This window comes from Lynx canadensis, chromosome C2 (genome assembly GCF_007474595.2).
Source record: "Lynx canadensis isolate LIC74 chromosome C2, mLynCan4.pri.v2, whole genome shotgun sequence".
Lineage (NCBI taxonomy): Eukaryota > Metazoa > Chordata > Mammalia > Carnivora > Felidae > Lynx > Lynx canadensis.
In genome coordinates this window covers 75,924,669-75,993,307 of record NC_044311.2, presented here as the reverse complement: position 1 = coordinate 75,993,307, position 68,639 = coordinate 75,924,669, and the positions used below count along the sequence as shown (strand labels likewise).

Below are 68,639 nucleotides of genomic sequence, written 5' to 3'. Positions count from 1 at the left end.
TATATATCCTAATGGTTCTGTTTTTCTGGAAAACACTGATGTAGTTAGGCTGTTACCTGGGAAAGCAGCGGGTGTCTCTAATGAGTCTCTGCTAAGCAGCATCCCCTTCATGAATTTGCCCCTGAAGAGTCTGTTTCTAGACCTTATAGGCTAAACACTTGGTCCTCACCAAGTCTTAGAGTTGAAAAGATAACACAGTTTGCACAAGCCTAAACCTTAAAACCACAATGTCAATTGTAGTGGTTTGAAAACAAGTCCACAGATTCTTTGACACTCCGCCCTTCAAAAAAGTGGAGCCTAATCCCCTACCCTTGAGTGTGAGTGAGGTGCTTCTAAGAAATAGAATGCGCTGAAAGTGATGGTGGGTGACCTGTGGGTCATAAAAGTCATCGTGGCTTCCTCCTTGCTTTCTCCCTCGGGTGGCTTGCTCTGGGGAACCAGGCACTCAGTTGTGAGGATACTCGAGCAACTCTGGGTAGAGATCCACAAGGGGAGGAACAGAGGCCACTGCAGATATGCGAGTGGAGGTCGCTCTGTGGTCAGTCAAGCCTCTAGAACCTTACAGATGAATAGAACTTGTGCTGCCTAAATGTCTATCTCTGGCTTAGCCTAAACCGTAAGAATGAGAAGCATAGGACAAACTTATTCTTAGCAATATAATAGTTATTTTTCCTGTAATACGCTCATGGCTCATGTTTTTGGTCACACTTGAGACACTTTATCATTAAAGTGCCTATAAACTTAAATAGGCCCATGTTAACGTGAAAAGAAAAAAGTGACATTCACATTACAGAGTCCAAAGAAGTCTGAAAATGCAGGGAAAGCAGTGTGTCTATTGCTTAAAGCCCTTTCTAAGTTTCCTGCAAGTTCCCAGCAGTTGGGCCCTTATGTTTTCATTCCTATGACCATGCCTGGCTCGGAACTCCTCCATCATTATTATTTTTTGTTCCACACTGCATTGACCCGGGCTCTTTCTTGATTTCGAAAAGCAAAAATACAAGCAACAACAGCAGAAATCACTTATAAAAGATTCAGATAACTGAGGGTTTTGCGTCTCAGAAATGCAAATAACTTCAAAGAATTGGCCCTTGGGGGTGCCTGGGTGGCTCAGTCGTTTAAGGTCCGACTTCTGGCTCAGGGCATGAGCTCTCTGCCCATCCCCCGCTCATGCTCTCTCTCAAAAACAAATCTAAAAAATGTTTAAAAAACAAAGAATGAACCTTCATTTTTCTTAGAAGTTCTCCCCCTCCCCACCCCGCCCCCTTCGTGAAGTGCACTGGTCCTCAGGAGGTAACAGGATCGAACTCAGGACACATGCGTATCTTCTCTTGCCCTCCCTTCCCGGTGACGCTCCAACTGCAATGTTCCCACTTCATTTAGCAAAGCCTTATAGTTCTGTTTTCTAGGGCTCCTCATTGAACAGAACTCACCCTCCTTAGGTGTTCTTCCCAGCCCAGGGGTGTTAATTCTTTTAATCTTTTCAGTGATCGTTTTTCTAACGTTAAAAAATTTTTGTTTAGTTTATTTATTTTGAGAGAGAAAGAGCAAGCACGGAAGGGGCAGAAAAAGAGGGAGAGAGAGAATCCCAAGCAGGCTCCGCATTGTCAGCTCAGAGCCCAATGCAGGGCTTGAACCCATGAACCCATGAGATCATAACCTGAGCCGAAATCAAGAGTCAGCTGCTTAACTGACTGAGCCGCACAGGCACCCCACGTGTTTTGTTTTTGTTTTAATTGGCATGCTCTTCCAACTGAGGCAGGCTGTGGCCCTGATATTTGTAATGATCTTATGCAAATTATCCGCCCATCTCCTCCAGAGAATTGTACTGCGAGAGGTTAGAGAACTTGGCCTGAGGCACTGAGCTGATGAGTGGTGGGGCCAGGCAGCAGTTTTGGCTACATCTTCCCTAATATGCCAGCTTAGGTGAGTGAGACACTCAAGGGGTCACTTCATGAATACGGTACCAAAACAAGGGGGGTGGTACTGTAATCAGAACTTTGATGGCACCGGCCTCAGATGGCTCCACCTGTTCATTTCCACAGGAAAGGGTCTCCTAGTAGGAGCTCTGGGATTTGGAGCAGTCTCCAGGCCACCCTTCCGGGTGGTGCTGGGATGGGCACTGTGGGTTGATACATCCCTTCTTCAGGCAGTTTGGATCAGTCTATGTCCTGTCTCTAGTCGTTTGGAAGCTGATCATTCAGGGGGCACCTGGGTTGGGCGTCCGACTTCAGCTCAGGTCATGATCTCACGGTTTGTGAGTTCGAGCCCTGCATCCGGCTCTGTGCTGACAGCTCAGAGCCTGGAGCCTGCTTCGGATTCTGTGTCTCCTTCTCTCTCTGCCCCTCCCCCACTCATGCTCTGTCTCTGCCTCTCAAAAATGAATAAATGTTAAAAAAATAAACAGTGTTTCTTTTCTTGTGCTGGAATCAAATAAGTTGGGTTGGCAATTGTGATTATTTAAGGCTGATCAGAAACTATGACTAGTACCATATTATATTTTGATCAAATTTTAACGGGAAAATAATTAACAAATTATATTTGTTTCATACAATCTTTTAACACATGGCAGCATGGCCCGTGTGGGCTGGCAGGCTGCTCAGATGTGGGTGGCCCACCTAGGGTCCCAGGACTTACTGAGGTCACCACAGCACAGAGATGCTCCTCACCACCTCAGGTACTCAGTGCTAATGTGGTCGAGGCACCTTGCTGTGCTAGAGTGGGCAAGCTGGAGCTTTGGGCTCACCATGACCTCAGTGCAAGCCCAGCTCAGAGTCTCACGAGTGGCTAGCCCCCAGCACGGTGTCTTTAGTTTAGATTTTTTCTGGGCCTCCATTTTCTCACTAATTGAAAACAAATTTTTTTTTAAGGTTTTCGTTTTCAGAGACAGAGACAAAGTGTGAGTTAGGGAGGAGCAGAGAGAGAGGGAGACATAGAATCTGAAGCAGACTCCAGGGTCTGAGCTATCAGCACAGAACCCGATGCAGGGCTCAAACTCAAGGACCACGAGATCACGATGAGCAGAAGTTGGACGCTTAACCAACTGAGCCACCCAGGCGCCCCTCCACTTTCTCACTTATAAAGATAATCCATACCTCACTGGTTTGTTGTGAGGATTAAATTAGTCAATTCATTGGGGCGCCTGGGTGGCTCAGTCGGTTGAGCGACCGACTTCAGCTCAGGTCATGATCTCACGGTTTGTGAGTTCGAGCCCTGCGTCAGGCTCTGTGCTGACAGCCCAGAGCCTGGAGCCTGCTTCTGATTCTGCGTCTCCCTCTCTCTCTGACCCTCCCCCACTCGTGCTGTCTCTCTCTGCCTCAGAAATAAATAAACATTGAAAAAAAATTTTTTTAAATACATCTAAATTCATGTAAAATGCTTAGAATGATATTTGGTACATCGTGTTTAGCATATTATTATTGTTAGATAAAGCCACAGTATTGAAACTCAGAAGAGACTGACATATAAACCAGAGGTCGGTTTATTAATTTGTCATTAGAAATGCAGCTGACAAGAGGCCTGAAAATCCAACTTTCCAGTCAGTATATGCTCTCCAGGTGAGAAAGGTCACAGAAGCCAAGTCACAAGCCAAGGAATCCAGAGGAAGGTCGAATGGGATGGGGGAATTAGTGGATGAGGCTCTGGGGCCTGTGGTGTCAAGCTGTGATGGATTGGGGCATCCAGTGCCTCGAAGCAAGACCTGCTAAAAAGTCAAGTCGCCAGATAGAGTCTGCCACCTGCCAGCAGGTCTGGGGACCCAGTGACAATGCTTGGTCTCTCATATTCTCTCTTCTCCATTGCAGGATCCTGGCATTCTTGATTCCAATCACATTTCATATATTGTTCCAGTCACTTATTCTTCCTTAGCTAATTGTGCCTCATTTACCTGATGGCTCTTAAATGTACCTCCAACCTAGGGCACCTGGGTGGCTTAGTCGGTTAAGTGTCCGACTCTTTATTTTGGCTCAGATCATGATCCCAGGGTCCTGGGATCAAGCCCTGTTGTTGCGCTGCATGCTGTCAGCCAGAGTCTGCTTGGGATTCTCCCTCCTCCTCTCTCTCTCACTCTCTTTGCCCACCTCCCACTCTGTCTCTCAAAATAAACTTAAAAAAAAAGTACCCCCAACCCTGACACCAAACCACAATGTACAATTTCTTGAATGACTTCATCTCACCCATTGTTCACTAGTTCTTACTAGTCTTATTCTAAGATAACTCTACTTCCAAGTTCTGGGCGTGCCATACTTTTGTTCTGACTGTAGTGTTCATGGAAGAGGAAGACGAAAAAAATCTTTGGGGGTAAGAAGGTTGAGAATGACTATACTCAAAGGTCACTAGTACTCAAGAAAAACCTAGACTCCTCTACTGATGGAGAATCCCCAACTTCGAACAAAGTATTGAGTGATGGAATAGATTGAATATAGAACATCCATAAAGAACAAGAGAAGCACGCGTGTGTGTGTAAGAATCTAAAGGATAAGTCTTTGCAGTGAGAGAAGAATCCAAGAGGGGGTCCCTTCTAGGTCCAAGGACACAAAGTTCGGAGTGTGGGTACCTGTCATTTTGGTTGAGGCACCATGACTAAATACAGTGGTCTTCAGCTCCAGAGCATCATAAATATTACCTCACTAAAATCAGTAAAGCAGTGAAGGTCACAACAAACACTAGTTATCATAATGGCTAACATTTATGGAATTAGTGGGCCCATGATGAGAATTTTGGTTGTATTATCTGATTTAATACAATAAACCTACAATGTAAGGACCATTATTGTTCCCATTTTATAGATCAGGAAACTGAGGCACTGAGAGGCGTCATTTGCCAAGGTGACATAGCCATTCAATAATAGAATCCAGACTCAAATGCAATTCTGATTCCAGAGCTCGTACCCTAATACACAAGTTAAAACAAATCAGACCCACAGGCACTAACCCTCCTTCCAGGTTCAAATACTTTCCTAAAAGGACAGAAGGGCTCCTGACCCTGGACATGCTCAGGAGAATGTCACCCTCTGTATAAACTGTTGTGGAACAAAGCTGAGAACAGCTGATCTGGAGAGATGAACCACATACTTTGGTTCTTGCCCTCTCTCTGCACAAAAAGAGGTGTCTGAACCTAAGCAAGACCCTTAACATCTGCTTCAAGCTCCTGCTCTGTAAAATGGGAATAACTCAGCAGGAGCCATTTAACACAAGGTTGGTGAGAGGATAAGACCAAAAGAGAACATTCATGAAGCATTCCTCAGTGTTAAAATGCTATAGTGTCGGTTGACAAATATTTACGTACTGTAATTTAGAGTTTCAAAGGCCTCTCTACATACAGTAAATCAGAAATCACTTTCAAACCACCCATTTACTCAACATAAAACAGAAACCTAGAATTACCGACAGGGCATGACGTATACGTATTATAATGGGCTTAAATTACATGGTGATTTTTGCCCAACCCCATGTAACTCAGCAGGGGCTAGGCATTCCTGCGCCCGTGCTTTCTGATGTGCAGCTCAGCAGATGAGGGCTGTGGGGTGGCCCTTCTTGGGTGACATCTTGATGATGGCCCTGAGCATTTGTGAGACTGTCTCCAGAGGAGGCTCTAGGGTGCTTGCCGCATCAGTTCTCCCACAGGCTGATCCATAGCACTTTACGGTTTATAAAAACATTCAGTTTGCACAAGACCTTGTTTCTTTTTTTGAGAGAGAGACAGAGAGAGACAGAGAGAGACAGAGAGCGAAAACGAATGGGGGAGGGGCAGAGAGAGGGAGACAGAATCCCAAGTAGGCTCTACACTGTCAGCACAGGGCCCAAGGAGGGGCTTAAACTCACAAACTGTGAGATCATGACCTGAGCTGAAATCAAGAGTCAGAACCTTAACTGACTGAGCCATCCAAGCGTGCGCAAGACCTTGTTTCAATTAATCCTTCCAACTACCCAAAGAAGCAGGCAGGGCAGAGTGCAGTAAGCCCACTTAAGGATAATTTACCCAGGAGAGGTCGACTTATCCAAGATGCCACCAGTGGAAGAGCTGGACTAACCCCAGTGCATGACTTTCCACTAAACTGTGTTTTGGGATTTCTTAACGATTCATTGAGCACCTAGCACATCAGCCACTGTGCCAGGTACACCTACTCATCGGCTTGGCCTCTGGAGAGGAGCTTGTTCAAACTTTCCCCCTCCCCCCGCTCCATGCAACTAGTGAGTTTTAAGCATTGGAATTAAGAACCTGACTATTCAGTATGCCACACAGTAGAGCTAAGTGGCAGCACTGTAGCAGTTAGAGATATAGAGCCAGCCTGGCCTGAATCCCAGCCCAGACACCCACGGTCAACTGTCTCCTTATCTGTAAAACGGGGATAACAACTGTGCCAGTTCATAGGGTTTCGAGGACTGATTTAGTGCAGGTGTAGCACTTACAACGGTGCCTGTTACATAAGACCCCAATAAATATTAACTGTTACTTCCTTAGCATTGTGTTGAAAGGAGGAACAAGGGAAGGTTTAAAAACAAATATCTCTTTAACCTCTTAGTGTCTCAAAGTTCTCATTTCATTTCACTTATTTCAAGACTCAGGCCCAGAAAAAGGAGCCCTCCCTCATTTGGGCAGAGCTCCAAACCCCTTGCTAAGTCAGCATACCACCCTCCCTGGTCTCACCTCTGCCTCCATCATCTCGACTCCATGTCCTTAGGGCTGGATTTGGGTCATGGCCTCCCTGTTGGTCTTCTTGCCTCTGCTCTCTCCTCCATCATTCTCTACTTTTTCTCAAATTAATTTTCCCCAAATAGTCACTTAACAAGCATTTTAACGGAGCACCTATTAACTGGGAGACACTGTAGTGGATGCTGTGATGGGCTACCCAGATCCCCCTTTAGGAGTGAAGAACTTGCCCCAGCTGCTGCGTATTGACGGCAGAAAGTCCTCACTTGTCAGCCCCTGAGGAGGATTGCCTCAGCTGAAGAAAACCTTTCCGAAGGTCACGCCTCGTTCTGGTAGCAGCTGGCATCTAAAGACTAATCATTCAGCAGAATAAAGGCTGAACCCATTGCCTCAGCTTAGACCAACTCTGCAGGGCTATCCCAGCTCCAGAATGTGGGCCTGGCTGAGCCTTTCCTGGGCCTGCATCACTGCTCGGCTTCTCCCTCTGCTCAACTGATCTCAAGCTGCTTTCCAGGGAAGCCAACCTGTGACAGGCACAGGAGATGCAAAGATGAGCAAGCCATGGCCTGGCCTTCAAGGATATCAAGGCAAACCAGAACTACGATCTTATCGGCATACAGCTTATAATGGGGGAAGCACACAGTGCCAATGAAGCCCACTTGGAAGAGGGCGGGGTTGAAGCAGAGTCCATCACCCCAGGCTTGAAAAACCCTCCCAGCCCTTCAGTCATCCAGTCTGCGGGCTCCCGCTGATGCAGAGTGACAGTGCTCTGATGCTGGCGGGGGTGTCGTTTGGTTTGCATCTGTGGATGGACCAGACCCAGGCCTGGGGAGCGGTTGCTAGTAAGATGTTCTGTACCCAAACGACACATCAGGCTGGGGCATGGCCAGGCAGGGTAAATGGTACCTTCTCTCCTATTCTGTGCTAAAATTTACCTGGAAAGCTCAGTAAAATGTCTAGGTCTAACAAATCTCAAGACAGCAATATCACATTGGAATAAACGATTCTGTGGCTGGCATCTTTGAGGGTCGTGTAGATTGGTGCAGAGACCCACTGCACCCTTGTCCACCGGCGACCAACCAGGTTGTCTGGGAAGGCACTGGTGAGTATGGTAAGGCCAGCAGAAGCGGGGAGGCCAGCATTTCAAAGAAGACCTTGCAGACTGAGGTCTTTCAACCCGGCTGGCTCTGGACTGCTTTAAAGGCCTGATGTCGGCAGGGCAGCTCCAGCATCAGTAGCTGTGGGAAGGACCAGCTTTCCAATGGCTGGGGTTAGATAGGGTCTCCACAGCATGGAAGGGTAGACTGCTGTATTGGGCCTTCTGGAGTGATCAAGGGCAGTCTTTTGGGTCACTTTCCCCTTTGCCCTGTGGAGTGGAGATGGCTGATTTTGCTGCCATTTTCCATCCCTGAAGACCACCATCTCCTGCCAACTCACCTCCCCTAACTTCCAGAAATTCACCATACACACTTATCCTGGGATCTTTCTCACCTCCTGCAATTCATTCATGCCGTCTTTCTCAAGTCCTGCAGCAAAGACTTACATTGTCATATATAAAAGCTCTTCATTCACATTTCTTTCATGGAATCATAAACTGGAAGCCAGTCTGGAGGCCATCTAGTGCTGGCTTCCCCCTCAGAGCCCTTCTCCGTAGCCTGGCAGGGCTGAACAGTCTCTGGGAACTCACTCCCAGAAAGCAGCCTATTTAAAAGTTTTCTTTCCTTTGAGCCCAAATTGGTCCACCTCTGGAGCCACTCAAGAGAAAAATTTCCTCTTTCCTCAAATAATAGTAATAGTCTTTAAATCATAGACCGCTCACCCAAGAATTGCTTTCTGAGGGCTTATATGTTATGTGCTTGCCATCTAAACCTCACAACAACCCTATAAAGAAACCACGTAGGAAGGTGTTCAAAAAGGTTGTGATGTGCTGTGATTACCCAGCTAATACTAGTGGCCCCTTCTACTACTGGGGATGGAGCTGGGACTTGATTTCAGGCCCTACTCCAATGCCTTTGCTCTTTGTACACAAAGTCACATCCAAAGAAGCAGACTCTGTGTCACAGAACCCTTCAGTTGCATTCTCACCGACTGAGAAATTGAGGACTCCTACAGGGATTCACAAATTAGTGAGGGGTGAAGGGTCTGAGAGCCTGGCCAAAAAGGCAGGCACAGAAACTACACCACACGGCCCCCAAACTGGCACACCTGCAGGCCTGAGGGTGAGGAGTGTGGTGGGGACCATGAGAAGACCCTCGTGACTTCAGTGGTACACAGAAGTGGCTGGAACACCTCTGGACTTCTAAGAGGGAGGGAGGCTGAGGAGGCTGGCTGACTAGTGGCCCTTTGGCCAGCTTCCTCAGTCTATCAGCACCTGCTGTGTAGTGAACAGAGCCTTCTTGATTTCATTCTCCTTTCCTCCAAAAGAGGCTCTTTCCCCCAGCTACCTACATACCACAACAGCCTCAGGGGGCTACAAATCTTAGGTTGACCCCTGTGACTACAATTTCCCATGAAGCCAGCAAGTTCCTTCTGTTGATTCTGGTTTCTCTGTTGTCTTTGAGGAAGGCAAGGTTCCTATTTTAGTGTCTTCTAACAATTACATATAGAGGTGGAGTCCTCAAGAAACAATATTTATAAGAGCTACTACTCTGTTAAACAACTGCTCTCCTGAGATTCCTTGATTTAAAAACAAAGTGCTGTTTCTTCCCATTCGACCCCATTCTCAATTCCCTACTTCCCAGGCCCCCCCTACGTAGTTCGAAGGAAAATAAAGAACATGAAGCCACCCAAGCAAAATGGGACAAAGATAGTTTCTCAGTTTCTCTTCAGCTCCAGCCGAGGATCAGAGAAGCAAGGTGAGCCTAAGTCAGAGACCACAGGCATAAGCAGTTGACAAACCATTGCTGGAGGCCAGGTTACAGAATCAGTTCACTCCTCCAAGCAGTGGGACTGAGGCAGCACAAACCAAGCCCCCTTCTGCTGCAGCTGAGCCCAGGCTATAGGGAATAGTACACCCCAGTGATGTAATACATTGCCCTTCATTCCACCAGCTCAGGCCACCCAAAGTAAGGCAGGTGACCTCTGAGCCCCAGTGGCTTTAATGACACCTCCTTCCAGAGCAAGACTGGTGCTGCCATGGACCTGGCCATGTGACTGATATAAGTGTTACAGGAAAAGCCTAAACCTCAGAGCCCACGCCCCTTAACACTGGGCAAGTGCTGCAGCCCTGCCAATGAGCAGCAGAGATGAAGCCAGGGAGATGCAGGGGGACATTTAATTTACACAGCAGCCACTTGGGGCCCAGTCAGAGCTGGGGCAGTTGGGGGGATCTATAACCAGAGGGCACCCCCACCCCTTCCCTTGAAGACCAGTCCTCACAGACACTTAGACGGGGCTCCCTGGGTTATGCAGAGGATGCTCCAGTTAAAAGGAGATTTGGAAATAAGGCTGTCCCCAAAGTTGGGGGAAGTCCGTGGCCTGGAGATGGTTGCCTATATCGCGGCCCAGGGGTCTGAGAGACCAGTCCATATCCTGGGCACAGTCCTCGGCCTGGTGACCCTAAAGGAAGCCCTCACGGCGGAACTGTTCCTGGAGAAGGGCGCGGTACTGGTCAAACCCCCCCTCGACCCGGGTGACGCCGCCGCCTTCGCACACCCACAACTCCCGGCACACCAACCGGATGAAGCGCTCATCGTGGGATACCAATATCACACCGCCCTGAAAGAGAGGAGACCAGGAGGCACTCAGGGGGGCCCTAAGGGGTGATGACACTTGGGGAGGAGCAGGCAGCATGAAGGCACACTCACCCTGAAATTGTTGAGAGCACGGCCCAGAGCCTCAATCGTCTCCATATCCAGGTGGTTTGTGGGTTCATCCAGAATGTAGAAGTTGGGGCTAGAAGGCAGTACCCAGGAAGGTGGGTAGTTATTGGGGTTGGGAGAAAAATGAACCCTCTGATACGAAGGCAAGAGAAACATTTTCTACTTGGCTAGAGGGGTAGAGGGGTAGAGGGCTAGAGGGGTAGGGGGTAGAGGGGTAGAGGGGTAGAGGGGTAGAGGGGAAGGCAAGAGCTCACCAGGGCATGGTCATCTGAGCAAAGGCTACCCGACTCTTCTGGCCCCCAGACAAGCTGGCGACAGGGCGCACGGCCAGTTCTCCAGAGATGCCATACCGGCCCAGCTGGTGACGATACTCCTCCTCAGGCCGCCCTGGAATAGGCCTCACCCCATCAAGTGGATTCTTGACCCAACTTTCTCTCTTCGCCCTCCCCTCAGCCCTACCTCCAAATGCCCATGTCCTTATACTTAAACTCGGGGCTCACTGCTCATTACCCCACCCCAAGATGGGCCTAGCCGTAGGGGTCACCTCCTTTCCGGACTCAAATCCCTAAGGTACCGGGAAACTTGCGTGCCAGCAGTTCCACGGCACTGACATTCAGGTCCAGCTGCTCCACGTGGTGCTGGCTGAAATAGCCAATCTTCAGATTCCTACAGGCAGAAACAAAGGTGGAAAGAGGGGATGGAAGGCAATGACCATAAACGAGTGTAGCTACAGTATATGAGCAGTTTGGAATTGGGGGCTTTACCTGTGAGCATGTCTGATGCCCCGGACAGGGGCCAGGTCCCCCATAAGCAGCTTCAGCATGGTAGACTTACCAGCACCATTCTCCCCAACCTGTAAAAAGAACCCCGAGAATGTTCAAGAGTGGACATGTGTGAGACACTGAAGGGAAGGAGATGAGAACTGGTTCTGACCAATGACTCCTTCAACAACGAAAAAAATATTAAGGAACTCTACAGAAAGATGAAAGAGCTAGTAAAGATATAAAGGGAACTGACACCTGAATACCTACTAAGTGCAGGGGATTTAATCCTGCCAATAACTGAGTGACGTAGGTGTTATCACCACTTCGTAACCAAGCTAGCAACAGGCAGAGTCAAGACCTGAAATCTGATCTCTCTTCCATGTTCCATGGTTTGAGAAAACTCAGTGCTAAGACTAGTAAGATAAAGTCTTGTTCTAAGTATTCATAAAATACCACAACCAGGCTTCCTATCTCTGCAAGGAAGTATAGCAAAGCCCTTGGCCCAGGCCAATCCCTGCTCCTGTATACCACTTCCCTTTGCAGCCAGATGATCTGGGCCAATCCACACCACGTGAAGGGGTGGCAGAGTCCCAGCTCACAGAACAGAGAAACAGCAACCATACCACACAAATGCGGGACTCGAGATCAGCAGAGACGGATAGACGGCTGAAGACGACATGCTTAGGATCATAGTAGAAATCCACCTCATCTAGTTGTAGAACTGGTGGTGAGAACTTCTCAAACCCATCAGGGAACCTGCAGGAGGTGGTGGTGAGGAACACAGAGGTGGCCAGAAACAAGAGCTCCCCACCAGCCCCTTGGCCCAGCACTCACTTCATCACCACCTCCAACTCCTTGTCCACAGGTTTCAGCTCCGGTCTGAGGAGAGAGGGGGCAGGCAAACTAAATTTATGGCTTAAAAAAATGACTTTGTTCTTACTACACAAATAATAGATGTTCAGGGAAAACCTAGAAAAAACTCGTAATTCTACCATCCAGACCCCATTCTTATTTTAGAGTACCTTCTTCTAGTTCACAATATCCCTTTCAGGAGATTTTTGGCCTTCCAGTTAATACATTGTGATAAATATTTCATGTCACAAAAACCTAAGCCTTTGATTTTAGACTTCCTTCCACCACCGGCACTTCTAGAAAGGTTGCTATTAGATTAAACCCCCAATGTTCAACGTTGTTAGTCATTAAAGAAATCCAAGTCAAAACCACAGTGAGCTGTCGCTCACACCCACTACGATGGCCAAAATTAAAAAGACAGATAATAAGTGTTGGCAAGGATGTGGAGAAATTGGAACCCTCATACATTGCTGGTAGAAATATAAAATGGTACAGCTGCTTTAGAAAACAGCTTGGCAGTTCCTCAAAAAGTTAAACATAGAATTATCTTGTAACCCAGCAATTCTACTCCGAGGCATATACCCAAGAGAATAGAAAACATATGTCCATACGAAAACTTGTACACAAATGTTTAGAGCACTGTTATTCATAAGAGCCAAAAAACAGAAACACTTCCAATACCCCTCAACTGATGAATCAATGAACAAAATGCTGTATATCCTTATAATGAAATATTACCTAGCCATTAAAAGGCAGGCAATACTGATACATGCTACAACACGAATGAACCTCAAAAACATTACGTTAAGTGAAATAAGCCAGACACAAAATGTCGCCTGTTACAGGATTTCATTTATATAAAATATCCAGAATAAGCAAATATATTAGAGACAGAAAAGAAATTAGTGGTTGCCTAGGACTGTGGGGACAACACTAATTTACAACAGCAGTGTAAAATTCTCTGCTTTCCTGTTGGAGAGGAGATTAAAGTTGGTTTCTAGAAAAGGGGAGACCTAGAATGGGAAGGCAAGGGGTACCCTGCAAAATGAGGGAAAAAATTAAGGGAATAAGAGTCAGGGCCTAATCGAGGGCACTGTACTCACAGCTTCTCCAGCATCTTGAGTTTACTCTGCACTTGAGAAGCTCTGTTGGCGTTGTAGCGAAATCGGTCAATGAAAACCTGTGGGTGGATGAGTGCAGACACTGGTCAGGCTCCCTCATCCCTGAAAACTCTAATACCCATGGGCCCCTAGCCCTGTCTGCCCCCATACCTGGATATGCTGGCGATACTGCTGTTGTGCCTCATATTCACGCTGCTGGTTGAGCAGCCGCTCTTGCTTGCTCTTGATGAAGGTCTCAAAGTCTCCCCGGTAGCCATCTAGCCGCTGGCTATGCAGGTGGATGATGTCTGTGGCTATGGCATTCAGGAAGTTGCGGTCATGGGAGACAACCAGGATTGTAGAGGGCCATGTCTGAGGGGTCACAGGATGGCAGGCCCAGTTTGGGAGGGAAATCAACTTCCAGCACCCCCCCACCTCCCCACCAGTGTCTTAGAGGCAGACCTTCCTTAGACCTACTCCAGCACCTATAGCCACTCACTTGCAGGTAATTCTCCAGCCACAGGATGGCCCTTACATCCAGCATGTTTGTGGGTTCTGGAAAAGTTGGGGAGGACACATTTGGGATTGAAGGGCTAGAGAACTTGGATGCTGCCATCCTTCCTCACCCCAAAGTCAGGGTGCCCATTTTAAACTCACCATCCAACAGCAGAAGATCTGGCCTATAGAAAAGAATGCAAGCCTTGAGGTTTTAGGTCAGCAGTTCATGACCTCCCATGAACCAAGGCCAATCCTCCACAGTATCCATGGGCCCCTTTAGGCCCAGGAGACTCACCTAGCAAACAGGGCCCGGGCCAGGGCCAGTCTCATCCTCCAACCACCTGAGAACTCCCTAAAGAAACATAGATCACATCAGCTGTAGGTGTTCACCAGGACAGGTAGAGACAGAGCCAACAGTGTTCGTAACCAAGAATGGCAAGGGCCACTCACCGGGTGGGCTGCTGCTGCATTTTAGGGGTAAAGCCAAGCCCAGCAAGAATGACTGATGCCCTAGAAGTGAGGAAATTAAAGAACCCAGTTGGAACAGGTAACGAAATGGAAAGGTAAAATCTGAAGGAGGGAAGGGGAATTTTAAATACCTGGCAGGTGCCTTGTCGGCCTCAATCTCCTCCAGTTTGGCATATATTTCTGCCAACTGTGCAGCTTCTGAGCCCTCAGCCCTGGAGTGGGAATGGGAGGAAGAGCACTCAGCCTGAATGCAGGTAGTCTTGGGGGAAGGTCCTGCACCCTATGTAGCTGAAAAGCAGGTCACCGACTGCCTTGTTGCCAGGACAGGAACAGAGGACAGGAAGAACCTGCTCAAGACAGTGAGGGCAGTGGGCACTGTGGAAGGAACGGGGCTTTACAGCCCCACAGAGCCAAGTTCTAAGCTCTGCTGCTTACTAGGATGGGCATGCAAGTTATGGATTGTGGTAGTATGACAGGCACTCTGTGAAAAACTGTGGCTGCTGGTTATTACCTATTCTGGAGCCTTTACCTGCCAGTGGCAATCTGGGCGCTGAGCTCCCGCTCCCTCCGCAGAAGGTCCTCTCTCACGGTGTCACTCTCTAGCACACTCTGAAGGGCAGGGGTGTCATCTCCAGCAACCTCCTGCTCCACGTGCAGCAGGGAAATGTGGGCTGGAACCCGCAGGCTCCGAGTGGCCAACATCTTCAGGAGTGTTGTCTTCCCCAGCCCATTTCGGCCCACCAGTCCATAGCGGCGGCCCCATGCCAGGTTCACATCTGCTCCAGCCAACAGTACCCTGCAGGGGTAGCGGGAAGAAAACAAAGGGTGCTGCTCTAGAAACAGGTATGCAGCAAGTTTAACAACACAAACCTAGTGTTATTTTAAGCCCCATTCCATCTGTCCAAATTCTCCTTTAATTGGAAAAAGAAAAAACGTCACCCCCCACTGCCACTCCCTCACCTATCGCCAAAAGACACATCAAAGTTCTCAATTCGAACATCATAGGATTTGTTCTTGCCAGATGATTCCAACCGACTCTCCTTTCTGCTGCCTGCCTGGCTGGCTGATGCCTCCTCCAAGACTCTTTCAAAGGAAGAAATGGATGGCTTTTAGCACTCCCAGCCACCCTTCCATCCCAATAGAGACTGCTCTATTCTCTTCTCAGCCCTTCTTACTAAACTCACAGAGGGCTGCTGGTCTTGAGTGTGTCCTTCTCTGAGCGCTTCTCCTGCTTTGCCTTCAGTCGAGCCTCAGCCTTCTCTAGCTTCTTTGCATTCACTGTCTGAAGGTCCAAACACAACCATTTCAGGCTAGGTTGTAGCCTCAGAAACAACATCTTAAGTTACCCTGCTCTCAGGGAAAGACTTTATCAGAAATTCCCCAAAAAGATACTCCAGTATTTAAAGACAGTCAATGCTCACCCTCGCTCACCCTCAGCCCCCACCCTTTCTTCCCCCTCCTCACCGAGGACTGTTCCCTCTTTAGCAGTCCTGGAAGTTTGGTGCCACAGTCTGTAAGCGATAAGAAAAGCAGTCACCTTCTCCCTGAGGGAAGGGAAACTAACATTTTGAGTAATTAATATGAATGAGACACAGACATAGACATTTAAAGAAAAGCCTTACAATCCCAGAAACAGCTGTCATCCCCCCACTTTTCAACAAAACAAAACCAAAAAATACCTTCCAGATTGACAATAGAGAGACTGAGGCAGATAAGTAACTCCTAAAAGGTCATGCAACTGGTTAGAAAAGTCACAAAACTGGGAAGTAAACCCAAGTCTGTCTAGTTACAAGGCCCATATTCTTCCTACCCTACCTAAGAGTTTGGAGACCTGTCCAATCCTACTCCCTTCATCAATGGCCTCTTTTGCCCTCAGTAAAGACATTAACTAGCTTCTACAACCTTTTCCTGTGGAAAAGGGGTACCAGGAGTCCTGGGCTCTAGGGGACAGCGGGCTGGGTAGGGGTTGAAGGCTGAGACAAGGGCAGAGGGCAGCTAGTTCAATCTTCCCTCACTCTCACCGTAGTTTTCTGTTATCTTTGACAACTGGATGGGGGCGTCTAGTAGCACCTGGCTGTTTCCCTGGGTCTGTGGCTCAGCCCTTGACGGTAGAAACAGAAAGCGCAGAATTAGGAGCTGAATAAAAAACTCTACGACCATCAGACCTTCTTCCCTTACATCTCGTCTCCTCACCGTCCGCCCTCCTATCACGCCCCCACCCCCCATCCTGCCCCAAGATTCCCCCGCCCTGGCACTTACAGGCGCAGAGTGTTGTACATGCGCTGGCACACAGCCCTGATGCCCGCGTCATCCTTGCTGTCCCCGGACACCTCCTGCAACAGTTCCCCCACTGCTTCCACCAGGTCATCCACAGACTCGAAGTCCGCGCTGCCGCTGTGCAAGACGCCTTAGACCGGGCGTGGCAGGTCGAGGAAGAGAGCGGGTACGGTAGACATACAAGCAGTTTTAGCCCCCGAACCACGGCCCCAGTCCGGGCTCCAAACCTAACCGGCTCTCGGGACAAGAGGTCACACAGAGGAGAGGCCTAGCAGCGGTCCCCGGCACTGCCCGCCCTTAGTCTTTCCCCTAATGACTTCCATTTCCGATTCCCCAGCGCGTTGATTCGGTTCCGCTCACCCGTCACGTAGTCGAAGACCTGTCCGTCAATTTCAGGGAACTCGCTCCGCAGGATTTCAGCGCAAGTCGCCATGTTCCAGTAGGGCTCCCGTCCGCGCAGGCGCCGTTAGACCTCAGCCAAGACCCGCCTCCGGCCGGTCTCCCAAAAAGCTCACCCCTCCTCCCAAAGCGCATGCCTAGTAGTGACGTAAGAAAAGCGCAGAGCACTCGGAATCCGGTGGACTAGGTGATCTGGGATGGAGGAACCGTGCGCAAGCGCCGCTCAGAGTCTACGCTAGAACTGCTCTCTCTGCGCTTGCGCAACGCCGTTTCCACTGAAAAATTAGCCACATGTGCGGTTCTCGCTGCCTTCTGGGAGGTGGAGCTACGGGAGGCGGCGGGGTAGGGTGCAGGGAAGCTCGCGGTTTATCTGGACTCGAGACACTGATGGTCCGGTGGGAGGGAACCTTCTGACAGACGAGGGGTTGATAATGTACGCGGTCCTCGCCCGAGTCTCTGCGTTCCCCTGAGGCGCGTCTACCGCAGCGCGCCCAGCCGGGTCCATTTTGGAGCCCACCGAGAGGTTTGCTGACTCACTCGTCCCCGAGCTTTCAGAAGTCCCTGCACAGTAATGTCCAGCCCACAGGTTTTGTTCCGGTCCCCAGGTCCTACGGGCTTCTGGTATCAGCCCGGTGGCCAGCCCGCCCAGGACCAGCACTCCGTTCTCTCACCTGACAGCTCAGCAGTACTACGCGAATTATTTTCACTCGGTCCTAACCTCACCACAGGGCCCAAGCTCTCTCTCCACCAAAGGGCAAGAAAACCAGATCGACAAAAGGCTGTGCAAATTCAATGGTATTTATTCCCTACCTACACCCAAAGCGTACTGCTCTGCATCAGGAAGCTCAGTAAATGACTGTAAAAAGCTACTTCCTCTAATTTCCTCAGAAGTTAAAACTATTTTCCTCAAATGATGCTGCTTTACATTTAATGTGAATATTCTTCCAACCTGGCTCTAAAATTTTCACCTAAGATCCTTCATCCTTTGCCATTGCGAAGGATCAGTCCTGCTATTTGAAGTTTAAAAGTTAAGCTCCTAGAGCTAACAACCATTTTATAGGCAATAGAGGGAAAGAGGAATTTTGGGGGGGCGGAGGACTACAAACTATGCTTTCTTCAACAACACTGCAAGAGCTGACAGGGAACCTGTGGTTTATATGATTTAAAAAGCATTCACTGACCACAACGGACCTTGTTTAGATCCTGATGCAAGTTGCAAAAAAAAAACAAAAAACAAAAAAACAAACCACAGGACTCTTGGATTTTGAACACAGATCATGTTGATAAGAAACTGGCCATGAGTTGATAACTTAAGTTGAATGAGGGTTCATTACATATATCTTGTTACTTCTCTTTATATTTGAAATTTTCTCTAATAGATTTAAAATGGCTGAAACCAAACAAGGGAAAACTGGTGAGGGCAGGTTTGCTCTTTTATCTGCCCCAATACACCAGCAGGGTATGCAATACTCCTCTTAAGGACTAGCTTATCACAAGATTCTCTGCAGAGGGGAAGTTAGCAAGGAGGAGAATCCCTTTTACCAGCCACTCACCACTGTTTGGGAAGCCTGGGTAATTGCGAAAAGGACAGAACTGAGGTCAGTTTCTCAAGATGGTGGGAAAAAACAAATGTAAACCTTGCTTAATCTCTGCTAATTAGAAAATACCTGTCTAAAGCTGGAGGTCAACTAGGGAAAGAATCTCTACCCTCAGGGAACTAGGACCAGGTGGAGCTGCTTGCCCTTGAGGTTGTGTTCTGAGAAAGGAGGCCTGGGACTGACACCAGTCAGGATAAGGGCTTGGATCACCTCAAGGGGGCCCAGAACCTTAAGAGAGCTCAGAATATAAAATTCTACTCAACTCACAGTATGCAGTGTTAAGATTTGGGAAGAGCAATCCCATCAGTTCCCCTCCCCGTGTAGCTCCGGCACCACCAACACTTAGCATCTCGGCTCTACAGAGTTTATTGGGTTTATAACTGGACAAAGTCACACGTGTACAAAATGAAGCTCACACTATCCCAAAGCAGAGTAGGGACTGAGGGCTGGGAATCCATTACTGGCCTTTGGGGGAGCTCCGAGGTGAGGGGCAGCCAACCCTCCCACTCCAGAGAGATGTGGCCACAGGGGAGGGGAGGAGAGGGAGCCCACCTGGCTTTGGTCACAGAACACAGAGCCTGGCATTGGGCCAGGGCACACAGATGGATGGTGGAGTAGGAGCCCCAGAAACCACCCTGCCCAGGGAGCCCAGGGACTGCTCCACCAGTCCCGCTCACGATGTGGTTGGTCCAGACCTAGACTCGGGGGCTGGTGCAAAGGGGAGGCAGCAAAGCAGGAGGGAGGAGACGCTGACGTGTGGTGGCCCGGGGGCACCCAGACCTGTGGAAGAAGGTGGGTGGGGAGGCAGGCTAGCTGCTACTAGGCAGCTAGCAGCGGGTCTCATAAATGCCACTGCGGCCAATGTAGCGCACCCATTTGATGACATCATGGTCGCTGTAGTTCAGCTTCGGTTCAAACACCTTCAAGTAACGCACCTTGAGGCCAGAGGGGGCGAATGGCACCTGGGCAAGGGATAGCTCCAGTTAGGAATTTGGTCTTCCTCTCACAGCTGCTCTCCTCTGGGAAGTTCTGTAGCTCTGCCCTACTTCATCTCTCTCTACTACAGGTGTTTGAATGATCGGAGTCCTGAAAGAAGCTAGGGGAAGCTTAAGAAGGATCTTAAAAGGTTACTAAAGAAGAAAGCATATCCAAGTGTAACTAACAATCACTTGGGTTGGAAATCAGGCCCTGCCTGTGGTAACTCGAATCAATTCCTTTAATCAGCAGGAGGCAGCAACCAAAGACCCACGCTCAATATTATGGGCTTAAAAAATAAGGTGGAGAAAATTATATGTCTAACATGTGCAAAGCAATGCCAGCCCAGTCTCCTGTGTGTAAATAAACTTTGGGTCTTATCTGGTAGTCAAACAATCTAAATTTTTCCAAAAAACTGTTTTATGACAAACTTTACAAGTCACAGATTTTTGTCAGTGTGAGTAGTAATTTCTAGTAAGAGGCCTGTGAGTAGTAATTTCTAGTAAGAGGCCTGAAGGGGGAGGAAATGGGTCTTTGAATTATAAAAGTCACTTTCCCCTCTCTGGGTCTCATCTGCAGGTCACAAGGTGCAGAAGGTGACCTGGACGATCCTAAGATCTTTATTAGCATACCCTCTGCAGTGGCTCTAGGCCCCCCCTTGCCATACCTCAAAGTTCATGGAAATGGGAGGTCGAGCCCATTTCTTCTTGTCATTGGTGGGCAGAAGCTCAATCTCTGCGCTGATCTGTGATTCCTTCATGCCTGCCATACGCTTGATCCTAGGAACAGAGGGGCAATGAGCAGCAAGTGCCCCTGATAGCTTGGAGGAGTTTCAAGGTGGACGGTGCCCTTTCTGGAGGGGTGAGGGAACGGAACAGAGGAACTTGTGGGAAGTGCTAGGACAGGAAATGTGGTAAGGGCCCTGGCAATCACTTGCTATGGAATCTTGGGTCTGTTATTCCTTTAGCACTGTGGGCTGCAATTTCAGCCTAAATACACAAGCATGCTATCCCTTGCTATTTCACAGAGATGTTACAAGGGCAAATAGGGAAATGTTGAGGCATTTTGATAACTAAATGCACGCATACACCCAAGTGCAGGCATGTGCATACTCACAGAGGTATATGGATGACAGCATAAGCAGAGGCTCCTGGAGAAGCAGACAGGCACCCCCCATCCTTGCAACACACACACACACACACACACACACACCACACTCACACTCAAGAGGATGAAGGTAAGACTTAAGGGAGTACACCAAAGCATCTTAAGCCCTGCAGTGACCTTGTGAAGGAGACTCACTTCCACACGATGGCGTTCTCGCTGGCCTTGTATTTGGCCTTCCCCTTCATGCAGATCACCTGTACCCCGCTTGTGTTCAGTGGGGTTGGGATCCTCACCTAGAAGTGATATACCTGTCAGAGAGCTCTGTCAAGCCCCGACATCAGCTGCCTTTATCTGGAGACAGTGTTTCCTCCTCCCCAAGTCTGCCTCAATCTTCTCACCTCAATCTTCTGAGCCAGTAATGAGGGCTTGAAATTGGACTTGATAACCACCTTGACCTCCAGCTTGGTGCGTCCCACTTCCCGCACTAGCGGGATCACCCGGAAAGGAAGGATGATGTCCTTGGTGGTGCGATACCTTTAGGGGTGGGGAGTAAGGTTGGCACAGCAGAGCCTGTCCTCCTCCCTCTCCCCACTCTCTGCCAGCAGCATTCCCTGCCTCCTCACACCCCAATGGTACCTCATGAGCTCAAACTCTCCATCTGGTGGGATGAAGCTAATGCTGCGTTCAGAGTCAAACTTGCTGAGTCGCACACACTGGTGGAAGGTACAGTCATCGATGGCAATTGATTGCTTCCCACTGTGAGCAGGGGCAGAAGGTCTCTTCGTTGGTACAGGAGAGTGGCAAGAGAGAGTTGGGCTGGGAATCTATCCCACCCCCAAAGGCTGCCACATCCTGAGTGAAGCTTGCACTACAGACTGTGGAAAGCTACCAGAATATAGCTTTTTGACTCAGGGGGTCCCTGCTGCCAATTTAGGGATGAGTGGGAGCTTTGCAAATTCACCGTTTCTGGAGAACTCCGCTGCTTGGGACCCAGAGGTTTTAGGCACACTGGCCAGAAGCCATCAGTATGTTATAGAAAAATCTTAGTCCTGGGGAATCAAACAAAGGGGACTACTCTTTAAGTACGATAAGTACAATCCCCTCATCTCTCTTAAGCACAGATGTCAAGAGCTTGGAAAAATGGTATCTAGAAAGGAACCTGTGATTCACCAGACCCTGCTCAGCCCTTCCAGGTCCACCCTCTCCCACCAGCAACCCTGCCCCAGGCACCTTTTACTTGTTTCATCAGCTGTGCCTTTGCCCTGTTTCTCAATAACAATCTTGTCATTCATCCCAAACTTGCACTCGGGCATGCCACTCAGGTAGCTCTTCATCACCACCCGGCCTGACACATGGGCACTCAGCACCTGCCCTGGTGATAGATAAATGGGAACATCTGAGTCAGGATGAGGATCCTGCCCTGGTCCTGCCCCTCCAGCTTCATCTCGAGAGGGCTCTCACCCTGTGGGGACATGAGAAGGTTCACACTCTCTAGCACATCCAAGAAGAGCTCATTCCGGCGATACTTGATGCCCTCCCGCCGCCAGCCAATCTGCCCGGTCACCTGGCTGGTGATCTGGGACTGCTCTTCTTTTGTCTACGCGGGGGGACAGAGACAACATAATGACTTCATTCCTCTCTACCTTCAATCATCCTGTTTCTATCCCCACTCTACCCTCATTCCCCCTGCCTTCTGGTCCCCACCCTGTAACTCATCTTCCCCATAAGCTCCATGCTGCAGGGCCTGAAGAAAACTGGAACAAAGCTGTAAAGATGGAAGCTAAGGGAACAGCTTACCTGATGCTGGAGGCCAAAGGGCCAATGTGATGCCCACAGGAAGCAGTAGGGGAGCACAGACGGGAAGAGGCAGGCAGAAAAGAAGGAGAAGGCAGCTATAAGGCCTGGATCCTAGAGGAGGGCCCACTCTCTCTCCTCCTGAGGAACACCAGGCCTCCAGAGCAGCCCACACCCTCCCTTCCCTCAGTGCAGAAGGAAACTGCTTGAACTATATTCCCAGAAACAGAGATGCTGAGTTGGCTGCTCCTGGGGTGGAGGGCCACACACAGCAAAACAGGCCTGCAATCATGGCAGAGGGCTCAGGCCAGCACTTCCTGTCAGAGGTGGTGCTTGAGTCAGCCAGGACAGAGCTCAGGGGGCTTAAGGAGGATGGGCCCCACCCTGGCTGTGGCTGTACAACTGAGTACCTGGCTCTTGATACCCTGCTGAGTGATGAAGGTTTTCAGTGCTCCTGTCTCTGAATTCTGTGGATAGCCAAAGTCCAGGATCTCTGCAAAAGGAAGGGATCCATCAGCCCCTGGAAAAAGCTGAAGGTTTCTTTAGTCTAATCCCTCCCCTGGCCTGGACATAGCTGGCCAGGACAGCTCCAGAAGAGTGTGGGATCATCTACAGCACTGTCCTCTTGCTTTGTAGCATTTACTCCGGGATTTGTGCTTCATAAGAAAACATAATTAAATGTCAGTTTTTTTCACAGAGAAAATCAGCAGAAGACTCTTATGGCCAGTGAATGAGAGATCAGGAAGTGCTGAGTCCTTAGAAAACAGACAGACAATTGGGAAGGTGGAAAGACTCTGTTCCCTTAAATCATACCCTACAGACGAAGAGAGATAATGTAACCCTAGAAGCTGGTAGTAGCTCACCCTCCTCCAGGCTCTGAGGCAGCTATTGAGATAAAAAGCTGGAAGGACAGTCAGGGAACTAAGGCCCAAACCACAAAGGTGAAAGGGAAATGTGCTTAACTGCAGGAGGCCCAGCTACCAAGCCCCACAGTTAGGTTCTTATCCCCCTGAAAGATGTTTTGGTCCTCTGCCCCCTCTCCCACCTCTACTTGCTGGCCTTCAGGGCTCAAAAGACCAAATAGTCAGAAAAGTTCAGAAGGCACTGGAGGGAACCTCACACCTGCTCCTACCTCCAGGCCAGGCCCCATCAGGTTCAGCCCCACCCTAGGCCCACCGCCCTGCCAGCCTCACCATCCAGTAGCTCATATATGAGCACAAAATTGTTCTTGATGTTCTCCTCGCTGATCTTGCCAAAGTAGGCAGCCATTACGTCACACATCTTATAGAGGAATTCGAAGACCATGGCAGCATTGACATTCTGCTTGGTGACAGCTGCCAACCAGATGTTGGACCGCTTAACATGGAAGAAACTGGTGCGAGCGATGTTGGTGACAGGGCTGCGCACCTGCTGCCGGGCGTGGATAACATTGACCCGAAAGGCATCCACTGCGTTCCTCCTGAGGGAAAAGGGTACACACGGGCTGCTCAGCGCCCAGGCAAACCTCACTCCACAGGGATCAACCACAGCTGCTAACAACTCCCCCCTCCCTACCCACCCCCCTTCACTGCTTAAGTCTGGCATGTACTCTGAAGCCAACTGCCTAAACCACTGGGGCAGTTCCCTGTGACTCCCAGCGGAGGCACAAGGGTAGGGTCAGAGCTGGGCTAGTGTCTGAGGAAGAGAGGGAAGTCAAGTGGCAATGACAGGAGGATAGATGTAGAGTTAATAAAGTGAGATCCATCAGGCTTAAGGAGGTATGCTCCTAACTCCCAAGCTTGGCCCCAATTTCCCAGCTGCAACCTCTCTAGCTTCTCAGTAAGCTCCAGGCCCAAATGAAAGAGAGACTCTGCTTCTTTCCCAGTCTTCCCACTTGTGATTCCACCGGTTAGACAAAGTCAGCATGACTTCAGAGAAGGCTCTGATCTACCGAGGAGAAAGGACCGAGGGGCCATGGAGCTGGGCCATTCATTCCTGTCCAGGATCCAATTCCAGGGCATGTTTGGGGAATGAAAACAGATGAAGAAAACAATGATGGGGGGCAGGGCCCCCCACCCACCTGTGCCTGGGCGGCAGCTTGATAGGCTGCTTACCTATTGCTACGGCAGCCAATGAGATGGGATGAGAGAAATGACGCCAGCAAGAAAAGGAGAGTGACAGCAACGAGAGAGAGGATTAGACACACAACACACTGGGGGTGGGCAGCACACACCATGAGGTGGAAGCAGACAAGCAACAGGCAAGGGGTGGAGAGCATAGCAAGGCATGCAAGACAGTATGTGCCCTAGCTTAAGCAGGTCCATCCACGGCAGGAGTGGGGTGCCTATGGGTACAGCCAACCAGGTTCAGGCAAGCCAGGCATCGCCACAACTCTAGCTCATGCCCCACCACCAGTCAGTGGACAAACAGCCACAAAGGCCAGGCCAGCCCACTAGCCAGGGAGCTGGGAGGCAAGGAGCTAAGGTGCTGCAGCAGGCCCATTCTGTAACTCTCTATCCTAAGCTCTTAGAGGAAGAAAAACAGGGCAGCAGGAACCAGAGAAGCCTAATCTCATTAGAGTTGCTGAGGCTAGGACAAGTGCCCTCACTCAGGAAAGAACAGTGGCGTGCAGGGTGAGGCAGAATGAGAAGGCAGGCTGCGCTTCCTCGTTAAGGTCTGAGGGACCCAGAACAAGAAGCTATTCCACATCTACTCTGATAGGCCAGAAAGGGCCACATGGCCTCCCTGCCTTTCCCTCAGTGACCCAGAGAGTGCTCCAGGCTTGCTCACAACCTCTCTTCCAGGGGTAGCCCAGAGGAACTGAAAATGGCTGAGTCAGCAGCCTGCCTCCTCCTGAGAAAGGGAGTGGGAGAGGATTTGGCAGCCTGGAGAGGCTTTCAAGAGAATCCAGTGAAGGCTCTCAACAAGAGAATGGCTTTTGAGAGCAAGACTTAGATGGCCTAGTACCTCTAGCCTGGCCACTAACTCCATCCCCTGGAGAAATATCTCCCTCCTCCTCAAAGGAGAAATCAATCTGCCAGGGCAAAAGTACTCATCTCGAGCAACTAGGTCTGTCACTAAGGAAAGGAGAAGGCAGGAAGGGCAAAAGTTCCTAAGACTGCAGGGGCCACACTATTCCACAGGTCCTGCCTATCAGGCAGTAACTGGCTATCAGGCCAATACCACCAGACCTAATGGGAACCAGGTTGTATTAGCTGAGCTTCTAGGATGCAGCAAGGGAAGGGGGTGGCCCAAGTCAAGTCTCTGGTAGCAACAGACCTGGTCCTGCATGCTGGGGAGGAAGGATAAGGGGTGGGGGCACAGCTGGCTCAGCCAGGGGACTCACCCGATGTCATCTCGGTAGACCCGGGAGATTAGCACCTCCCCCTTGTGATTATAGATGAATAAGCCTCCTATCATGGCGGCAGCTCAGTCTCCAAGGCCCATCGCTCTGAGAACAGACCTAGGACAGGCGGAGGCAGGGTAAGGGAAGGCCTCAGAACCTCTGCCAACATCCCCAGTTGGGGCTGTGCAGGTCACTGGCTCGGCTTTTTTTCCTGACTCAACCCTCCAGAAGTGACCCTGCAGTCCTCCCAGGCATGCCCCTCCCCTTAGCCAGGCTCCAGTTCCTGTTTATCTCACACTGGAAAGGAGAAAGAAATGGAGAAGGACTTGGGCCCAGGATTCTAAGGCCATTTTGACCCTCCCTTTTCTGGGGCTGAGCCCAGAAAGCAGCCCCCTCCCCCTCTTCACAGTGCTGAACTCAGCAAGGATCCTTTTTGGCCCCTTCCTGTGCAGACTCTCACTCAGACTGTAGCCGGTGAGTCACTGTGAAGGCCTGCCTGCGGCTGCAGGAATGGCGGTAGGAATTACCTCCACTTGGTTCAGGCCTGGGGCCCTCAGGCACAGCTTTAGGAAGACCGGGTCTCTCAGGCTCCACTACCCTTCTGAGAAGGCAGTAGGGCCTGACCTGTGGCTCTCTAATTCACAGAAATCTAAACATTCCAGGAAAGGGTGTGCAGGGTGTGGGGAGGAGAGAAAGAGAGGCCTTAGGCCCTGACACGGACCCAGGAGTGTGGTTCCAACCAATCCCAGGCAGTCAGATAAGCAGGCAAAAGAGCAGAGAGAAAGGCCCCAGCCCTGGCAGACTACACTTTAATGACCCAAGCTGCTTATTAGTTATTTTTAACTATCTCCCTTTTAAAAAGGGAGGCTCCCTCTCAGCTCCCAAATGCAATAAAAATAAGGGGGTGGGAATATAGGTTCATAAAACAATGAGATCGATCTGGCTGAAATTCTATGATTCCAGACCCCATGACATAACTGATTTCTGGCCTGAGTACCTATAAGCAAGGGGCAGAATATAGGAATTATCCAAATTATTTGGGTCAAACTAATTTAGACTGTTTGCAAGGAGAAAAAGGGTTAATTTAGTTCTAGATTTCCTGAATTAGCTCTGGTATTAATTTTCACAGGGTGGAGGGAGTTTAGCAGAGTTTTCTAGACTGGAAAATAAAGCGGATTACTGCGGCCACCAGGGTCTCCCAAACTCAGTGAGAGGTCTCTCAAGGTGGTGGTGGACACATTCCATCCCTCAGTCCAAAGAGGCTGGGAGAAGAAATGCAAAATGGAGTTTAGAGCCCTGGGCAAAGACGCAAGTTCACACAGTGGTAGGGATCTCAGAGCACCAGGGCAGCCGAGGTGGGGCCCAGGACAGGAATGGAATAATGAGTTAAGGGGAAAGACTGGCAGAAACAGCCAGGCAGTCTACTCAGGTGAGTCTGGAGCAGCAAAAGGGATGGTGGGGGCATCTGGGGGAAGAAGTTTCCAGTGTGGCAAAGGTCAAGGCTCTGAAGAAGAAAAACAGCAGTGAGAGACTGACAGTAGTGAATAAAGGAAAGCTGGGGCGACAGAACCTGCTTTGGAGTTCAAGTGCAGAGGCATGACGGGCTGATGGGTTTTTCGCCCTGGGGAGGAAGACATCGCGGAAAAAAATATGGCTCCACGGGGGTGCGGGGGCTGTCACAGGTCTGAGAAAAAAGAGCCGCGGGGTGTCACTCAACTGGGGGGAGGGGGTGCCGCCGGGTGGGAGACTTGTCACAGTCCCAGAAGAAGCCCACAAGGGGGTGTCACAGTCCTAGGAGATGGGGGAATTGTCCTTGCGTTGAGAGGAGGCGCCAAGGGGCAGGGAGGTTGTCACGATCCCGGGGAGGGGGTCGCCGCGCGGAGTCCCCGCTCTGGAAGGATTCCAGTTAAGTATCCCTCTCACGGGAGGCTCCGGACGGGTCAGGTGGAGGGCGCCGCTCCCAGCCTGTCCTGCAACCGCGCCCCAGGCGCCCCCGCCCAGCCGTCAGCTCCCTCCCGATCTGAAGGCTGAGGCCACTCCCGGGTGTGGGCAGCTTTCCGCGTAGCGTAGTGCAGGGAAGGGCAAAGCTGGGCAGCGGGGTAGGCATCCTCCCTTACCCTTGGCCAGATCCCCAGCTCACCTGGTGTCCGCGGCCCCCTTCTCAGCCTGCCCGGCCACTCTCCAGATCCCAAGATGTCCGCCCGCCCCCTGCTCGCCTGCCCGCTGCCTCGGCTTTCACTGCAGTGCTCCGGCCCCGCCCCAACCACAGTTGCGCTTGCGCGTCGGAAGACCGTGCCGACTACAAATCCCGTCAAACCTCTCCTCCTTTTTGCTTACAATTTTAAGCTTCCTAGGTTTAACAAAACTACAACGACCGACTGCCTTCGGCGGGGTAGGAGTGCCTTGGGGAGGGATAGGAGAGGCCTTATTCAGCCCTACACGAAATACACATCCCATCATACGCTGCTCCACTCCCTTCATTTTCCCCACTGAGCATTCTGGGAATTGTAGTCTGGAATCCCTCCTGTTCCTAGTTCAGTGTTTATGGAGAGCCTCTGAGGATTAATGCCATTTGTTGAAGCCCATCTGTTAAGCCTCAGATTGCTGTAGGCCTTTTCTGTCTCCGGAGTCCGAGGACTGGCTGTGTTCAATTCACACATACACACATACGCACACACACACACACACACGACTTGGCAGAAGTATTTGTCTGAATTCATTGCTTTCTAACACCACCTCTGATTCTCCCAAAATTCTTTCATCAAATATTTGTACTAGACTTGAGCCTTTTCCCAGGGATCAAGACCCAAGGAAAAGGGTAGGGAGCGAGGAGGCAAATACTTGTAAGAAACTAGCCAAAGCTTTTCAAGAATGTTTGTTCTATCCCAGCTATGCACACCTATGTGACCCCTCAAGGCCAGGACCTGTGTGCTTTCTAGTGACCGACATATATGTTGCTTAAAAAAACGTTGGCAAGTTTAATTTAATTGGACATGGAATTTGAAATGCCCTCTCTGAAGAGTTAATCCTCACATTCAAGCTGAGAAGAACAGAGCCAACCCTCAAACATGAAAGGCCTTCTTAGCTTTCGCAGGACCTAAATAAAATCTGTTAGCTCTTCTCAACAGGGAGAGATACCCTGCTGCCCTCCCTGTAGCTGAGCCTATTATGGGAAGAAGGGCAAAAACGGGCAAACCTGGTTGAAAACCCTATTATCCCTAGCATTGTCCTGCTAGAAGTCAGGATGTGGCAGGATGAAGATCTAGCCTCCCTCAAACCGTGGTCACAGTCTGAACCTCTTAAATGATCAAATATGGGCATTTCTAACTCTTGAACCAGCACTCAAGGCTTCACTGCTACCTTTCCAAAAGCTCTATCTTCAATACATGCCCTACCAATTTAGAGTAAATAATAATAATAATAATAATAATAATAATAGCTACCATTTATTGAGCACCTATTCTACTATGTGCCAGGCACTGTGCTAGGCACTTTTCGTACAATATCTAATTTAAATCCTCACAACAACCCTGTGAGGTAGGTATTATTATCGTCATTTTACATGAGGGAATTGAGGCTCAGAGAGATTAAATAACTCTCTTATCATGAAACCAAAAAGTAGTAGAGCTGGGATTCAAACCCAGAACAATCTGACTCCAAATCCCATGCTCCTGTGAATTAGAGTAGAGGCAGAGGGGAAAGGAAGGACCATATTCAAGAAAGATTGCTGGGGTGTAATGGATATGATATGCTGACTAGAAAGATAGGGGGAAGAATTTAAGCCCATAACTGTTCCTAGCTGGTTAGCCTACATACAGTGTGATGAAGATAACCAGGATTGGAATTCAGGAGGAACACACTTGATGGGGGAATGAGTTGAGTCCATATGGATATGTCCATGGTGATGTCCAGTGGGTGATGATACAGATCCAAAATTTGTAGGGAAGTTGGGGCTGAAGATACATATTTTAGAATCACCAGCATATCAACGGCAATTGAGGACATCAGTATAGGTGACACCATTTGGCGAGTAAATATAGAGGAAAGAGAAGTGAACCAAAGAACACAAGGAGCACCAACATTGAAGGTATGAGCAATACTGGAGGAATTCTCAAGGGAGTTGAACATGGCAGAGTCAGAAAAGTTAAAGAAGTATAGGAGGCAGCCCTATAGTGGTGGCTACAGAAAGCCGTGGCCTGGGCTCCTGGAAGGCAGGCAAGACTGAGTCACACTTCCAGCACAGCCCTTATGCACCAAAAACTCCAGAAGTATTTGTTAAAATGCCCCTACCCTGGTTTGCCCCAAAGCCTGGAGCTTAAGACTTAGTTGTACTCTTGACACCTCAGTCCTAAAAGTATGGAAGCTTAGATGAGCCAGGAGAATTTATAGAAGAGGCTTAAAGAGATCATGATTTGTTTAAACTGTAGAATAAGGTAAAAAATAAAACCCGGCATTTTAGAGGTCCCAGAAGACCCCCTGCCCAACCTTTCTCTGGGGTATCATGGTTATTGTGAAATAAGGGTGTTGGGGTAGGAAGTGGGGTGAGAACAGCCTGTCAGTTGTTTACAGAGTCCTCTGCTGAGCCTGACCTGAGATCCAGCTTATGGGCTTTATCCAGGTAGGAAGATGATGGGGACATGTGTGGATGGTTTGGGGAGAGGGAAGTCAGGGGACCAGCCCCACAACTTCGGAGAGAAGGTCCAGCCCTCTGAGCAGGGACCAGCCCTGAGGCTTAAGTGAACTTGCATAGACACGTGTATGTGTATGTGTTTGTGTATGTATGTGTGCGTGTGAGAGAGAAGGAGAGAGGGTGAGAGAGAGAGTGAGAGAGTGAGAGAGTGAGAGTGGGATGGGCACTCTGTGGAAAGGGGAACAGTCTCTCATACATGGGTGAGAGGCTGGAACCCTCCAACAAAGCCTAGTGACTCAACATGTTGAAGTGTGGGTGTGGGGGCTGAACATCCTTGGGAAGCCCTGAGGGGCTGCTGAAGCAGGGTTCCTGGTCTCCTCGGAGGCTGGGCCTCCCCTTGATGGGGGCTCACAGAAAGTCAAACAGCCCGAAATTCTTGGCTGCTCCAGGCCCAGGAAAAATTGAGGGAAGAAAAAAGAAAGAAAAGAAATGTTTCAGGCCCAGAGGTGAGATGAGCCTACTGGTTAGTAGGGTTAGGGGTCGGAAGGAACCAGCACACAGGGCAGGCATGGGGGTGTGGATGTAAGGGTAGAACAGATATGCTTCCTGAAAGCCACTAGCAGCTCAGGCAACTAAGGGGGTCCTTTGGGCCTCTAGTGAAGGCCAGCACAGGCAGGGATCGTGTGGATGGTTATTATAAGTGACTATAGCTCTAGGGTGCAGGACTGGGGCAGCGATGGGGGTTGGGTGGGCAGTTAGGAAGAGGAATAAATGGAGCAAATATTTTTTGGTGTCAGTATTGTGGGGGAAAAGTCAAGAGATTGGCACACATGCTTGAGGAGATGCAGTTAATAGAAGGCTGACGTAGCTGACTGAACAGTGCAAGGTTGCTGCGGGGGGAAAAGGTGGGGAGAAGGGGGTGAGCAGGGCCTCAAGGGCACCACTGGGGTAACTCCTGAAGTGTTTGTGGGGAATAAGGAGCAGCACCAGCAAGTCAGGTCCCAGTGACATGAAGGATCCTGGCAAGTCCTAGGCAGCAGTTAGTCGAGCAGAGGGACAAGCTGGGGCTGATGGCAGGTTAGGGGCCGCAGTGGCGATTGGTGGGTGCACCCCGCCCTCGCTGCGCCCAGCGAGCAGTTAGCGCGCCTGAATTTAGTTCAATTTATTTCCCTTTCAGGTACCAGACAAAGTAAAAAAGACGGACGGATGGAGAGAGGACGCAACCGCCCAGGGGTGGGAGTGGGATGGACGTGGGGGAGGGGTCCTGTTCACATCACATCCACAAAGAACTCACTGGGGTTTCCCATGGCCATGCGGAAGGACTGTCTGCTGGCTGTCAGTTCGGGGGGCACGGAGGCCAGGTCGCGACCTGGAGGGGCTCCTGGGGGCCCCATGGCCGCGGGCGGAGGGGGCATCATCAGCATGGGGGGACCGTAGAGAGGGGGCACGCCAGGGGGGCCGTAGCTCGGGTGCGTGTGGTGACTGCGCAGGCTGCTGGCCATTGAGTGGTGGCTGCGGTGGCTATGCTCGCTGGCGGCAGGACCTGAGCGCTCGCTGGGCGCCCGCTCCCGCGGCCCCCGCAGGCTGCTGCGGGTTGTGTGGTCCGACTCGCTGCCGCTGCCGCCAGACTTTGAGTCCCCCGCCTTCGGGTCCTTCTCCTTCCGTCGGTCACTGCCGCTACGGTTGGAGCCACTGCTCCGGCTGCCTGTAAGGGACAGGCAGGGACAGGATGGGGCATGCTCAGATCTTGCAGAAGCTTGGGGCTCATCTGTGCACCCCCCACCCCCAAGCCCCCTGCCTTACCTTCACTGTGCTGACTGCTGGCGCTGCCCCCACCATAGCTGTACCCCAGCTCTGGGAAGCCTGGGTGAGGGTTGTAGGGGTGCGGGGGCGGCGGGTACTGGTAAGGGAAAGCCATGGGCCAAGGGGCTGCCCCTGGGTGTGGCAAAGGGGCCAGCGTGTCCTGGTCAGAGGCGCCGCTGGAGCCATCGTGATCATGGAGGGACAGGTTGGCCATGTCTGCAGAGGAGAGGGGAGGGGAGGGCCAGATGAGCTGGGTCATGCCCCTAGGTCAGGAGAGAAAGGTCCCCCAGTCTAGGTAGGGTGGGTACATTTGCGATGACACCAACAGCAGTGGTAGTTTGTCCCCCAAATGAGAGGAGGCACAGGTCAGATATCTCTCACTTCTTCACACCCCCTCTGCCACCCACCTGAGATGGTGGAGAGGGAGACCCTATGGACACAGCCCCAAGGAAAACCCTCCTCAGGAGGGCCCTGAGCCACCACTTCAGATGCTCAGTGCTAAATCCTTACGATCAACTCCCAGTCTCAGGGAGGCCCCCTTCCAAGCGTTTGACAGTTTCTCCTCCTTCCTTAGTGGGCCACAAGGAGCATAACTTTTAACTGGTAATTTTCTCCTTTGTTCACTTAGACGGTAAAGGTAGGGGAATGTGGGAAGCTGAAATACCAGACAGGTATTGCATACCTGCGATTCATTAGGCACAATACAAAGCACTTCACCTCATGCAAATGTTATCACATTTTTTCCAGATGAGGAAAGTGAAGTCCAGGGAGGTTAAATGACTGGCCTGAGGTCAATCCAAATTGTAGCCAGAGCAGAAGCTAAGAGTTGCTTCCTTTCTTCTTACCTTTCCAGATGAGTCATTAGTAAGGAGTAGGGAACAGTTTGGGGAAATTTAGGTGAAATTTTGCCCTCTCCTTTCACCTAGGACTAAAAAAAAGTACCCATTATAGGCCAGAAAGAACATAGGCCTTTCAGATTCTCCCCATACAAAAGCCCTTGGCCCAGATAAATTTTCTGGTGCTGCTGGAGAAGGTGGGAAGGGCTCAGAAAGAGAACAACTTAGGTGCCTCCTCTGTGCCCTCCACTCTATTCCCAGGGAGGCCTCATCCTTCACAGCACTCATCTCAATGTATTAATGTGACCTGGTCAGGAGAGGGGGATCTGAGGGGGCTGAGGCAGTCTGTGGAGTCTACCAGCTAAGCCATCGACCTGTTAAGGCCTGCAGCTAGCACAGGGCTGGGGGTGGGGGCTGGTGAGAAGCAAGGGCCTGCCTTGGCTCATGCCCCAAGAGCTGGTGACTATTTCAGCCTCCAGGTTGTTGTCCTGAGGGGAGTTAACTGTGGACTCCTGGGGTCTACCAGGACTACCCAGGTCACCAACTCTTTCCTTTGAGTCTGCCACATTCCAAGCTGAGGAGACCTTGGCCAGTGAGAAGAAAAAGACCTCTGTTAGCATATCCCTGAACTGGGCCTCTGGGGGCCTTGGCCCATGGGTAGAAAGAAGACCCAGGAGGCCCAGGGATAGAACAACATCTCTTGAGCAAAAACCACAGCTGTCTTGAGAAGCTTTAGGTGTCCCTAGACGTTTGGGGCTAGGTCTCACTTCTGCTAATGATGGTAATAATAACCATATAGAATTGAGTCTAAGAAGCCATTAATTTTAAGGTGTACCCCAACTTTAGAGATATTGCAATGTGAAAAAAATGTTCACCTTAGAATCAATTAAATATATGAAAAATGGAGAACTTTTTTTAAGAGCACTTACAGTGGGACAAACATGGTGCTAAAAGCATTATACACATTGTCTTAACCTCAAAACAGCTCTAAAATAGGTTCTACTATTACCTCCAAATTACAGATCAAGGAATTGAGACAATGAGAGGCAGTGTCACTTACTCATGTCTACATAGTCAGGGCGGAGTTAGGATTTGAACTCAGAGCTATCCAACTCTAAAACCCTATGCATCCACCACAGACTTGTGCTCTGCAGCAACAGCCTTTCTAATCCTAGAACCTAATCTGAAGCATTTTAAAAGTTAGCTTTTGGGGGCACCTGGGTGTCTCATTCAGTTAAACATCTGACTCTCGGCTTCAGCTCAGGTCATGATCTTGCAGTTTGTGGGTTTGAGCCCCACCTCGGGCTCCGTGCTGATAGTGCGGAGCCTGCTTGGGATTTTCTCTCTCCCTCTCTCTCTCTGCCCTTCCCCTACTTGTTCTCTCTCACTCTCTCCCAAAAGAAATAAATAAACTTAAAAAAAAACAAAAATAAAAAACAACACACAAAGGTTAGCTTTTGGACTCCAGCCAGCAAGCACCCTTGGCTGACAAAAGGCTCCCTGAGGCAGAGGTGGCTGCTGGGAATGCTCCAAGTCCTGAAATGTCCTGTTTTGAGAACTCCCCTTCCTTCCCAAGGTGTGTCTATGTGCTCAGGAGGAGAAGGGGCGGGGGGGGGGGGTTCCCTGAGACCTCTCCTCCTTAAAAACCCTCACTGGCTTTGCACTCTCTCAGGATCAAGTCCAAACTGCTCAATGCAGCTTGCTGGCCCTGACAGCTGGCCCTACAAGCTGGCCCTGACAGCTTTTCCAGTTTTGTCCCAAGGTCCAGCCTAGCCTCAAGGGTATGAGGAGGCTGGGGATGTGGGGCCTCAGGGCAGCCCTAGGTCTTGCCCTGGTGGAACCTGCTTGATGCTTAGAGGCTGATCGGGGGCCAACAGGAGGATCTGCGTTTGACTTTGCTAAGACAATGTTTCTGCAATACCACACACCTAGGTAGCCCCAGATGGTGGTAAGAATGAGGACTCTGGAGCCAGAAAGACCTGGACCCCCAAGGCCTAACTCTGCTTCTGGCTGTGAGAATGGGTGGACTATCTAACATTTCTAAGTCTCGGTCTCCTCAGCTAAAATAGGGATAGTGATCCACCTCACCCAAGGGTGAGGAGGTGGAGGTTGTGAGGACTGAGAGTGATATGCTGCTTAGAAACAACCAGCATGGTGCCAGAAACACATCAGGCACTTAGAAAATGCCAGCCCCAAGAGGGGACGCAGAGAAGGTGAAAAGGCCTGACTTGGCTCTGCTTCTACTAGAGAGGGAGGCCTGTGTCAGGCCTTGAGTTGGGCCCCCAGCTCAGCTGCCTGCTCACGCTTTGTGTGGGTTCCCTGGAGTCTGCTGCCACATCCCTGGGCACCTCCCCACTCCCAGCCAGGAGACAGAGCAAGGAGGTGGGGGAGGCACATACTGCCACAGAGGTCACCGAAGATGTAGTAGCACTGCTCGGAGAAGGTGATCTTGTTGACAGTGTGGCGGATGAAGCCGGCTTTCAGCAGGTTGCTGGCATATTTGCGGGCCTCTCGCCGGTCAGTGAAGCCTTCCACGTTGTGGTACAGCCAGTCCACCACATCTGAGCCTGGAGGCAAGGCAGCCACTTGATGGGGAGGCCCACCTGACTTGGGCTCATCTGACCTCACAAGAGCCATGAGGCTGGGGCTGGTTCTAGCTCAAAGGAGTGGCCCGAGGGCCACTTTAGCCCCCAGCCTGCCCTGCACCATCACTCCCCACCCCGGCCTTCATCCCACCATGGGGCCCTCTCACCGATGAAAGCGTTGGGGATGGTAATCTTGAGCCACATGCGGTCACGGACCTCCAGCCCAGATTCAGGGGAGGCCATGGCTTTTACGATGGCGGCCATGTCACTGTGGATGGATAGGTGGAAGTCGTCTAGGCCTAGGGGTGGGAGGCAGAATGGTGAGGCAGAAAGGGGTTACAGAGTTAGGTAGAGAAGAATTTGCATCGCAGCTCTACCATCTAATAATTGTGGACCAATGTTGGGCACATTACTGATTTCTAGGACACTCAGTTTCCTCTGTAAAAATAGGGACTTTAATATCTATTTCGAGAGTATATCTGAAGAGAGAAATAATATAAATGAAGATGCTTAGCATAGAATATGTGTATTATAATGAAAACATCAGTCATTTATTGAGTGCTTACTTCATGCCACATATTGTGATTGAGGCTTCACTTATATTCTCTCATTAAACCCCCAGGAACCTGGTAGACTATGTATCATTAGTCCTGTTTTACTAGAGGAAACAGGCTCACTGGATGCTCAATACAGGTCCAGAAGCAAACACTATTTAGTGAGGGTTAGGTGTCCACTGAAGGAAGCTGCGGTGTGAGGTAGCTAGGATGAACTCCCAGCTCCCTCTCACTTTTAAGCAAGAGTTTCCACGTGGGCCTTCATCAGTCCCTCCCACCTTGCCCCGTCTGGCTGGGCCTAGGGGGCAGGGCTGGACACTCACGTTCTGTATCAGGGATGGAGCTGGTGATGGAAGAGCTGGTGGAGGTGATGGTGCTCAGGGAGGGGCTCATGCCATAGGCAGGGAAGGTGCCGGTCATGGCTGCAGTGTGGGAGACCCAGGCTGCAGGGTCAATGGGCCGGATGGGCTCGCCTGCAGGGAGGATGAGAGGTCAGGGGCCGCCTACCCTGTCCACTGCCAGGCCCAACAGGGTAGGTATGAGGGCTCAAGGCAACACAGAAGGAAGGAGAGACATGGCTCATGTATGCCAAGCACCAGCTTTAGGGCTGAGTACCCATCCACTTACTCCTGGGCAGTGTGAAGCAACCACGTGGACTTGGGTCCCAGCACTTGGCTACAGTCAGGGTGATGGGCCTGAAAGCAAGGATGGCCCTAGTGAGGGCAGGATGCGTGGAGGCCAGACCAACCCCCTTGCTTGATAATCAGAAATGCCTGCCCCCTCCTTCCCAACATCCCATCCCATCCATACCCCGGTTTGTGCACAATCTCCCGCAGTACCCGGACTGCGTCGTCATTACTCATGTTCTCAAAGTTGATCTCGTTTACCTGGGAGAGAGGGCCAGGAGTGGGATAAGCAGCTGGGTTGGGGAGGTGGGTAGGGAAGCAGAGCTTGGTGGATCAGGAGGTCTTCCCCCTACCAAGAAGTGGCCTCTAAATGAGCAGGGTACAGAGGGTAGGAATATCTCCCTTCCCCCCACCCACACCGCCATGCCGGGTGGGCAGTGGTACCTGTAACAGCATATCTCCTGGCTCGATGCGTCCATCTGCAGCCACAGCCCCACCCTTCATGATAGAGCCGATGTAGATGCCTCCATCACCACGCTCGTTGCTTTGGCCCACAATGGAGATGCCCAAAAAGTTGTACTTTTCTATAGAGAGTAATAAGACCTTAAAAGGGGAACAAGGTTCCTACCTAAATTCCAAGTCCTTTATCAATAAGTCAAGGGTGGAAAGGGATGGGAACTAACATTCATTGAACCTGAATCAGGTCCTGAATTCAGGATGGTCAAGAATATTTCCATTTAATCCTTGTTAGTTCTGCCACAGGGACTCTTAGTCCCATTTTACAAAACAGGCAAATGAGGTTCAGAGAGCTTCAATGACTTTTCTAAGCCATTAAGTGGCAGGATTCAAACTCAGGCTTAAATTCCAAGGTTGGGGCTCTTTTCACTATAGCCAGTTTTTTCCTAAAGAGAGTGCCTATGACAGACATCAGAGAGCAACAAGCAATGGCTGAAAAATGGGAAGGGGGATAAGAATCAGAAATCACTTCCTCCAGGAAGCCTTCCTTGCCATTCTCTGCTTCTACAACTCTCTGTGCTGATCTCTGTCATGGCCCTGATCATGAGATACTGAAATGATCAGTTTATGTACCAGTTTGTTTATGAGGGAGAGCTCCTCGGGGGCAGGGAATGTATCTTATGCCTCTCTGACCTCCTCAAGTTTTCCCAGTGTCTGGTATATAAATGTTCAAGAGTTGTTTCACCAGACTCACCCATGTTGAGAGTGACTGTGATGATGTTGAGTGACATGGTGGAGTCCGTGATGCTGCTGAAGGACGAGGACTGGAATAGATAGAGGCCTTGAGCAGCAGGTAGGGGTCCCAAGAACTCACTGCTCCCACCTAGCTCTTCCTCAAGGGGAGCCTTCAGTACCCCCTCCCCTCTAAGGCTCTAAGGCTGGCCCAATAGGAGGGGGGTCTAAGGAAGCACACACCCTGGATCTGCCTGGACAGGGCTCAGTCTGCCCCCACCCATCCCTGGCATCTCAGGCCCCATACCCGCTCAATCCGCGAAACCTTCTGCTTCCTCCGCCGCCGCTTATGTCTTCTCATCAGGCGTGAGGCGCTGCTCTGCTCTGTGGAGCTGCTGAACCTGGGGGGCCCACAGTCGTTCCCCACCAGGCTGGCCCAGCCCTGCCCCACAAGAGGCACTGCAGGGCCCAAGTCCCCCACGCAAAGCCCACAGCCCTCCCAGGGTCCCAGCATCCTTAGGGGTCAGGGCTCTTGGAGGGACGGTCACCTGCCCCATAGTACCAATGAAACCAAAGCCCCACCTGCTGGTGGAGTCATCCTCATCCGAATCAAAGAAGCTGGTGGTCTCTAACTCGCTGCTCATAAGGGTGGATGAGCTATCGTAACCCCCTGGCTCTCGCCGCCGCTCCCCCTTTGCAGTTCCATTTAGCCGGGTTGCTGTAGGGAATAGAGGCAGCTGGGTTCACAGTGTCAACGCAGGAGGGAAGGACAGACACAGGGAGGGGCTAGGGGCTGCACCGGGGCTAGGCATATCCAGAGCTCAGAACAGGGCTGAGGGCAGCTGAATGGAGGAGTGGAGAAGGCGTCTGTGTAGGGAAGACGCACTGTGTTCTGGGCCGTCCCTCCTGCGTGGCCGCTCACGCTGGGCTGACACCAAGGAGTCCGTCTCTGTGTCATTGTCCAAGTTCTCCTGGCTGCCTCCACCAGCATGAGGGCTGCAGGGAAGAGAAGACTTGGTGGGAGAGGGGGCAAGGCTGGGGGCTCCCTCCCCCAGCCCTGGGCTGAGCTGATGCGGCCCTTCCCCAAGGGCCCTCTCCACTCTGAGGTCACACTCACTGGAAGGATGGGGGCCGGGAGTCCCCAATGCCTCCTGTGCGTTCCATGGGTGGTGGCAGTTCCGATGGGTTGTCAGCACAGAAGGGAGCAGGCTCTGGGTGTGAGCCCTCAGCAGACACCAACTGATGGGGAAAGAATGGGTGGGTAGTAGGTACAGGGGCGCCAGGGAAATAGCAGATGGCTTCTGGAAGGGCAAGCAGACTTGGGGAGAATGAAGCAGGGGACATGGAGGAAGAAGAGACAGGACTGTGCAAGGTCAGCTGAGGCAAGGAATGGACTCAGTGCTACCAGCACTGATGGGGGGATGGGAGGCATGGGCTGTTGGAAGTGGCATGGGGGCAGGGAACAAGGGTCAGTGGTCCAAAAGAGAGGTTGGCTGGAATCTGAGGCAAAGTGCTTCAAGAGGCATAGGAGACATTGTCCTACAATGTCCCACATTTCCCCCTACCCCCGGCCAACTAACCTTTCACCAAGGCTACGTAATCTGAGGGGAGAAACAGTTCAGGTAGAAAACTCAAGGAAGATTCAGATATTGAAGCATAAAACCACCAGCTACAATCTTAGCAATGCTTTTCCTCTGTCCAGCCCACCATAGGAATATAGGAGGAGGGGGTGCTGAGGAGAGCTCCTTACCCAGGACACCACCCGGCCATTGAAACAGGGCAGCTTGGCATTGTCGTCAGAGATTTCCTCCTTCACCACTCTGCAGGGAAAGGGTGGGAGTGTCAGAATGAGCTTTCTGGGGTGGAAATGGAAGTGTCCTCAGAATCCTAACTCAGGGGGTCCTCCACCCTAACCTGGGAATCAAACCACCAGCCTAAGCCTTTCAAATGGGAGCAGAAGTGGGGGTCACCCAAGGACAGCTCTTTAGCACCACCAGGAAGACACCAGCCCTGCCCAGGCCAGCTGCTGCCCTAGAGTGTCCTCTCAGTCATCAGGTGATTGCAAATTACACCTGACAAATATCTGTCCCCCCTAGTGTGGCCATTCCCTAAAATCTCGGAAGGGCTTTACCTAGCCCCAACATAGCTCTTTTGGGCTAGACCTATTCTTTCCCTCTGACCCTAAACTAGGAAAAAGTACACCCTTATTTCTCTTTCCCTTCTTAGTTGGGAATCCTGACATTCTTCTGGAAGGTGTGGATGAGGAGTTTAAGGAAATTAGGAAAGAGAAGGGAAAAAGGTATTTACTGAACATCCTCCACTGCCACTATGGTAATAGCAACAAACTGCTCTCATTTACTGGGCATGTATCATGGGCCAAGCACTAAGCTAAGCACTTTGCTTATTTCATTTCATTTAATACTCACTGCAATGCTGAGATAGATACAGATGGGAAAATTAAGACTTAGTAGGTTCAGAAATTCACTTACAGTCACATCACCAAGAAGAGCTGGAATTTGAATCTTGGTCAGCCTGACTCTTTAGCCTTTATTCTTACCTATTACACCATCTTATCTCCCTATAGTTAGAATGTATAATCTTCACATCACCTTCATTGTGTGGACAATATCCTCTTTTTATGAGTAAAGAAATGGAGAAACATTCAGTAACTTGCCCAGGGCCACAGAGCAGAAAGACATCAGAACTAAAATTCAACCCCAAGCTTGCCTGACTCTAAAACCCATGCTCTTCCCATGGAACTTCGCATTCTTTCCTGTACAGTGAGAGGTGATGTGGATCTGTGGTGGGTAAGGGTTGGGGAGACAGGGATGTGGGGCATGGCAGGGGTGGGATGTGTATACAGGCATGTAGTCTGGCTTGAGGGGTGCATCAAGGCGAGAAGTCAGACTATGACTACAGTTTGGGGACCCCCAGACTGTGTCAAACACCCTAGGAGTACAGAGTTGGAAAGATGCCATCAATGGCAAGAGGAAGACATGTGCCTGGGATTGTGAGCAGAGAGGGAAGATAGCAAGGAAGGAGGCTGGGAAGCCTAGTCCTTCCTTGTTCTTGGAGCAGCTTCTGCCTAGAGCTGGGAACATGCCTGGCTCCTTGTGATGCTCACATTCTTGGACTCACAGCCAAGTTTGAAGACTGAGCCTGCCCTTCTCCCTCCCATCCAGCTCTGGCTCCTACACCATTTCCAACCCCACAAAGACCCCAAGAAAGCATCACAAGTCAGGCCCATGATGCCAGAAAGCCTAGAGACAGAACATGCTGAAAAGAAGGGACATGGAAGTAGCTCAGACTCACCAGCCAGTCTGGCCATAGAGTACCCTAAACTTGCAGCCCACAAGGGGAACTGGGACTCACAGGAAAATGGGGTATGTGGGCCAAATGGCAGAGACTATGACCTGCTCTGGAGAGGGTCTCCCTGTAGTGGGAAACTGCTGCTGAGTCCCCACCACTCACTCCCCCAGCAGGCCCCACCACACAGCTCCACGCTACAGATGTTTCCTCTCTTTCTAGGGGTCACCGACAGGTCGCCAAGGCTCTGCTGACTCACAACGATCAGCTGATCTTCAGCAGCAGCCTTGAGGGACCTCAGACAAGCCTCCCCCTCACACCACGGAGATGAATGGTTCAGAGTTCCATGCCCCACACACACACACACTCCAAGCAGAGGTGGACAAATCTGGGTTCTAATTCTGCCACTTATTAGCCCTCCTATCTCAGAGAAGTTTCTTAACTTTTCCAAGCCTTTGTCTTGTCCTGGTAAGTGGGATTTGTAAACGCCTGGCATGGTCTAGGATTACAATAAAAGCTAATTACTAACCGTGTCAATTTTTAGCAGGGTCTATTCTCTCTTTCCAACTATGTGTAAATTTCTAAGGGCAGGGACCAAAAAAATCTGCTCACTGTTGTCCATTCAATTAAAAAGCCTTTGCTAAGAGCCCAGCAGGTTTTAAATCCTATGCTGGCCATTGTATAAAACCTCAAGAAGCATCAGACCAGGAGCCTGTCTTGTCCTTGGAGGTTATGGCCCAATGGACAATTCACACAAGTATATGGCAAGTGGGAAGTAGTCAGAACCACAAGAGCAGCAGATGTGTCCACTGGACAGATGTCTGTTGAGTAGGTGTCTTTGGTGTCATGTCCTGGATAGGAGCTGGGTTGGTATAAGGGTAAACAGGATAAAGTGTCATAACTTTAAAAGCTAAACCCAGAGGATGGGAAAATTTGGCCCCGGGAAGACAAGAGGAGTGTGCTCTCAGTACCAAGTGCAGAGGCAAGGCAGTGTGTGACATGGAGTGGGCAGGAACATAGTGGCCCCACTTGCCATGTTGCTCCTACCTACAGCTCAAGGCCACTCTAATATTCATCCACCATCTCCCTCAGTGGTGAAAATGTTTATTCTTCCTCCATTATCCAAGTAATTTAAGAGGGTTGGGCCTACCCTAGCTTGACAAATACTTCTGGAGACCAGATGGGAGTTGGGGAGTCCTCAGGCCTTATAAGCCAGAACCATAGAGGCTGAGCCTGGAGAGCAGCCTTCCTCCTCTGACCCACTCTCCATCTGTCAGCAGAGGTTGCTGGCCTCTGCCCGACCCTGGTCTCATGGGGCTAGGATAAGTGGCAACCCTATCATCTCTACAGTTTGCCAAGGCTCAGCATCTCCTTTGGAGAGGATGTGTCTGTTAAACAGTGATAATAATACCTACAATTGTGTGATTAAGGTCTTAGACTTTGGAGCCAGATTCCTGATGTAAAATCAAGCTCTGCCACTTACCAGCTATGTGACCTTGGGTAAATTACTTAAGTTTTCTGTGCTCTAGTTTTTTCATGTAAAAACTGAGGATATTACTACTTATTTCATAGGGCTGTTAAGATGATTGAGTGAATAAAGATTTGAAAAGCATTTAGATCAGTGCATGTATACCAAAGTACCATAAAAAGAATTTGTTAAATACATGAAATAAATATATACTTCTTAGCTACTAGTCCTGTGACAAGACAGCCCTACCACGTCTCCTGCTCATTAATCCTTCTGGGGATAAAAACAAAACCAATCTCCTCCTTTAGCTTTGTTCTCAACTCTGTTAAAACAGTCTACTATAACATTTTGCAAACAATGGTTCAAGTACCACTAATGTATGCAAGATCACTTCAGGTGTACCTGATGAATATTTAATGCAATAGTTAAGTATTTTTTTTTAACATATTTTAGAAAGAAATACAAATAGAAAATCAGACCTGTGATTTTATATTACTGACTGGGTCAAGCTAAGAAGGAGTGAGTGGGCTGACAGTGGATTTAAAGAATAGTATTAAGTCAACAGTGAGCAGATGTAACTATGATTGTAGTTAGGCCTGGCTTGATAGCAGCCCGGGCGGAGTGGGAGGCAGCCCAGAGAGGTCTAGGTTTAGGAGGTGGGAGATAAGCCCAGTGGGTTCAGGTGTGAGTTGGGAGTAGAGACACAGGCCTACCCTAGTCCCTTAAGGCAAATGACCCCAGCACACTGGACTCTAACTGATTTCCCCTATCCCATGCCCTGTGGCAGCATCTTGGTCTCTTCCAGCTCTGTTTTTCTCTTACCAGACCAAAGCATCTGCCCCCTCACTCTCACCCCTTGCAGATCGATCGATCCCTCTTCAGAATCTTCCAATCAGGAGTGTCTGTCCCTGGACTAAAGCCAGACAATGATTACTACACTACAAGTACCTCACCCCAGGGTAGGAACAACAACAGAAACGGGACTGGTCAGAAGCTGCATAGCACTTCCCACTGCACAAAGCGTTCTCACACATAGGATCTCATGGGCTCATCAAACCCTGAGTTCCATGGGGAAAGGTGACAGCAAAACATGCTAGTCAGAAGAGAGAGAAGATGCTTGCTTTCCAGGGCCAGGAGGGCAGGGGTCTTGGAAGAGAAGCCAGAAATATCAACACCGAGGAAGAGAACATCTCCCCTCACTCAGCTCTGGGGCCTCAGCTCCAAAGAGCAGTGCAGGCCTCAGGCTAGGGCAGGAGAGACAGCCTTTAGGCCTAGAGAGCCCCGGGAAGGCCTTCCCTACAGGCCTCCAGGCCCAGTGCCCAGTTAGTGTGGGGCAGGCAAGCCTGGGGGCCTCCCCTTCCCCCAGTCCCCTGGGAGTTATGGGGGGGGGGGGGTTGTGCGGGGATGGGCCAGGCTCCCCCTCCCAGGCCAGCTGCTACAGAACCTTCCGGCTCCAACATTCCATCCCCTCTTAAAGGGAAAGTCGCTGCTTCCAAACTCAGCCTGTCCAAAGCCCTGCAGCTGGGTGGAGAAGACCCCGCCAGAGAGGGGAAGATGAAGAACACTAAAAGACTCTTTCTGGCCCTCCCATCCAGGCTCTGAGGCCCTTTCCAAGGTCTCCCCCTTGGCCACCATCGGGAGGAAAAAGGCCCCAGTTCTGAAGGGAAATCAGTACCTAGGCTAGTGGGGACTTCTCAGGGGTCAGGCACTCTGATTCTCTGACAACATCCCGAACACCCCACAAGGGAGGGGAGACAGCTAAATAAACATTAGGTTTGCTGACCTTAGCTTGCAGCCTTAGTCCCTGAGCCCCCCCAACTCCCCCTCCCTCCAGTTCAAAGTCCCCAGCAAAGCCCCTGGAAGCACTACTCCAAATATGGCTCTTGAGTCGTGGAGCTGAAAAGATGGAGAAGGAGAAGGCCGAGTGCCAAACATCCTAAGTCTATGCTAAAAGGTGGCTCCCATGGCAGGAGGAAGGTTAGGGACTCTGGCTCTGGAATCGGGTGGAGGGGTGTGTGTGTGTAAGTGGGCCGCTGGTCTCTGAGGAGGTGAGGAGGCTCGGAACTCCGGTTGCTCTTGGGGAGTTGGTCGTCCTCCTAAACTAGGGGGGCCTAGGTCCCCCATAAGAGGCAAAAGGAGAATCCCTAAAGAGGCTGGAACTCCAGCTGAAAGAGGCGGCCCAAATGGCCAAGTCGCCCCTAGAATCCTTAGTAGGGCTAGAAGCCAGTGTAGCAAGGGGAGTCCAAACTGGCTGAGTGGGCCGCGAGAAGCCGGAGGGGCCCGGGTCCCCCAGAGGTGAGGCGGGGGCCATCCTCACCCGAAATCGTCGTCCATAGACTTGAAGAAGAACTTATAGCTGGGTCGCTGCAGAACGCCCTTAAAGTCCGCCAAGGTGACGCGCTCGGCGGGCAGGGGCAGCTTCACCAGGTACGGCGTCTCCTGCCCGTCCAGGTGGTAGATGATCTTGGTCTCGCCCATGGCTCCGGCCTCGGGCCCCGGGGCCCGCGCGCGGCCTGCTCCGGCGGCCGGGCCGGGCCTTTCGGGCGGCGACGGCGCTCGGCGCGGCCCAGCGGTTCAGTCTCGCTCGGCAGCCGGCCGCGGCGCCAGCTCCCTTGTTCTCCGGCCGCTCCCGGGTCCCAGCGCCGCCTGCCGCTGCCGCGGCCGCCGCTTCCGCTCCCCACTCTCCCGGCTCGGCTGGCGACTACGACTCTTCCGGTGGCCGCGGCCCTCCGGGTTCTGGGCTGCGGCTGGGCCCGCTCCCCTCCCCCGACCCGGGCGCTGCCCCGCCCCAGCACGAGCCCCGCCCCCGTCCGCCGCCGAGCCGCGCTGGCCTCACCGCAGATGGCCCTGCGGACAGCCAGCCTACCCGCCGAGCTGCAAGCTTGGCCTCAGGCACTCAGGTCCCAGGCCCGCGGGGAGATTGGCGGCAGTCGCCTAGGCCCCCAGAAAGGGAGGGTAGATCTCACCAGGGTGGCTACGTTCCCGGACTCACCAAGGCCCCGGCTCTGGACCCAGGGGGGATCTATCGGCTGTTCCTCAGCAGCCTGGGACGGGTGTAACACAGGGGTCACTTTGGTCCCCAGAGTTGGGGGGGGGGGTGTGATTCTGACCAGGTATCAATGGAGGAAAGTGACCTCCACATGGCCCTTTAGGGTCTTTTGACAAAAGCATAGCTGCTGTCACTGAGTCTGTCAAACAGTTCCTTGAGGACAGAATGGGATCGAGTTCTGATTTCTTCTTATAACTTCAATACAATACCTAGGTGCAAAGTAGTGGCTTAATAAATGGATTGATGCAGAACGAATGCAAGAATGAAAATGAGTGCATGACTGGGACAGTAAGAAACCAGAACTAGGTGTAATCGGTCCCTAATAGATTTTCTCACCCCTTAGTTTTTAATTCATTCAATAAAGTGTCTATTTAGGTGCAAGGCATACTGTAGGGGGTAAAGCAAAACAAGACAGGTAAGACTACTCTCAGGACTTTCACTGATCTGAAAAGAAGCACACAAGCTTGTAATAAATAACTTCAGAGTGACAAATGCTATGAAAAAGATAAAATGGAGCAATGTGATAGTAAAAGGGAGAAGAGAATTATGGGTGGTTAGGGAAGGCCTCTTCCCTTTGAGCTAAGACAGAATGGAAGCAGCAGCAGCTATAAGAGGGTCTGGTGTGGGGGGAAAGCATTCCAAGCAGAGGGCATGGCCAAATATAAAGACTCAAGGCACAAATAACTCTCTCCCAATTTGAGGAACAAGGAGGCCATTGTGACTTTAGTGATAGTGGTAGATGAGGCTGGAAACAGGCTGGGACTAGACCACATAGGTCTTTTAAGGCCACAGTAACAAGTGTGGGCTCCTCCCACTCCATTTTGTATCCTTGTCTAATTAGCATTTTCAGAGTAAGTACCTCTTCCACACAACTCTTCTGCTCAGGAACCTCTCGACATTCCCCCAGTGCCTTCCAAATATTCTTAGCACTGTATTCAAAACTCTCCATAATCTAAACTGCCAACCTCTACAGCTTTTTGTTTCATAATATGCTGGCTATATTTTTTACTTCAGCAAATCAACCTAATTGCTAGTACCTGCACAGATCTTGTGCATTTTCACTTCATACCCTTTTTTTTTTAAATTGAATATATGTGCATGTTAAGCTCTTAACAGCATTTCTCTGCCCCATTTTCCTCCCTACCCCAGTATACTTTTAAAGCTTATAATATTTCTTGATCTATACATTCTAGATATTGCATATTACTCCCAATTTTCATTGATGGATTTTTCTTCCACCTTCCCCCTAGCTTCTTAAAATAGTAGAATTATCCTTTTTGGTTAAATCAGTATAGATTTTAGTATTGACATTTTCACTGAGTACATGCTTCCTTCACAACTTTTTGTTTCTGCTGGCATTAATCATAGCCTTCCTTTTTCATTTGCTTTTTTATATATCTACCATTAAGTCTTACTACATAATCTAAGTTTCTCAATACATATTGTTTACATAGTCAAATAGATTATCCAACCATTTTCTCCCTTGGAACCTTCCGCTCTCTTGCTCTGGTCAGCACTGTTGGCTGTCTCAGCCTATGCACAGCTCTCACCCTGGGACTTCTCTGCATCATGTTCTGAATTACCTCTCCTCTGTGTTGGATCCCCATTTCCTGGATACTTTTTACTCCTTTGCTTTGGGTAAAGCACACCCTTTGGTGGCTTACTTTGAGAGTATGGGAAATAAAACCCCTTTTGAGAACTTGCGAATCTGAAAACATGATTGAGTTGAAAGTAATTTTCCTTCAGAATTTTGAAGGTATCATTACATTGTCTTCCAGCTTCCAGTGTTGCTATTAAGCAGTTAGATCTCTATTTTTCCCTAAGGCTTTGCACATGACTTGTTTTTACTCTTTCTGTAAGTTTTTAGAAGTTCCCTTTATTCCTGAGGTTCTGAAATTTCATGGCGATATATCTTGGTGCTTATTCACTGTGCTAGGCACTTAGTGAGTCCTTTCCATCGAGAAATTCAACAATATTTCCTTACTTAGTAACATCACTACTATTTTCCCCATACTTTTTACAACTTGTTAGATGTTGGACCTTCTGGATTCTTCCTTTATCAACCATTCCCTTTTATTTTTGAATGACTGCATCTTTTTGCAAGATTTTCTTAACATTATTTCCAACCTTTCCCCTATCCAATTGGATAGGTAAAATGTCACAACTCAAAATTCAACTACATAAGGATGGGTAACATCTCCATCCTATTCAGTTCTCTAGTCCTCCAATTCTCAGTAGGAAACAATTTACTTAATTTCTAAAAACTTGTTTGAAAAAAATTTTTGTTACCTAGTTCTCCCTTTTCATAGTACTTTCTTCAGACACAATATTTTTTGAGAATAATTATAGCTCTCCCCCCTCCCTGAGGTTTTCAAATAACTCCCTACTTTGTCATGGTTTTCTTGGTTTCAATTTTGTTTTGGTCTCTGCCTTTCATGTTCAAAGTTTCCTCAAATGTTTGATAACCATTGGCAGTCTATTCACATTTAAGAGTGAAATACTAAAAAGTTGATTGGAAGCTCTGTTGAGGTACAGGGCTTTTTAACTAACCGGATTCACTGTACGATGATCAAATAGGGTAAAGATGGTTTTTGGTTTTGAGAAAACAAAAAGTTAAGTATTGAAAGGCTTTTTTTCCCCTGCACTTATTCAGCTTGTTTTTGCCTGGTGTGTGCTGATATTCAGAGCCCTACCACTCATACACTTTCACTTAATCCCTCATTTCCAATCTAGCCCCTCACCCCCATCCCCATGTCTGCTCTTGAGTCCAGAGGCTCTAATATCTTTTCCTTAAAGTTCTGAAATTTCATGGGGCTATTTCATTCATTCTACTGGGCACTCATGAGCTGTTAGTCTGAAAAGTCCTGCCTTTTGGGTTTAAGAAAACTTCATAAATATTTCTTTTATAATTTCCTCTCCATTTCTTCAGACTAAATCCTCCCATTTCTTGCAGGACAGTTGGGGTAATTACCTGGCTAAACCAGATGAGGTAGAAACCTGGGGGGCCTTTTCTTATACAGATCTTTGATTCTCCTGCACCCACCCCATTCTCAGCCCCAATCCTTATCCCCTTTGCTGAACCTCTTCTGGGTTCAAAAGGGCACATTGGGCTTGCTTCTTGTTAATAACCACCTCAGCAGAGAGAACCCATCTCATTCTGCTCTGTTAAATGAACTTTCACTCTTTGATTTATTTTTCATTTTCCAAAATGTTAATGTCTCTTATTCATTGTGATCACCTCTGGTTTTCCTTATTGAGTCATGTGCCTTTTTTGAAGAATTTCATTACTGGCATTTGAATGGGGTTTTTGAAAAAGTAAAACAAAAACCAAAACAAAACAAAACCCCATGTGTTTAGTATACCACATTTAAATGGAAATCCTTTGCTTTGCTTTTAATATCCCCTTCTACCCTTTCCTACTTTTAGGCCACTCAAGTGTCACAATCCTCTAATCCTTCCCTAATTACTCTTCTGGAAGGAATCTCTTCCTTCTAAAAAGTTCTATAGGCCACCTCTAATCTCTGCTACCCATTAGGTACAAATCAGAGATGCCCTAAAGTTATTTGTATTTAACAGCTCCTAGTAGTCCATGCCATAACCTTCATATGCCCTCTAGGCACTAGTTCCTACATATGAAAAAGCAGAAACTGAGATTTACTGAACAAGAAAAGTAAATTAAGCCAAATCCTGTTTTTTTACTCTTTAGAAATACTCGGTACTGCCCATTCACACCCTTGAATACAATTCAGTATTCTTTTCCTCAGCTTACTCCTTTTTACCCAACTAAAATGAATAATGGCAACCATTTTCTGTGATGTCCAGGAGGATCACTGGTTACCAGTAACATTTGCCACAGTTTAAGTGTCAATAGGGTAAAGGTTTTAGGACAGCAAAAAAGAGCTTAAAAAGATGAGACAGAAGAGCATGTCTCATAGTCGAAGTTAAAGGGGACAACAGAGCAAAATGGCAAACTCCAGCTTTATCAATGACCAGTTATGGGACCTCTCTGAAATTTAGGTTCTTCATCTGAAAATGGGGATATGACCTATTGTCTACTGTGAAGTTTAAACACATGAAAAGTATTTAGCAAAATGCTTACCATACAGTAAGCCATTTCATAGGATCTTTCTCTGTTCTTAGGATACTCATTGCTGGCTTGGGGTTATATTTGCCTCTGGAGGCAATTTCCCTTCACTGAGACACTGAATATGCTGAAACATAAAAAATTCTAGATTATGAGATTCAAGCCCTCAGCTTTGCTCCTCAAGAGTCTTGAGACCTTAAGCAAACTTCCTTATCTTTAAGATGCTGAATATCCCAGTTTCCCTGATAATTGTACTGGATCTATTGCACAAAGCATGGCAGTTGGTCAATGGACTTTACATATGTTTGGATCATCACCCTCTGGCAGGAAAGTGTTTGCATTAGGACTCTCTATGGCAATAGGCTCAGGAAAAATACTCCAGGACCACAAATTGGTCCACAGAGGCTGGAAAAGAATCTAGGCCTTTCACTACCCTTGAGCCAAGGCAATGGTCAATTAGCAAGGCACCACAGTACCACCTAGTGGTAGTAACACCCTTCCTCTCCCTCTCCCCCAGGTGTTAAGGAAAAGCTGCCAGGTTCAGAACTCTTTGGTCACCTATTTTAAGAGCTGATCAGTCAGAGTTGGAGAGAAACCAAATACATCCCCCTCTCTCTCTTTTTTTTAATATTAACAAATACAAGCAGCAGAAAGGGCCAGTTGCTCTCTGCTGTTCCCTGAGGGAAAGCCAGAGCACAAAACTATTCCTCTGGGCTTCCTCTAACTGCAGGGCTTGCCTTGCTCCTCTTTAGGCAGAGCTTTGTTCCAGCCCAACTTCCCTTTTCCCAACTCCCCAGTCAGGATGGGAGGCACATGGTTACTGGCGGTGGGAAGAATACTGTAGTTCCAGCCTCTGCTCCTTTGAGTCTCAGCTTGGATGGTGATCACTCATCCTTCTGCAACTAGCCTCTCATTTGCTCTGGTCCAGAAGCCGGGAGGGCTATCAACACACCCGTAGGAGCAGGCGGTGTGACTTCAGTCATCTTCAGATGATTCCTCTTCTGCCTCTTTTAGCCACTGGATGAACCTCTGCAGCTGTAAGGAAGCAGAGTGGAAAGCTATTGAGGAAGGGGAATATAACCCTTCTGTTCTCCTTAGCAGATAAACAGCTTGAGCAGCCAGAGTCCCAGGGACCAACCACCCTGGAATCTATGACCAAGCGCCAGGGACCAGACAACCATTGTGGTCATAGGAGGGCAGCCTGACTCACCTGTTGGTTCTTGCGCAATTGCTGCCCCTTATCAGTCATATCCCTTTGGCTGAACCAGCTCAGGATTGTTTCCTCAGCCAGGATCTCTAGCTGGTAGAAAGCCATCAGCACCTGCAGAAGGCCAGCAGAGGAGATCTCAGGGACCTCAAAGAATCCAGCAAGATATAATAGATAACAGAGAAAGAGGAAGAGAGATCTTAGCACCTCTTTCCACCAAACTATCAGCTTCCTTTTAAACACCAAGCAGTTGCTTTAAAAATAGACAAGAATGAGCTATTCACTCTGCTACTGGGATAGGTTTAACTTCTGGAACTTTTGTTTGGTTCCTGGGATAATCACCAAATGGTTGCCTTACTAGCCTGGCTCCAAGCTGTACATCCTAGCAAACAGCATGATAATAGGGGTAGATGGTGCTATTAATCAAACCCCATACTGGATTCATGTCAGCCTGTTTTGTGTCTCCATGAAGGCAGCCAAGGTCTGTTTCAAAGCAAATGCAGGACTAGGGGGCTTGAGGTATTCACCTTGGCCAGGGAAGTACTAAGAGCTTCATGCTCCAGGAAGAAGTCCTCAATGGCTGCCAATGCTTCCAAATGATCAGCTGCACGCTTTATGTAGTTCCTAAAAACAGGACTCCAGGCTTTGAGAAGCTATGGAAGAAAGGAAAAGGGAACTGCAATATATTCCTGAGCATGCACCTACATTTAGATAGCAAAGAAAGTCAATATCGATAACAGAGGACTATCAGGATATGGGAAAACAAGCGGGAGATGATATAGGCCTGAAGAATCATGTCAGAGGGACTTGGGAGCTGCTGGCAGTCAGGGTTGGTGAAAAAGAAAAGATTTCCCAGAGAAGGTAAAAGGGGGTCAGATGCTACAGGCTGCCTCAACATACCCATTGCCAGCCTAAAGGTTGATCTCATTCTGTGCTAAATCATTTCAGTCAGAGAGTATAAAAGTCTAGGACTATTCTGGATATATCTTTGGGCTGCTCTTGTACCCAATCTATACCCAGAGGCAAGGAGAAAGGAACCACAAGTAACACATATCCCACAGTAAGACCTTCTACTCCCTATTTCCTTTAAAGTGAAACACAGCAAGAACGATGATCTGCCACCACCTAATCTCTTGTCTCCAGCCCATCTTTACTCACGGGAAGCAGCAGGGCGCAGTAACGGTTTGGGTCCAGCAGGGAATCCATCTGTTGGAAGGGGAACTCCAGGACCACGTGGCTCAATACTTGCATCACCTCCTTTAGACTTATGTTGTAGGCGTATCTGTGGGAAGACTGGGGTGACACCAGGGCCTTCACTGGCCCTTTCAGCTTGCTTGTAGGACCATGACTTTGACAGGACACTGGGGGAGAAGTCAGATGGAACAACATGCAAGGGGAAGACTTTGGAAGAGGGAAGTCTATGCTGAGGCCAGAACCTAACATTCTCCTTGAATCATCCTAATTCTCTACTAGCCTTGCTCACTTGGGACGTTGAGTGAATCAGTTCCTATCTGAGAAAGAAACAGGAGAGAACCTCTACCTGCCTGGGATTACCCAGCAGACAGGAGCAGAGGGAAGGGCTGCTCTTACTTGAGAGAGTTGATCTCTAGGACTAGATTGTCACAAGAAATGTTCTCCTCCTTGCCCCGCTGTAGTGTTCCCAGGACTTCATTCTGGAATACTAAAATCAGACGAAAAAGTTCATGAGCCAACATCACTCCAGAATGCTTTAAGTTCTCTACTCCTGACCTTATCATTTATTTATTTTAAATATTTATTTATTTTGGGGCGCCTGGGTGGCGCAGTCAGTTAAGCGTCCGACTTCAGCCAGGTCACGATCTCGCGGTCCGTGAGTTCGAGCCCCGCGTCAGGCTCTGGGCTGATGGCTCAGAGCCTGGAGCCTGTTTCCGATTCTGTATCTCCCTCTCTCTCTGCCCCTCCCCTGTTCATGCTCTGTCTCTCTCTGTCCCCCAAAAAATAAATAAACGTTGAAAAAAAAACTAAAAAAAAAATTTATTTATTTTGAGAGAGAGAGAGAGAGAGAGAGAGAGCGCGCGCGCATGAGCGGGGGAGGGACAGAGAGAGAGGGAGAGAGAGAATCCCAAGCAGGCTCTGCACTGTTAGCGCAGTGCCCAACGTGGGGCTTGAACTCATAAACTGTGAGATCACGATCTGAGCCGAAATTAAGAGTTGGATGCTTAACCGACTGAGCCCACCCCACCACCCTATGGGCCTGATTTTATACCAAACCCCTTCTGGGAGAAACACAAGTCTCTGGCTAGTCGATCCAGACAAAGAATGAACTGGAAGTTTTCCTCTTTTGTCCCAGGACACTGCTCCCCTGGCCACTCACCTTTGAAATCATCCATCTGTGGGGAGCCCGTTCGGCTGTCTAGTTCCTCAGCATCCATACTCTGCTCACTCTCAGTTTCACTCTCTTCTTCCACATTGATTGTGAGTCCTGAGAACCCATTAAGGGTGAGAAACAAGAAAAGGAAAGAGCCATTGACACAGAGTAATCTATCTACCCTGTCTGAGTGAATAAAGTAATAAACAAGTGGTCTGATTCTGAAGTATTCACTCTCCTTCAAAATATTCCGACTTAGGAGTGTGTGTGTGTGTGTGGGGGGGGGGGGTGACAGGAATAAGGCCTAGCTCACCCCATAGATTCTGCCGTAGTTCTTCTTCCTCTTCCACATTCATGTCTGCAGCTTTCCAGAGGTAGCCCTGGCCAGCAACTCCGACTTCTGCTGGATTGTAACCTGGAAAAGCATTGATCTTTAGTGAAGGCACATGAGAAGCACGATCACTCTAGGAGGAAATACTGGTTTTCCCACAGGGCAAAGAGACACACAGATGCCCCACACCTGCTAAGCCTCACACCTTTCAGCTTCACTTTCTCCTTTTCTTGGTTAGCCCCAGAATCGTCGCTGAACTGGCCATCATCCTCATCTTCCTCTGCATCTGGAGGGTGCAAAGAGATCACCGAGCCCTCAGGCAGCGTGATGTCTGGGCCCACTACCACCTAGGGGACCAAAAAAGAATAGGTGGCACAGATCCATCAGTGTGTTGGGAAAAGGTACATCCTGACAATGAGCAACTATTTTTACTAAGCCAAGTAGAAGATAAATGAATCCACTGGATTTGCTCTCTCTCCCCGTCTCTGCCCCGTGTGCTCGTGCTCTCTCTCAGAATAAATAGTTTTCAATTAGCAATAATCGTGCCTCGGATAAACCTCATTGGCTACGATACTGCCACTGCACAAAACTTCTCTCAGAATAAATAAATAAGCATTAAAAACAAGGGGGGCTGCCTGGTGGTTCAGTCAGTTAAGCCTCCAACTCTTGATTTCGGCTTGGGTCATGATCTCACATGGGATCGAGTCCTGCGTCCAGCTCTACGCTGACAGTGTGGAGCCTGCTTGGGATTCTCTCTCCCTCTCTCTCTGTCCGTCCCCTACTTGTGTGTGTGCAAGCACACGTGCTCTCTCTCAAAAAAAAAAAAAAGAAAAAAAAAAGAATCCACTGGATTGGGACTCTCAATTCAGGCTGGAACATGGGTGGACATAAGGCCCCTCTGGCTCAACATGACCACCAACCAGTTTGGGGCTTGTGTGCAGTATGGAGATGGTCTTACCTGGGAAGTAAGGACACAGCGTGGCTTCAGTGTAACTTGTTCCTTGACTTCAGCATTGTCACAGAGCAGAGATTGATGGATCTGTGCTCCAGCAGCCACTCGGACACCCTGCCACAGGTAGGCCTGGTCCAGCACCACGTTATCACCTGGCTCAGGACAGGAAGCATTCCTGGTCACTCAGGGCTCCAGACCAGGGCCATTCCTAGAGGACAGGGCTGACTGATAGCAGCACAACTCCCACCCAGCTCTGATACTGCATCCCTAATTCACCAGAAACACCCTCTCCCCTTCTAAGCTCCAGCCTGAGAATAGAAGTGTTTACCACGACCATCCTCCACTAGGTTTGCAACAATCACAGACTATATACTGCACTTAAGTACCTGAGAACCTTCAAGATATCTGGGGACCCCTTTGAACTCAAGATCCTTGTTAGAATCATATCCACGTCTAGAAGTAGAACTCAATTTTTCCATCTCTTCTTGTACATTTCAATTTTTAAAAAAGATTTTAAGGGGCGCCTGGGTGGCTCAGTCGGTTGAGCATCCGACTTGGAGTCAGGTCACGATCTCCCACTCATGGGTTCGAGCCCCACATCGGGCTCTGTGCTGACAGCTCAGAGCCCGGAGCCTTGCTTCGGATTCTGTGTGTCTCTCTCTCTCTCAAAATAAATAAACATAATAATAAAAAAAACAAACAAAAAAAAGATTTTAAGTAATCTCTATACACAATGCAGGGCTTGAACTCACAACCCCGAGACCAAGAGTCCCGTACTCTGTCGACTAAGCCAGCCAGATGCTTGCTCCTCTTCTTGTACATTTTAGAATTCGAATTTTATTGTTGTTCTTTTAAAGGGCCAGTTCCATTAAAAGCATCACATTCCTATAACCAAAGTGACTTACCAAGAAGCAACCAGGTAGTAATGGTAGAGTAAAAAGAATGCTGTACTTAGAATACTCACATTCAAGTCCTAGCACTGCCTCTCATTAGCTTATAACCCTGAGGGAGATAAACCTCTTTGAGCCTGTTTGCTTGGCTATAAACTGAGAATAAATAATACTCACTTCACAAGGTTTTTGTGAGGATAAATGAAACGATGTACGCGAAATCCCTTTGTAAAACTGCAATGCACCAAACAGATGTTATTATTGCATGTTAATTATCCACTTGGTCCTGAATGTGAATAAGGTACTCTGGAATGTGAAGGGTCACCCAATAAGAGGCTCATAGGCCACATATTAAAGGCCACAAATTTCACATCCCTATTCTGTCCTTTACTAAGGTAGCCACACTAGTTCCTCCTTCTCAGGAACGATCCCTCTCTTTCTCTGAAGACATGGGGCTCCCCACGTTCCTGCTCCTGGGGTGACCAGTTTGATTTCCCCACCTGTGCTCACCAATGCGGCAGCCAGGGCCAATGACACTGTTGGTAATAAAGCAATTGCTGCCAATGACAGTGCCAGAGCCCAGAAGCACATTTTCCTCCAGGACACTGCCATGGCCTAGGCTGACTTCAGGCCCTCGGTAAATGTTATGCCGGGAATGAGTGCAGTTCTGGGTTGTGCTGTCAGTGAAGTTTGCCTCTGGCGTGAGTGGGTAGACCCATCGGCGGATGACATCAGCACAGACAGCCGCATACATGTGTAGGTTGGAGACCCGGGCGCCATATTCCCTAGTTGTCACGTGCATGTGGATCTGGTTCCCTAGGATCTGAAAGGGGACAAGGAAAGGGCGGTCACCCAAGTAAGTAAGAGAGGAAGAACACAACCAGGTACAATTCTTTCCTAACTTTAAGTTCCCCTCTGCCTTTCAATGTTCTAGCCAAATGGTCAAGATGTTTCTTTGTCTATTGCTTCCCTCTCCCCCCGCCCCACCCCCTAGTTCTTTTCCTTACTCCTAAGGCTCAATAAAACACAAAAGAGGACCAAAAATTATCAGCATGGGATAAAATCACAGCCCTCTTCTAAAGAGGCATGGGAACCTTTTCTTACCTCCTCATTCACTAACAGGCCTCGTACAAAGTCATCTCGAGTTTGGTAGTCAAAGTTGTCTGTAAAGAGTTGAGCCACCTGCGGGGGAGATGTAGCACCATGGTAAGTGCTATTCTCTGGAAGCAAAGATAAGCCTCTGAAGACCTATCAGACCCTATGACAGTTGGACAAGGGCCAGAATCCCAAAAAGGCTCCCAATGGGATCCTGGGGTCAAGATGAAACACCCGTTTACTGTGGAACTGATAAGAGAAAAAGGGAGAAGAAATATACCCTGGCCTTCTAAAGGAGCAATAACATACCTCAGAGTTTTACTCTTTAGATATGCAGCTCTGGCCCTGAAAAGCTCACCTGAGGAGAGCAGATGCTGATGTGACAGTCCAGTAAATCATAGCGAATCTCTACACCATCTCCACTGCCCTGGAACAAACTCTGTAGGGAGAAGTTACAAGCACTTCAACGTGTCTCCTGCTAAAGCCTGTCACTTTCCCATCTCAAGGACCCCAGATACCCACATACCAGAGGAAAAGAAAACCGTCGAAGACCTTGGGTCTTCTGGAAATGGAGAACCCGGTTTGTGGCACTATCCACAGCCACTACCACATTGTCCTCATGGCAACGAGTTGGGTGGCTAGGGGATGACTCTTTGAAGATCATTGTCATCACAGATACATTTTTTTCTAGCTTCCGCCTCAATCTATAAAGGATAGGAAGGAGAGAGCAGCAAAATAGCAGTCTTAGGGCTCTGCTGGTTCCAAACCCTTTGTCCTTACCATCTTCCCATCCTGACCTGTGTTCTTCCAGGGCTTTGGTAATATTGATGTTTGAGATGACATCCCCATACACCAGAAGGAAGTCAGAGCGCACCAAGGCCTTGGCATCAACATCACGGAGAACATCCCCCAGTGATCGATATAATTCTGATGTAATTATTCGAACCACGTTGAGGGATGTAGGGCGGCACCACTTGGATTTCCTAAAGGAAGGCGGATGAGGGGAACGAGCAAATCAAGCATAAAGATTGCGTAGAGCTTCCCTATTTTTCTCCCCCATTCAACATTCACACACCTTCTCTACAGCTTTTCTGGGTTCCTGCCAGCATCCTCTACTTCAAAGAGATTTATGAACTATAATGAATGGTTTCAGCATCCTGTGTCACCAGTCTTGTTTTATGGGTTAGAGAAACATAGTTATTTCTTCTCCATACCCTGACACCTGTCCCCAAACATGGATCTGAATTCAAAATCCTGCTGAGACTTAAGAGTATACAAAGTATCCTGGGAACACACTTTCCATGCCACTTCTCTCCTTGCAAAGTCCAAACCAAATTTAGGAGCTGTCTAAAGGACACCATGCTAATATCCTAGTCTTTATTCCCTATACTTCCATAAATCCTAAGATTCACTCTTTTTCAAGAAGATTTCACCAAACATTTGTTAAGTGTTTATTTACTACGTGCTTTGTACTAAGCTAGGCACTGTGAATACAAAGATGAGGAAGAGCTCAATATTTAGAAGCTCAGTGGCAAAACAAAGATGTTTCTCTCATGACTTCCATATTGGAGGCTTTAAATAAAAGCAAAATCAACAAGATCAAACTTTATAAATGAGATTTAGAAAAAATCCAAATGTTATTCTTTAATCTTTGTCACAACTTCAGCTGCTCACCTCCTGATAGGTGAAGAGAATGCCCTTAGTCCTTATGATGGAATCCAAACAGACACATTTTTTCCCCTCACAATTTCTCCTTACTTAGTTACAACCATCCTAAGGAAACTGGAAAAAATGGTGAAATATGGAAAGAAAAGTTGCAGAGTCTTACAGTAAATGTTCCTTGATTTGAGCAGCCTTCCAGCAACAAAAAACAAAGGTTTCCTGTACACCTGTGGCGGTCAGAAATTCCAGAGTGTAGTCAATTAGTGCCACATTGGCCAGGGGCAAGAGGACCTGGAGGGCAGGAGATGAAAAAAGTCTTAATTTTTGAATCCAGAAAGGTCCGCTGGGCACTATTCTTTCCTCCACTTAACCACAATTTTCACTCCCCTACCAGTGTTCCCAAACGCTATCGTTTTACTTTATCTTCTAAAGTTAAAAGAAATCAGGCCCCTACCTTTGATGTTCATGGCATGCTCTAAGCATGAGAACCTAGAATGAGAATGTAACAGCAAGCATGGAATCTGCTTGCCTAGCAACGGACACACAGCTACTACAGGACAACAGGCCACTCTGGCAAAGGATAATACTAAAAATCAATCTTATCTCCAGAAACGTAAGCAGTGATAAGGCCCTTTCCTCCATAAAATTTCCTTCCAGATCTCTTTCTGGCCATCCCAATCATTTGTCCAAAATGAACAGCCATTAGGCTTTTTAGGAGGTGTGGGAAGTTAGGATTTTTTCTTATCCGAATGCAGCTGTCTTTGAACTAGGGACTGCTGAGTGACCCTGCAATCCCTAAGACTAGCTCAGTCCAATTCCCCAGTATCTAGACAATACGGGGTCTGCTGGCAACCGGCCACTAAACCAGTTCTGTCTTCCTTTTGACAGATGGCACCGTCTGTCATTAAAACCTGGAAAGAAAAAAAGGACACCCTCCGGGATTCAAGACAGCTCTTACTATGGGATCAGACTGTTACCGGTCTGCTCTTTTTTCAGGCATATGACCCCCCTTTTTGCAGGCAAAAGGAAGTGCTGTTCCCATTCACCTAAGGATCTCTTTTTCCATTGCACGGTTAAAGGCAGCACAGCCTCCTCCTGGGGCATTGAATCCCCGTGTGAAGACTTCTCACAAGCACTACTTCTACATTGAGCCCTATACAAGCCTTTCAAACCTGAGGTGGTCAGCATGAGTGCCCATCTGCCAGAGCACTCCCCACTACGCAGCCGAAAGGATAACCTGCTGTAGCCCGGCCACCTTCGGGCCCTTTGGCTGCTTCCGCGCGCGGTGCTCACCCGAGGCTGGTCCTTAGAGATGGGGAAGAAGCGGCGATTGAAGCTATCTGCCACCAGAACTGCTTGTAGGGGCGGCGGCGGTTCCTCCTCCGACCCTTTGGCTCCCGCGCCGCTGCCGCTTCCCGGCCCAGGGCCGCTGCGCTTGTTGGCCCGACTAGCCACCGCACCAGGCGACGCCACCACAGTCGCCGCCATCTTCCTCCCTCACGGCCACCGCTTCCGCACGGAAGCTGACACCGCTCGGAGTAGGGGACAAAAAGGACCCAGCGCTCGAAACGCGAAGGATCAACGAAAGGAAGGAGGGAGGAGACAAGGAGAGAGCAGTGCGCAGGCGTGTTCCCTAGGCGCCGGCCCCTGGGAGGAGCAAGTCGTGGGCCGCCTTTGGGCTCAGCGGATGGAAGCGCGGGGTGGGGTGGAGTCCCAAGGCGCACAGACTCGAATTGCAGGTATGGTAGGCCTTCTTTTATACACGAACTGGCTGAGATTTCTCGAGGGATGATGCGACTTGGGGTCTCTGCTTGATCCATTCGGAATATGTAATCTTCCTCGGCCGGAGCATTTAAAAAATTGCAGTCCTCCATCTACGTTCTAGTCACTTAAATATGACCCAGCAGCTTGGGGAGTTCGGAACCCAGTCAAACATCTCCTTCCTCAGGGAACTCACAGTCCACCTAAATAAATACAGAACATGGTATATAGTAGGGAGAGTAGTAATTCTGTGGAGCCTTGATGGTGGCCAGCGGACGATACAAGCATTATCTCATTTAATTTTTCACACATCTTATTCATTCGCTCAACAAACGTTTTTTGAACACTCAGAGGAACGAACTTCACCCAGCAGCTACTAAGTGGAAGAACTGGTATTGGAACCCGATCTGTCTGACTTCAGAGTTCCACATCTTTCTGCCAGGTTACGTGAGGATAAAAGTTCCTATTTTATGATTTCTTCATTTCTTCATTCATTCGGCCTATCAGCATTTCTTGAAACCCTACTGTGTCTTAGAGCGGAGTTGAGGTCGATCTAAGGTTGAGTGGGACTGGAGTTAAACCTTTGAGGCGGAAGGAACTAAGCAAAGCCCTAGGCTCGAGAGGCAGAGCATGACTGGGGGGAAAGGCGGTGGCTGCAGGGAGAAAACCAGTCCTGCGGAGGAGTCAGACCTTGGGGACGCGGGGGAAGCCAGGCAGCGCTGCTTGGCGGTTATTTGGAAAACTAGTTTTCCAGCAAGGCTCAGCGCCCTTTCTACACAGAACTGTGTGAAATCCATGATCCGCTTATCCGGCAAAGTTTCTGCAAACCTTGTTCTCACCATTTGCTGGCCTTGCATTTGGGGTTCAGAAGGCTTAGATTTGTTGTTTCCACGTGGTCATTGCGGTTTGACTGGAGGTACTCCGGCGCTCCCCTCCTAGGACCACGGAGTCTTTCATTTCTTCCCCATACTGGTTAATGATAGTGCTGAGCAAAAACCATTTCTTAAGGATTTGGGAAAATTTAGGCTGGAGAAGGAAAGGGAGAAGGCATCTCAGAAGAAGTTTTCACTTAAATATATGTGCACTGTAAAGGATGCTATTCTACTGTCCTACAAATCCATGGGCAGAAAGAGAAAAAAAAAGGCTGATTAAATTGGATTAGTGATGTGCAGGTGTTGGAGCAGTGGTGGTGGTAGTGAAGCATATGGAAAGTAGGTACAATTTTAGGAAAAAAAAATATTTATTTATTTTGAGAGAGTGTGCGCATGCAAGCGAGTGGGGGAGCAGCAGAGAGAGAGGAAGAGAAAGAATCCCAAGCTGGCTCTGAGCTGTCAGTGCAGAGCCCAGCGGGGGGCTTGATCCCATAAACAGTGAGATCATGACCTGACCAAAAATCAAGAGTCAGACATTTAATGGACTGAGCCACCCAGGCACCCACAATTTTAGAAACTTTTAAATGACTCTTGTGATCCAGGAAAGTGGTGAGTGAAAAGTCTAGAGTCATGAAATTCTGTATACGGACAGCTGGGTATAAGGTTTTTAATGGAGGGGCTCAGGGAGGATGTATGTTTCAAAATTTACTCGACTCAGTAACAACAACAACAACAACAACAAAAATCCAAACAAAAATGGGTCAAATTTCTTGAATAAACATTTCTCAAAAAAAGATCTACAAATGGCCAATAAAGCACATGAAAATATGCTCAATATCACTAAACAATAGGGAATTACAGGTCAAAAGTACAATGAAATATCACCTCACATCCACTGGGATGGCTACTATCAAAAAAACAAAACAGGAGTGCATGGGTGGCTCAGTCGGTTGGGCATCTAGTTCTTGGTTCGGCTCAGGTTGTGATCTCACAGTTTTGTGGGTTTGAGCCCCGTGTCAGGCTCTGCACTGGTGGTGTGGAGCCTGCTTGGGATTTTCTCTCTTTCCCTCTCTCTCTCTCTCTCTCTGCCCTTCCCCCATGCTTGCGCTCTGTCTCTCTCAAAATAAATAAACTTAAAAAATATTAAAATAAAACACAGAAAATAACAAGTGTTAGTGAGGAAGTGGAGAAATTGGAATCTTTGTACCCTGTTGGTGAGAATGTAAACCAGTACAGCCACTGTGGAAAAACAGGACAGTGGTTCTTCAAAAAGATTAAACATAGAATTACCATATGATCCAGCAATTCTACCTCTGGATAAATATCCCCAAAAAGTGAAAGCCGGGACTCAGATGTTTGTACACCTATATTCATAGAAGCATTATTCACAATAGCTAAAACATGGAAGCAACCCAAGTGTCCATTGAGGAATAAATGGATGAGCAAAATGTGATATATATGTATAACAGAATATTATTCAGCCTGAAAAAGGAAGGCTATTTTGACATAAGCTATAGCATAGATGAACCTTGAGGAATTATGCTAAGTGAAATAAACCAGTAACAAAAAGACAAATACTGTATGATTCCATTTATAGGAGGTACCATATTCATATAGACAGATAGTAATACTGTGGTTGCCATGGGCCGGCCAAGAGGAGGAAACGGGGAGTTGTTGTTTAATGTGTACAGAGTTTCAGTTTTATAACACGAAGAGTTCTGTGGATGGAAGGTGGTGATGGTTGCACAACAATGTGAATGTACTTAATGCCACTGAAATGTACAGTTAAAAATGGTTAAAATAGTAAATTTTATGTTATATATAGATTTTACCGCAGTAAAAAAAAGTTGAAAAAAAGCTTACTGGAAAGATCCTAAAATCCACAAGTACATAATCACACATACACACAAGCAAAATTAGTGAAAATCCTTTCCCCTATTTCTGTCATCCTACCCAACCTTGAGAATTATAACCATTATTAATAATTCGGTAGGTAATCTTTCCATTTCTTCCCTAAGTTTATATGTCTACGTCTAGAGATACATTATATGATTAAACACACAGACACAGACACCCTCAAACATACACCATATACATATATTCATACATACATGATATACGTTTATTCGCAGATACCCAAGCATAGAATTATGTTTAGAGACAGTATGCTATATGATGGTACTCCAGGGTCAGAGAATCTGGGTTCCATTACAGGCTCCAGTCATTTACTAGCTGTTTAACCTTGGGCAGATTACTTATTTTCTCTATGCCTGGACTTCTTCATCTTTGAAATGGGATAATAATAGTATTTACCTCATAAGATTGTTGTGAGGATTAAATGAGATAACATATAAAAAGTTCCCCACCAGGGCATCTGGGTGGCTCAGTCAGTTAAGCATCCAACTTTTGGTTTCAGCTCAGGTCATGATCTTGCCATTTGTGGTTCTAACCTCACATCGGGCTCTGCACTGACAGTGCGAAGCCTGCTTGAGATTCTCTCTCTTCCTTTCTCTCTGCCCCTCCCCTGCTCTCTCTCCCTCTCTCTCAAAATAAATAAATAAACTTAGGAAAAAAAAATCCCTATACCTATTGTGGTGAGCACTGAGTAATGTATAGAATTGTTGAATCATATTGTACCTTGAAACTAATATAACACTGTATGCTAATTATATTTCAATAAAAATATGAAAGGCCCTTAGAACCCTGTGTGACACACTGTCAATGCAATTTGAATATTTGCTAGTGATGATACATTTTTGTCTGCAACTTAATTTTTATTTAATATACTGTAGAATGTAGACAAACCTAGCTATTTTCAATGATTCCATAATATTCTGTAGTATGAATATACCATAATTTGCCCAACCATTTCTTTAAAATTTTTTTTTAAAAAATGTTTATTTGTTATTGAGAGACAGAGTGTGAGCATGGGAGGGGTAGAGAGAGGGGGAGACACAGAATCTGAAGCAGGCTCCAGGCTCCGGGCTGCCGGCACAGAGCCCAATATGGGGCTGGAATTCACAAACCTCTGAGATCATGACCTGAGTCAAAGTCAGATGCTTAACTGACTGAGCCACCCAGGTGCCCTGACATCTTACCCATTTTTAAGTGCACAGTTCAGTAGTGTTAAAGACATACACGTTGTTGTGCTACTATCACCACCATCCATCCATAGAACTCTTCTCATGTTGCAGAACTAAAGCTCTGTCCTCATTAAACAATAACTCTTCATTTCTTTCTCCCCTTAGCTTTGACAATCACCATTCTACAATTTGTCTCTAAGCACTGACTACCCTAGATACCTATGTAAGTGGAATCATGCAATATTTGTTCTTTTGTGACTAGTTTATTTCACTTAGCATAATATCTTCTTTTTAAAGATTTTTTTTAAAGTTTATTTTTGAGAGAGACAGAGCGCAAGTGGGGGAGGGGCAGGGAGCGAGGGAGACAAAATCTTGAAGCTGTCAGCACAGAGCCCAAGCGGGGCTCGAACCCACGGACCGAACTGAACTGTGGGATCATGACCTGAGTTGAAATCGGACGCTTAACCGACTGAGTCATCCAGGCGCCCCACTTAGCATAATATCTTCAAGGCTCATGCCTGTTGTACCATATGTCATAATTTCCTTCCTTTTTAAGGCTGAATAACATTCCATTGTATGTATACACCATATTTGTTTATCCATTCATCTTGACACTTAATAGACACTTGGGTTCATTCCCTGTTTTCGCTATTGTGAATAATACTCCTATGAATATGGGTGTATAAATATCTGTTTGAGTCCTTGCTTTCACTTTTTTTTGGGTATGTATCCAGAAGTGAAATTTCTGTATAATATGATAATTCTATGTTTAATTTTTTTGAAGAACCGCCTTCCTGTTTTCCACAGCAGCTGTACCACTTTGCATTCTCACCAACAGTGCACAAGGTTCTAATTTCTCCACATTCTTACCAACACTTGTTATTTTTTTATAAAGCTTTATTTTATAATCATCGTTATAGTAAGTATGAAGTGGTATCTCATTGTGGGTTTTTTTTTTTCATTTTTAAAAAGTTTTTATTTATTTTTGAGAGACAGAGAGAGACAGAGCATGAGCGGGGGAGGAGTAGAGAGAGAGAGAGAGGGAGATACAGAATCTGAAGCAGGCTCCAGGCGCCAAGCTATCAGCACAGCTGACCCTGATCCTGACTCAGGGCTTAAACCCATGAGCCCGTGAGATCTTGACCTGAGCTGAAGTCAGACCCTCAACCGACTGAGCCACCCAGGTACCCCTCACTGTGGTTTTGATTTTCATCTCTCTAATAACTAGTGATATTAAGTATCTTTTCACGTGCATAATTATTGGCCATTTGTGTATCTTTTGAGAAATGTCTATATAAGTCCTTTGCCCATTTTTAAATAGTTTTTTTTTTTTTAAGTTGTAGGAGTTCTTTATATGTTCTGGATAGCAATCTCTTATCTGATAATATCATTTGCAAATATTTTCTCCAATTCCACGGGTTGCCTCTTTACTCCGTTGATAATGTCCTTGGATGCACAAAAGTTTTTACTTTTGATGACGTCCAACTTATCTATTTTTCTTTTGTTACCTGTACTTTTGGTGTCATATCTAAGAAATCGTTGCCAAAATCCAGTGTCAAGAGGTTTTTCTCCTGTGTTTTCTTTTAACTTTTAAATGGCACTTTTTTTTTTTTTTTTTGTCTTCAGGTTCTACTATAAAGATGTCAAAATAATGGTAGGATCTGTCCCCTGCAGGGTACCCTTGATACATGCACAAGAGCAGGCCATTTCTAGGCAGTGCTAAAGAGGACTTGGGGATTGCATGCATCAGCTGGTGGATTAGAGCATTTTGACAGGAAATCTTAGAGCCTTTTGTGCTTCTCATCTGGGCTCACTTGTGGCTTAGTAATCCGAGCTGATTGTTCACTGCCACAAGTGTTGTTGTTTATTTTCTAGTTACTTTTGGATCTGGAGTTGTTCTGAAAGCGTTCTAAATATGTTATAGGATAGCTGAAATGTTTACTGTTCATGTCCTAGCTTGCTAGAAAATGAAAGAATAAGTAAAGTTCTGAGTTCTCTCCCATTTTCTTTTCTTTTCTTTTCTTTTCTTTTCTTTTCTTTTCTTTTCTTTTCTTTTCTTTTCTTTCTTTCTTTTTTTTTTCTGGAATCTTCACTATTATCTCCAGTGATAAAACTAGTTTCTGTAGGTATAACAATCGTCTTTGTCTTCCAGGATGAGCTGAGGAAGAAATATCCTCTAAACTTTCTATAGCTCAGGCAAAACATGCTGGGATTATTCAAAAGAAACTTCACTCAAAAACTTAAGGGAAGGGGTGCTTGGGTGGCTCAGTTGGTTAAGCATCCGACATCAGCTCAGGTCATGATCTCACAGTTCGTGGGTTCAAGCCCTGAGTAGGGATCTGGGTCAGCTGTGCTGACAGCTCTGAGCCTGGAGCCTGCTTTGGATTCCGTGTCTCCCTCTCTCTCTGCCCCTCCCCCGCCTGTCCTCTCTCTCTCTCTCTCTCTCTCTCTCTCTCTGTCAAATAAACACTAAAAAAATTTTTTTAAAAACTTAAGAGAAGGGAGAAAAAAGGGAAAACAGTCACTAACACACATAATACTCTGCTTGGGCTGGGCCTTAATAAGGTGCTGGAGGGTGGCTTGGGGAGTTGGGCACCACCACCCTCTGGAGGTCATTGCTGTGTTGTGCACGAACCTATTCTGCAATTATTGTAGACTTACTTAGGTACCTTTTGACAGAGTGTTCCAAAATTGTAAAGAAGGAGCCCAGCCATATCCACAATGTACTTTGAGCCCAGGACCTGGGCTACTCTGTGACCAGTTTTCTTGAAAACAGCTTGAGCTTTGTGGCTGGGGAGAGAGCCATCTCTCTGAGAGTCAATAAGGTTCCTGAGACAGCATTGCCAAGAGAAAAAAAAAGTATGGCTAACGTATCAGCTTGAACATCAGAGTCTTGAATCCTGATGGAGCAGGGATTATAGGAACAGAGGGACACTATACTTGACCTGCTCTTTATCCAGCCTCCTACAAGGGGACATGTGTGCGTGAGGAGGGGCAGAGCTGTGGTATAAAAGAGAGAAAGTAGGTAGGGTGACCAACTGTCCTTGTCATCCAGGACTATGCCAGTTTTAGCACTGAAAGTCCTGCATCCTGGACTCAAGGAAACTCTCAGTCCTTGGCAAACTGGAATGTTTGGTTACCATAGAGGCAGGTGAGTAGGTGCCAAGAATTTTGTTGGTAACTCCCTCCTAAAGAGTCTACCTGGAGAAATAACCAGAGCTTTCCCAATACCTGGACAAGAAGCGGATCCTGAGTCTGGGGGGCCAGAGGATATTAACAACACTGTGGTGCTTACAGGTGGCAGAACTGCAAAACACCAAAGGAAAAAAATTAAAGACAGCCAGAGAAATATATATTACCTAAAGGGGAACAGGGGCACCTGTTCAGCGTCCGACTTCAACTCAGGTCATGATCTCGAAGTTTGTGAGTTTGAGCCCCATATTGGGCTTGCTGCTGTCAGCCTGTTGGGGCAAAGACTGCTTCTGATCCTCAGTCCCCTTCTCTCTGCTTCTCCTCCGCTTGTGCTCTCCCAAAAATGAATAAATATTTTAAAAAAATAAAGGGGAATAAAAATTAGATTGACTTCACTAGAGCAAAAATGCAAGCCAGGGGCGCCTGGGTGGCTCAGTTGGTTGAGCATCTGACTTTTGCTGAGCTCATGATCACACAGTTTGTGAGTTCGAGCCCCATGAGACCCATGTCAGCTCTGGCTGACAGCCCAGAGCCTGGAGCCTGGAGCCTGCTTTGGATTCTTCATCTCCTTCTCTCTCTCCCCCTCCCCCTCTTGCACTCTGTCTCTCTCTCTCTCTCAAAAGTAAATAAACATTAAAAAATTATTTTAAAAAATGGAAGCCAGAAAATAATAATAGCATAACATCTTTAAAGTGTTAAGAGAAAATATCGTCAGCCTAGAATTCTCTTCCCAGAGAAATTATCTTTCAAGAACAAGGGTGAAATACATTTTCAGATCAACAAAAACATGCACTTAATCATCAAAAGTCCTTTATTAATGGCACTTCTAAAGTTCTACTGTCCAGTGCAGTAGCCACTAGCCACATATGGCCATTTAAATTAAAATTATAAAACAAAAAAATTCAGTAATGAGTCACATTGCCACATTTCAAGTGCTCCATAACCACATGTGGCTAGTGGCTGGTTTATTAGACAGTGCAGATAATGATTATTTCCAACATTTTGAACCGCATATTGAATAGCACAGTTAAAAGATATACCTCAAAGCAGAAGATTCCAGAACAAAGGTTTGAGATGCACAGTGAAAGATCTAGTAAAAAAACAAAACAAAACAAAACAAAACCCTGTAAAACTGTAAATGTGTGAGTTAATCTAAATAAATATTGGTGATATAAAATAATATTAATGTCTGAATTGGGAAGTTAAGAAAAGAATGTGCTAAATTACTTGTAAATATAAGTCAGAAAGGAGATGATTAGAGTTAAAACATTCTAAGATCTTTCTTATTATTCATGTTAAAACTGGGTCAAAAACTAAAATTCAGCAATATCTGTTTACAAATAACACACCTAAACATAAGAACTCAGAATAGCTGAAAGTAAAAAGATGGAAAAAGGTGCACAAGGCAAATACTGTTCAAAACAAATCTGTTAGGAAGTTTTACTAGAAATGGAAATGGTCACTTTATAATGATAAAGCTTTAATTCGCCAG

The 68,639-nt window shown here is 48.2% G+C and overlaps 4 protein-coding genes and 1 pseudogene across 5 annotated transcripts; all 5 read right to left on the bottom strand.

The window, feature by feature from the left end:
- Positions 1–9,900: 9,900 nt before the first annotated feature.
- Positions 9,901–18,683, bottom strand: ABCF3 (ATP binding cassette subfamily F member 3). The gene is made up of 21 exons (XM_030329880.1): positions 16,789–18,683; positions 16,411–16,558; positions 16,173–16,252; positions 15,616–15,662; positions 15,336–15,433; positions 15,112–15,234; positions 14,681–14,947; positions 14,283–14,363; positions 14,134–14,193; positions 13,979–14,035; positions 13,843–13,865; positions 13,685–13,740; positions 13,357–13,557; positions 13,189–13,265; positions 12,068–12,112; positions 11,857–11,989; positions 11,234–11,322; positions 11,044–11,135; positions 10,724–10,856; positions 10,455–10,542; positions 9,901–10,365 (listed from the first exon to the last, which is right to left on the bottom strand). Exons 1-21 carry the CDS (start codon positions 16,859–16,861, stop codon positions 10,207–10,209), a joined length of 2,130 nt encoding a protein of 709 aa, XP_030185740.1. The 5' UTR covers positions 16,862–18,683; the 3' UTR covers positions 9,901–10,206.
- A 92-nt stretch (positions 18,684–18,775) lies between these two features.
- AP2M1 (adaptor related protein complex 2 subunit mu 1) lies at positions 18,776–27,872 on the bottom strand. 2 transcript variants are annotated; one of them, XM_030329882.1, is made up of 12 exons: positions 27,767–27,872; positions 25,627–25,743; positions 23,495–23,760; positions 22,712–22,794; positions 22,305–22,310; positions 21,969–22,104; positions 21,738–21,879; positions 21,144–21,263; positions 20,906–21,041; positions 20,703–20,800; positions 20,068–20,179; positions 18,776–19,387 (listed from the first exon to the last, which is right to left on the bottom strand). In XM_030329882.1, exons 2-12 carry the CDS (start codon positions 25,698–25,700, stop codon positions 19,253–19,255), a joined length of 1,308 nt encoding a protein of 435 aa, XP_030185742.1. In that variant the 5' UTR covers positions 25,701–25,743; positions 27,767–27,872; the 3' UTR covers positions 18,776–19,252. The 2 variants fall into 2 exon arrangements, with proteins under 2 accessions (XP_030185742.1, XP_030185743.1); XM_030329883.1 differs by lacking the exon at positions 22,305–22,310.
- Positions 27,873–29,325: 1,453 nt separating this feature from the next.
- On the bottom strand, positions 29,326–45,373 carry DVL3 (dishevelled segment polarity protein 3). Its single transcript, XM_030329879.1, has 15 exons — positions 44,940–45,373; positions 39,599–39,668; positions 38,966–39,087; positions 38,735–38,844; positions 38,431–38,566; positions 38,156–38,249; positions 37,871–37,940; positions 37,105–37,244; positions 36,845–36,921; positions 36,662–36,729; positions 36,358–36,507; positions 35,648–35,779; positions 35,295–35,462; positions 32,060–32,275; positions 29,326–31,961 (listed from the first exon to the last, which is right to left on the bottom strand). The coding sequence occupies exons 1-15, from the start codon at positions 45,098–45,100 to the stop codon at positions 31,525–31,527; spliced, it is 2,151 nt and encodes a 716-aa protein (XP_030185739.1). The 5' UTR covers positions 45,101–45,373; the 3' UTR covers positions 29,326–31,524.
- Positions 45,374–48,863: 3,490 nt separating this feature from the next.
- On the bottom strand, positions 48,864–59,826 carry EIF2B5 (eukaryotic translation initiation factor 2B subunit epsilon). The gene is made up of 16 exons (XM_030329878.2): positions 59,533–59,826; positions 58,406–58,530; positions 57,375–57,560; positions 57,104–57,281; positions 56,936–57,016; positions 56,587–56,664; positions 55,993–56,305; positions 54,599–54,744; positions 53,846–53,987; positions 53,623–53,724; positions 53,316–53,423; positions 52,553–52,643; positions 52,121–52,244; positions 51,490–51,615; positions 50,966–51,076; positions 48,864–50,790 (listed from the first exon to the last, which is right to left on the bottom strand). The coding sequence occupies exons 1-16, from the start codon at positions 59,725–59,727 to the stop codon at positions 50,731–50,733; spliced, it is 2,166 nt and encodes a 721-aa protein (XP_030185738.1). The 5' UTR covers positions 59,728–59,826; the 3' UTR covers positions 48,864–50,730.
- Positions 54,146–54,231, bottom strand: LOC115524422 (annotated as a pseudogene).
- Positions 59,827–68,639: the final 8,813 nt, after the last annotated feature.

Excerpts from the sequence above, each read along its gene's own strand:
- ABCF3 (XM_030329880.1), bottom strand. The coding sequence starts at position 16,861 with ATGGCGACTTGCGCTGAAATCCTGCGGAGCGAGTTCCCTGAAATTGAC. Across the intron at positions 16,559-16,788 it reads GGTCTTCGACTACGTGACGG|GCGTCTTGCACAGCGGCAGC; the intron begins GTGAGCGGAACC and ends GCCCGGTCTAAG. Across the intron at positions 15,434-15,615 it reads TAAAGAGGGAACAGTCCTCG|ACAGTGAATGCAAAGAAGCT; the intron begins GTGAGGAGGGGG and ends TTGGACCTTCAG.
- AP2M1 (XM_030329882.1), bottom strand. The coding sequence starts at position 25,700 with ATGATAGGAGGCTTATTCATCTATAATCACAAGGGGGAGGTGCTAATC. Across the intron at positions 21,880-21,968 it reads CCTTCTCATGTCCCCACAGG|GGCAGGTGCTGAGTGCCCAT; the intron begins GTGAGAGCCCTC and ends ATCTATCACCAG. Across the intron at positions 21,264-21,737 it reads GCTGATGAAACAAGTAAAAG|TGGGAAGCAATCAATTGCCA; the intron begins GTGCCTGGGGCA and ends CCCTGCTCACAG.
- DVL3 (XM_030329879.1), bottom strand. The coding sequence starts at position 45,100 with ATGGGCGAGACCAAGATCATCTACCACCTGGACGGGCAGGAGACGCCG. Across the intron at positions 38,567-38,734 it reads GAGGGACGGCCCAGAACACA|CAACCCGGCTAAATGGAACT; the intron begins GTGCGTCTTCCC and ends TATTCCCTACAG. Across the intron at positions 36,508-36,661 it reads TTGCTTCACACTGCCCAGGA|GCGAGCCCATCCGGCCCATT; the intron begins GTAAGTGGATGG and ends TCCTCCCTGCAG.
- EIF2B5 (XM_030329878.2), bottom strand. The coding sequence starts at position 59,727 with ATGGCGGCGACTGTGGTGGCGTCGCCTGGTGCGGTGGCTAGTCGGGCC. Across the intron at positions 58,531-59,532 it reads TCTCTAAGGACCAGCCTCGG|GTCCTCTTGCCCCTGGCCAA; the intron begins GTGAGCACCGCG and ends CCTGCCCTCCAG. Across the intron at positions 53,725-53,845 it reads GGAGAAAGTGAAGCTGAAAG|GTTACAATCCAGCAGAAGTC; the intron begins GTGTGAGGCTTA and ends ATGCTTTTCCAG.